The sequence below is a fragment of the Myotis yumanensis genome, unplaced genomic scaffold (genome assembly GCF_028538775.1).
Source record: "Myotis yumanensis isolate MYYU_CA2020_CCGP unplaced genomic scaffold, mMyoYum1.0.hap1 SCAF_2, whole genome shotgun sequence".
NCBI classification, from domain to species: domain Eukaryota; kingdom Metazoa; phylum Chordata; class Mammalia; order Chiroptera; family Vespertilionidae; genus Myotis; species Myotis yumanensis.
This window is the reverse complement of record NW_027223753.1, coordinates 173562387-173617409: the sequence shown is the minus strand read 5'-3', so window position 1 is coordinate 173617409 and position 55023 is coordinate 173562387. Positions and strand designations below refer to the sequence as shown.

The 55023-nt window shown below is 40.7% G+C and overlaps 1 protein-coding gene across 3 annotated transcripts; it reads right to left on the bottom strand.

The window, feature by feature from the left end:
• Nucleotides 1–32942: 32942 nt before the first annotated feature.
• Nucleotides 32943–54814, bottom strand: TRA2B (transformer 2 beta homolog). Of its 3 annotated transcripts, XM_070406634.1 has the most exons (12): nt 54579–54814; nt 48575–48846; nt 47430–47553; nt 43500–43633; nt 42344–42506; nt 40782–40901; nt 40344–40532; nt 38425–38540; nt 36949–37032; nt 35819–35878; nt 35079–35152; nt 32943–33920 (listed from the first exon to the last, which is right to left on the bottom strand). In XM_070406634.1, exons 3-12 carry the CDS (start codon nt 47505–47507, stop codon nt 33910–33912), a joined length of 1029 nt encoding a protein of 342 aa, XP_070262735.1. In that variant the 5' UTR covers nt 47508–47553; nt 48575–48846; nt 54579–54814; the 3' UTR covers nt 32943–33909. The 3 variants fall into 3 exon arrangements, with proteins under 3 accessions (XP_070262735.1, XP_070262737.1, XP_070262736.1); XM_070406636.1 differs by lacking the exon at nt 40782–40901; XM_070406635.1 differs by lacking the exons at nt 47430–47553; nt 48575–48846.
• Between the last annotated feature and the right edge of the window lie 209 nt (nt 54815–55023).

Genomic DNA, 55023 nt, shown 5'->3' with positions numbered 1-55023 from the left:
ATAAGTGGCTTCAACTGTATCTGTAAGATATGTTTTAAGATCTAAGATTAAAACCTAAAAATCTGAAAGATTAAGAGCTAACTGGGTACATGGATGTTTGTTATATTTTTACTCTATACTTTTCTATATGTTTGAAATATTGCTAAAAAGGGGGGGAAAGGTGAATAGAGCAATGAGGAAATGGAAGCAGTGAGGATTTTGGCTCTGAAGTCTGAGAGCGAGGATAGTAGTTAGAAAAGGAAGAAAAGCCAAACTTCTAATGGAGCCATGAGTTTTGAAATGTTAGCAGGTTAAAAGGCCAAGCCATGCCTTTTCATTTTTCATTATCCCCCTCCAGTTTGACAAATAATAGTTGGCAAATAAGTAAGCACTCTATGACTTTTGCTAAATGGATAAATGGAGTTAATAGCAAACTTGCTTCCAAAGAAACAGTTGGCATTGATAAGATGTACATGAGTAGTTGAACATTCCTTCTTAACAAGGTGGCTCAGAATTTCCTGAATAGATTCCTCTGGGAACAGCTGTTTCCCTTCCTAAAAATGCCATATCCTCTGACTAAATGGGGGGTTTTGCCACACTTGCCAGCACTGATTACAATTCAGCATTCTTTCTTGATTAAAACCCTAGAATAATTAGGTATCTTTTAAAAACAGCTTTATTGAGATATAATTTACAGTCATAAAATTCAGCTATTGTAAGGGTAGAGTTCAGTGACTTTTAAAAATATATATATATATATATATTTCTTTATTGATTTCAGAGAGAAAGGAAGAGGGAGAGAGAGATAGAAACATCAATGATAAGAGAGAATCATTGATTGGCTGCCTCCTGCACGCCCCCTGCTGGGGATCGAGCCCACAACTCAGGCATGTGCCCTTGGCCAGAATCGAACCTGGGACCCTTCAGTCCGCAGGCCGACGCTCTATCCACTGAGCCAAACTGGCTAAGGCAAAGAGTTCAGTGACTTTTAATAAATGTATAGAGGTGTACAATTATCACCATACTCCAGTTTTAAAATATTTGTATTACATCAAAAAAAAATGATCTCAATCCCATTTGCAGTTAATCTCATGCCCAGGCTGCCACTAGTTTTCTGTTTCTATAAATTTGCCTCTTCTGGGCATACATGGAATCATATACTATGTAGCATCTGTGTCTGGCTTCTTTCACTTAGTGTTTTTGAGGTTTATCCATATTTAAGCATGTATTATAATTAGAATTACATTCCTTTTTATTGCCAAATAGTATTCAATCATATCAATATACCATATTTTGTTTATTTATTCATCAAATGATGAACATTTATGTCATTTCCAGTTTGGGGCTATATGAAGAATGCTACTATGAACATTTTCATACATGTCTTTTTGTATGGATATATTTTCATTTCTCTTGGGTAGATTCTAGAAGTTGAGTGGCTGGGTTATATGGTAAGTTTTTTGTGGTGTTTTTTTTTAGCATGTGTATACATTTTTTGAGGGACATCCTATGTGTAAAATCCATCACAGATGGTTTTGTTTTTTTTAAATATATTTTATTGATTTTTTTACAGAGAGGAAGGGAGAGGGATAGAGAGTTAGAAACATCGATGAGAGAGAAACATCGATTAGCTGCCTCCTACACACCTCCTACCGGGAGATTTGCCCGCAACCAAGGTACATGCCCCTGACCGGAATCGAACCTGGGACCCGCCAGTCCGCAGGCTGACGCTCTATCCACTGAGCCAAACTGGTTATGGCAGTAAGTTTATTTTTTTAAGGAACTATTTAACTATTTTCCAAAGTGGCTGTACCATTTTACATTTCTACTAGCAATGTATGAGAGTTCCAGTTTTTTCACTTCCTCACCAACACTTGTTATTGTCTGTATTTATAATTATAGCCATTCTAGTGGGTGTGAAGTGGTATTTCATTGTGGTTTTAATGTGCATTTCCCTAATAAATAATGTCATTGAGCATATTTTCATGTGTTTATTATATACCAGTGGCCCGGCGTACGGATTCATGCACATTGAAAGGAAATTAATTAGAAGAAATATTTTTAGAACCCACGGCCAAAGTTGGAATCGCATGGCCCTGCGAGGAATCGGGCTCCCTCCTCTCTGGTTCTGGGGTGCATCACCCAAGAACTGCTGCTGCCAAGTCACCACAGCTGAGCATCTCCTGTGTTGAGTGTCTGACCCTGGTGGTCAGTGCATGTAATACGTACCAGCTAGTGGGCTGGTCGGTTGGACACTTAGCCTTTATATATATACTAGAGGCCCAGTGCATGAAATTTGTGCGGGGGGGGTGGGGAGGGTTGTCCCTCAGCCCAGCCTGCACACTCTCAAATCTGGGTGCAAATGCAGCCCTTCTGAAAAGAATCCCCCGGTGGGATTGGGCCTAAACAGGCAGTCAGACATCCCTCTCACAATCCAGGACTGCTGGCTTCCAAACACTCGCTTGCCTGCCTGCCTGATTGCCCATAACTGCTTCTGCCTGCCAGCCTGATCACCCCTTAACCATTCCCCTGCCAGCCTGATCGATGCCTAACTGCTCCCTGACGGCTCGATTGCCCCTAACTGCCCTCCCCTGCTGGCATGGTCACCCCCAACTTCCCTCCCCTGCTGGCATGGTCACCCGTAACTGCCCTCCCTTGCCGGCCTGGTTGCCCCCAACTGCCCTCCCCTGCAGGCCTGGCCGCCCCTAACTTCCCTCCCTTGCCAGCCCGGTTGCTCCTAACTGCCCTCCCCTGCTGGCCTGGTTCCCCCCAACTGCCCTTCCCTGCAGGCCTGGTGCCTCCCTAACTGCCCTCCCCTGCAGGCCTGGTCGCCCCCAACTGCCCCCCCTTCTGGCCTAGGCGCCCCACGCAGTCTGCTGTTCAGTCATTTGGTCATCCCTCACTAACCCCCCTGCTGGCCTAGTTGCTCCACGCAGCCTGCTATTCGGTCGTTACTGTTACTGTGATGGTGTTCTGGACAATTTGCATATTCCTCTATTCTTAGTAAAAATGAGGTCACCTGGTTATCAGGTGGACTGAGCCCCCAAATGGCACCCACCCCCAGGGATGGAGAGTCAGAGATTTTAAAGGACTGTAGGCAGGCTTTTTCTGGGAGGAGAATTCTCTGGGCGGTCTGGATCCCGGGAAGGTCCGGAGGGGAGAGATAATGGTCTTAGCAAGTGAAATGTGGTCTAAGTGAAAGGGAATGTCTGTTGTGAAGTGGCCTAAAGGTCAGTTCCCAGAGGAAGGGGTATCAATTCAATTATTTGATCAAACCTAACACTTCCCTTCCACTCTATCTAAAAATCAATGGGAAAATATCCTCAGATGAGGATTAAAAAAATAAATAAACTGTAATGAGGAATCTCCTCAACACCGGCCAGAATGGCTATCATCAATAAAAAATAACAAGTGCCGGTGAGGATGTGAAGGAAAAGGAACTCTAATACACTGCTGGTGGAGCCACTATGGAAAACAGTATGGGGTTTCCTCAAAAAATGAAAAATGGAACTGCCATTGGACCCAGTGATCCCGCTTCTAGAAATATATCCTAAAAAGCCTGAAACATTAATCAGAAAGAATATATGCATCCCTATGTTCATAGCAGAGTTATTTATAACAGCTAAGATTGGGAAATAGCCTAAATGCCCATCAGCAGATGAGTGGATAAAAAAGCGGTGGTACATTTACACAATGGAATACTATGCAGCTGTAAAAAAGAAAGAAAGAAAGAAAAAAAGAAGAAACTCTTACCCTTTAAAACAACATGGAGGAACCCAGAGAATATTATGCTAAGCGAAATAAGCCAGTCAAAAAGAGGAAAATATCACATGATCCCACTTATCTGTGAAATTTAATGAACAAAATAAATTGGTGAACAAAATAAGTCCAGAGACATGGAAGCATGGAACGGAACAGACTGGCAAATCTCAGAGAAAAGAGGAGAGCAGGGTAGGGGTGGGAAGAGATTAACCAAAGAACTTACATACATATATGAATAGCCCAAGGATACAGACAATAGAGTGGTGAAGGCCTGGGGTGGGGCATAAGCTGGGTGGATGGAAGTATTAAGGGATAAAATGGGGGACATCTGTAATACTCTCAACAATGAAGGTAACATTTTTTTAAAGCAAAATGGGCAAATAAATAGTGGTATGTACATAAAATGGAATACTATACAGTAATGAAAATAATGTACTGTACATGTAAAACATAGCAAAATCTCATTAATAAGTTGAGTGAAAGAAGCCAGTTCCAGAATACAAAACAAGAAAACTATAGTGATGAGAGTCAGGATAGTGGTAACCTCTGTGTTGACTAGGGAGAATGGGGAGACTTCTGGAGTGCTGGAAATGTCCCACATTGATCTGGGTAGTAATCACACGCGTGTATACATAAACACAAATTCAATGAAGTATACACATTGAAGATAAGGGTACTTTATATTCTCTACTGCAGGGGTCCTCAAACTACGGCCCGCGGGCCACATGCAAATACAAATGTTGTATTTGTTCCCGTTTTGTTTTTTTACTTCAAAATAAGATATGTGCAGTGTGCATAGGGATTTGTTCATAGTTTTTTTTTTAAACTATAGTCCGGCCCTCCAACGGTCTGAGGGACAGTGAACTGGCCCCCTGTTTAAAAAGTTTGAGGACCCCTGCTCTACTGTATGTATTTTATATACCAATTAAAAAACAGCTTTTTATGAAGGTGGCGCCGAAAGTGAAAAAGGAAGCCCCTGCCCCACCCACAGCTGAAGCCAAAGCAAAGGCTTTGAAGGCAAAAAAAACCAAACCAGTGCTGAAAGGCATCCACAGCCACAAAAAAAAGACTATCCGCATGCCACCGACTTTCTGATGGCCAGAGACACTGAGGCTCCGAAGGCAGCCTAAATATCCTGGGAAGAGTGCACCCAGGAGAAATAAGCTTGACCACTAGCCATCATCAAGTTCCCCTGACTACCAAGTCAGCCATGAAGAAGATAAAAGACAACAATACACTTGTGTTCACTGTGGTGTCAATGCCAACCGACACCAGAGCAAACAGGCTGTGAGGAAGCTCTGTGACATTGAGATGGCCAAGGTCAGCACCCTGATCAGGCCTGATGGAGAGAAGAAGGCATATATTCGACTGGCTCCTGACTATGATGCTCTGGATGTTGCCAACAAAATTGGGATCACCTAAACTGAGTCCAGCTGTCTAATTCTAAATATAAAAATTTTACACTGTAAAAAAAAAATCAGTAAAACATTCTAGGCAACCTCCATCCTAGACTAAGTTGGATGTGGGTCCAGTGGATGTCCCTGTGTCTATAATTAGGGGTTTAGATTATCTGAAGCGTCCACTTGAGTAATGCCATTGCAGAACCCACCAATAAGGAGAGAACATAGCCAGGTGTTCTGGTGGAATAGGCTACCCTCTCTTGGCACTTTTATGAGCAGGCACCTGGCAGCTCTGGACTTTAGCAGGTATACTTCCATCTAGATGTCTGTCAGTTGCACTTTCTTGGTTGTCCTAGAAGGCTATAGCTGAAGGAGGATGGCTATAAAATACTTGAACAGGAGGATACTTAGGGTAGGTATCTTATGCTGACCATAAGGTAGGTCTTCTCTGAGTATGGCAGTATTGATGATATGTGGTGGGTGTGGAAGCAAAGAAGAGGGCCCCTTTAGGCTGCCAATATTAGGTTCCCTGATATTACCTTTCCACACCTGTGAGGCAGGTTTGATAGTCAGCAAGTCCTGTTCCCTCTTAGGGCAAGTTGACTTTAGCTAAACCTGAGAAGAAACACGAGTGAGGTGTCCAGCTGGAATCCTTTCATTCAGGATAAATGTCAGTGTTGAGTATCAGTTTCCCTCAAGGAGGTTTTTTGGGTCAGATAGGGCAAAGATCCAGGTGGAAGTAAATTAATTTTTTTGTTTTGGGTCCTAAAACACTGTAACTAATGTTAGATATCTTTCCTGTCATGAAAGTTGGTTATGTATAGGTGGTTAGGATAGTAAAATTTTGGCAAAAGCACAATCATTTTTAAGAATCTTGGGCATACTTTGTTTATGGCTCTGTATCCTGTGTGTCTTTCTTTAACATTATATTGTGAACATTTCCAACATTCTTCAAAAAAATATTTTTGAATGGCTGCACAATCATCTATCATGAATGTGCTAGAATGAAGTTAACTCATTTCTCTGTTTTTGGATATTTCCACTATTTCAATGTTTTTGCTATTATAAATAACTAGAGGCCCGTTGCACGAAATTCATGCAAGAGTACGTCTTCCTTCCCCCGGCTGCCGGCACTGGCTTCCCTCTGGCACTTGGGACCCAGGCTTCCCTCGAAGCCCCAGCTTCATCAAGTCTAATTAGCATATTATGCTTTTATTATTATAAATTCTGTAATGAAAATCTGATTTGGTAAAGGCAATCTGCTTGTCTTTAGAATTGATTCCTAAGACTGAAATGACCATATCAAAGGGTATGAGCATTTTAAATATTTTTTTTCTGGTTGCTTATCAAAAATGATGTGTCAACTTGCCCTCTGGGACAAATATTAACTGTGTACTGGGCATTGGTGTACTTATGTGTGCTTCTGTTGGACTGGAGTCTAGTGGGCATGAGGGGCCATTGACCTCTGCATTGCTCTTATCAGCTGCTTCCCATGGCTCTGACCCCCTTCTGCATACCTCTATCTGCTGCCTCGAGTTTGGTTCCAACCTAGTTAACCTCCTCAACCTAGTTAACCTCCTGTAACCATGGTGCTGCTAGCCTCTACTCCAGTGGTTCTCAACCTTCTGAGAACAGTTCCCTTTAAATACAGTTCCTCATGTTGTGACCCAACCATAAAATTATTTTCGTTGCTACTTCATAACTGCAATGTTGCTACTGCTATGAATTGTAATGTAAATATCTGATATGCAGGATGGTCTTAGGCGACCCCTGTGAAAGGGTCGTTCGACCGCCAAAGGGATCACGACCCACAGGTTGAGAACCGCTGCTCTACTCTGAGAATCAATTCTCATTGCCAAAACTGCTGCTTCTACACCCAAATACCTAGTATTTGATGGACCAATAATTCCATTTAGCCCACCCTCTTGAATCTAGTGATTTGTGCAGATGACTAACCATGTACAAGCCAAGCTAGCCCTCAGGGTGAAGCTCTCTCTATTAAACCCAGCTTATTTCCAACTGATTTTTAAGAGCAAAGTTATGGCATCAGATAGATCTCCATTCAAATATCTACTTTTCCAAGTCCTGGATGTGTGTCCTTGACTCTCAGTTTCCTCATTTGTAAACAGAGATAATAAGATGTAGTAATCTGTGTTAGTTTTTTTTCTATAACAAGTATGCACAGGTACATATAGGAAACTAAAAAGTATTTTCTGTGTTTTAAAAACTATACCTTTGCCCTAAATCTGGCCACAATGGCCAACCAACAAAAGTCAAATCAGCTTGCTTTTTGCCTGTACAGTATCAATTTATTATTTTTTTAAATATATTTTTATTGATTTCAGAGAGGAAGGGAGAGGGAGAGAGAGAAAATCATCAATGATGAGAGAGAATAATCATTGATTGGCTGCCTCCTGCACACCCCCAACTGGGGACTGAGCCCACAACCCAGGCATGTACCCTTGACTGCAATGGAACCTGGGATCCTTTAGTCCACATGCCGACTCTCTATCCACTGAGCCAAACCAGCTAGGGCAGTTTTATTGAACAGTGATAATAGACAGCACAGTGCACAAGCAGACCCTTAGTGCTCAATATGCATGATGTTGGTAAGTTTATATTTGTAGGAAAGGAGTAGGACATTTGGGGAGAATTGACATCCTAAGTATAGCTAGCCTTGCAATCCATGAACATAGTATGTTTCTCTATTTAGTTAGGTTTTCTTTGATTTCTTTCAATCTCATTTTACAATAATTCTGTTAATTTTTATTTTAATTCCATTATTGTCAGAAAAAAATCTTTTGTATGATATTAGTTCTTTTATGGTAGTTGATGTCTTGCTGATTTTTTGTCTACTTGTTCTATTGGTTACTGAGAGAGGAATGTTTTGGGTTTTTCCACATCTCCTTTTTAAGTCTATCAGTTTTTGTTTCTATTATTTTGATGCTCCATTGTTAAATAATACACATTTAGGAGTGTTATAGCTTCTTGGTAAGTTGCCTCTTGTCTATCTATATAAAAGCCTAAGTGACGGTTACGACTGGTTGACCAGTTGCTATGACGCGCACTGACCACCAGGGGGCAGATGCTCAACGCAGGAACTGCCCCCCCCCCCCCCCCCCCCCCCGGTGGTCAGTGCACTTCCACAACCAACCTCCCATGGTCAGCCAACCTCCTGTGGTTCCTCCCCCCATGCACTGGGCGAGACGGCCCTGATTGGCAGTATCACCAGCCAGGCCAAGGGACCCCATCATGCACGAATTTGTGCACCGGGCCTCTAGTCATTACATAATATCCCTTTTTAGTCCCGGTAAGTTTCCTTGCTTTGAAGTCTATTTTGTCTGATATTAATACAGCTACTTCAGTTTTTTTTTTTTATTGTGTTTGAATGGTACACCTTTTTCTATCCTTTTACTTTCAACCTATCCATATAATTTTTCTTAAAGTAAGTTTCTTGTAGACAGCACATAATTGGATCTTGTTATTGTTAGGTAGCCGAAAGAGGAACGCATGAGGCCAGAATGGTGAGGGATTACGAATTTATCCGATCATCCACACACCAGGTGGCTGAGCCTGGATGGTTCTAGCACCCAGTGACGGGAGTCAGTGGCTTTTAAAGGACTTTTGGGGGCTTTTTCTGGGCAGAGAATTCTCTGTGCATACCTGGAGGGGAGATAATAGAATGTGGTCACAGCAAGTGAAACGTGGTCTCAGCAAAGGGAATGTCCATAGTGAAATAGCCTGAAAAGCCAGTTCCTGGGGGAGGGGTATTGATTCAGTTATTTGATCAGACCTAACATTCCAGCCTTTTTGTTTTATGGGATGGGGCGAAGGTCATGTCTTCCGTAGTTTCTTCCTGCTGAGAGGGGACGTCAAGATCATAGGGGGACCTGTCAGAATGGCTATCATCAGCAAATCAACAACAAACAACAAGTGTTGGAGAGGATGTAGAGAAAAAGGAACCCTTCTGCACTGCTGGTGGGAATGCAGGCTGGTGCAGCCACTATGGAAGACAGTATGGAGTTTCCTCAAAAAACTAAAAATGGAACTCCCATTTGACCCAGTGATCCCACTTCTAGGAATATATCCCAAGAAGCCAGAAACACCAATCAGAAAGGATATATGCACCCCTATGTTCATAGCAGCACAATTCACCATAGCTAAGATCTGGAAACAGCCTAAGTGCCCATCAGCAGATGAATGGATTAGAAAACTGTGGTACATCTACACAATGGAATACTACACTGCGGTAAAAAAGAAGGAATTATTGCCATTTGCAACAGCATGGATGGAACTGGAGAGCATCATGCTAAGTGAAATAAGCCAGTCAGAGAAAGATAAATACCACATGATCTCACTCATTTGTGGAATATAGAAAGCAACATAGACTGACGAACAGGGACAGATCCAAAGACAGAGAAACAGCGATCAGACTATCAATCCCCAGAAGGAAAGTAGGGGAGGGTGGGGGTAAGGGGAAGAGATCAACCAAAGGACTTGTATCCATGCATATAAGCCAAACCAATGCGGACAACAGGGGGATGAGAGCATGAGTGGGGGAGGGGGGGGTTGGGGGTTAATGGGGGGATGAGGGCATATTTGTAATACCTTAACCAATAAAGAAATTTTTAAAAAAAATCATAGGGGGGTGGACTTTGATAGTAGTCGGCGGGATGAGGGGGTCACAGCAGCATGATTTCCCCAAGAGACTGGTTGGTAAAGTCTTGAAAACGGTCCTGTTGAGTTGGGAGGTAAAAGCTGGTCCTGAGGCTGCCACAGCATCACTTGTCTGGTTTTGCTGCTTTTCTGGGCCTGGAGCTGAAATACAACTGAGGCCTAGATGTTATCTTTAGGGAGGAAAAGATTAGGGGTGGCCTGACTAGTTATTTTCTAGGGGAGGATCAGTTACCCTAGGGGCGAGGTTTTATTTTTCTAGTTTTGCCCCTTTCTATTAAAGGGTTTTTCTTCTGCCTGATTTTTTCTGACTTGGTAACAATGTGGGGAAGGGTAGAATCTATTTCCAGCAAAACCTAGTACTTTAAATTTCCTGAGGTTATAATCTCCCATCCACTGGCTTACCTTCTTATTTTTACTACACTTTAATCCTTGCTATTTCTTCTTTTAAACCTTAAATTACTATATTAAAAACATTTACTTTCTTTCAAACAGAACTACCAACTTGGTTACCTTTCAGAAAAGCAGGTAGGTGAGAGACATGATAGCCAATCCTGCAATGCATATATCACAAGTAAAAGTAACTTTCTTTTTAGTTATGGTGTCTCATTAATGGTGAGATTTAATGCTTGAATAATAACTTTTAATTTATTCTGTAAATAGTAGTGGAAGAAATTATTAAATTTATTCTTTTTAAGCTTACTAGTAAATTTACTTCTAAACAGCATTCTTTTTGGCTAGTGCTCATTTGCATATATATGCAAATTTTACTTTGGACTTTACTAGAACCAGTTGCTCATAAAATATTGGCTTCTGATATACTTAGTAAATGAGTTTATATGAGACCTTGATTATATTGTGAAAAGCTAACTTATCAAGTAATTAAAGTAGGCACCTTTATTGGGAAAGCAAAGTAAGCAAATTTATACATTTGACCCATGAAGTACAGATGCCATCCCCCCCACCCTCCACCCAAACTCTCAGCCAATCTAAAGAGCAGGCTGGGGCGGGAGGGTCTGAGACATTACGTATGCTCCTGTCTTAAAATTATGCTGGTGAATATTCTGGTGTCCTGCCAACCTTAGAGGTTGAAACCTCAGGCTTTCTTACTCAGAGTAAAATGACCCTTGCGCCCCCCCGCCTTTGTTTTCCCTTTCCCCCCTCCTCCTCCCTCTCTGTCCTTGTCAGGGGGGAGATAAGGGCTTTTTAGTTACAGGCAGGCTATAAATTAGCTAGTGGTCTGGCCTTTGTTTAAACTTTAAATAGTTAACTTTAGAACTTACTTCTTTCTTTCAACATTTCTCTTTTCCTTCTCATTACATACGCGACCTTCACAAATTTCACACTTTCAAATTAGCCTTCAAACCTTCTTTCTATGTCCTTCAAAAATGGAAACCATGCCTCAGACCTTCCATTAAGTATTTCTACTCTAGTATTCTTTCTTTCTATCATACCTTCAGCAACTTGTACAGACCATTTCTTTCTTTTTTCTTTAAAATTTGTTAGAATTCTTCACTCTTAGAAACCTTAATTTTTCAATGATAACCAAAAAGTAAATAGCCAACATTTCTTAGATTGACATTTATCAAAACACTTTAAACACACTCTTACTTTCAAGAAAATATACATCCAACAAAGTACAAGAGAACTTCTGTAATAAAAACTAAGAGCAGGCGAATTAAAACATGTCTAGCAATCAATGTTTCAGTATTTTATGCTATTTTAAAATATTTAGATGTTTATCATTTAACCCAGCAATGCTCCAAAGCCTTTAAGTTACCGAAGACTTTGGAAAATTATGTATAGGCATAAGAGGCTGGAGAAAAGGCAGGGGGAGGAGGGAGCAGGCCCCACAGCCTGTTTCCAGGCCTCTTAGCTGCTTGGATTCAAAACTTCCATATTTTCCCTTAGAGATAACATGCTAAGGTTTGAGTAAGGAGCTCAGCTTCTGTAGGGAGCAACTATAGGGTTAAACCTTGGACTGACCTGTTGGCAAAGCCACAAACAAGTCCCAGCTTAGAGGGCACAGTCTTCTTAGCATAATTAGGCTTGACCTTATGACACTCCCTAGATCTTATCTGGGTAGCTAATGAGCTGAGGGAGATGCAGCAAGTGCTGCCAAAACAAGTGAAACTCACAAGAACATTGTAACTATGGTGACCACTACCTTGTTTACCTCTGGCTATAAAATAAAGGCTCAGCTTGCTGTCTGGATCTCTCTTTGTGGCCTCAGCCAGGCACAGGAAGATCCACCTAGACCAGTGGTTGGCAAACCACGGCTCGAGAGCCACATGAGGCTCTTTGGCCCCTTGAGTGTGGCTCTTCCACAAAATACCACGTGTGGGCGCGCACGTAAGTGCGATTGAAACTTCGTGGCCCATGCGCAGAAGTCGGTTTTCGGCCTGGGCGAGCCTATTTTGAAGAAGTGGTGTTAGAAGAAGTGGGGGGTGTCGGTCGGTAGGGCGATGGGAGACGCAGCGTGGGGGAGGTGCCCGTGATTCATGCATGAGTTGAGTGTGGATGAGAGAGTTGGAAGGGGTCGACCTCAGTGAACGTACCTCAATCAGATTGAGGACGTTTTTAGCAAAGGCCAGCTTAGGAGTACCTTAATTAAGTTAATAACAATGTACCTACCTATATAGTTTAAGTTTAAAAAATTTGGCTCTCAAAAGAAATTTCAATCATTGTACTGTTGATATTTGGCTCTGTTGACTAATGAGTTTGCCGACCACTGACCTAGACCCAGCTTATTCTCTCTGTCTTTTCTACATTCTTTGCTGCCCCCACCTCAGGCTCACCGAACCCTTGGCTGTGCTGGCATGGCACAAGCTTCTGATAATAGCCGTACTGTTAAGTAAACTTTAGTAGTTTTGCAGTAAAGAAAGTTGTTCTTTGGGAAGGGTGGAGTGGGAGGGTGAGAAGGCGCTGAGGTCAGAGCAGTTTTTAGAGCATTAAAGGGGTGAGAATGCTGGCCTTGGGATATAAAGGCTCAGCGAGTGGTCCCTTTGCTCAGTGGGAGAAGACTAAAGTTGGGAACCCAGAAGTGAAAGTATCCAGAAAGCCCAAGAAAGGAGACCATTTCTTGTTCAGAGGAGGGGCAGTCATGGAGGAGATAAGGCATTTACAGTTCAAGGAATGGCTTGGCCTTGTGGGATGAGAGAGTGAAACTGAGGTAGGTGACTGTGGTTTGAGACAACTGGGTTTTATGAGGAGATGCATGGTAGCCCTGGCCGGGCACCAAGGTAGAATGAGAAAAGAGTGAATGGGGATATTTAGTAAGATGCAGCATAGAGGTGAGGTGGCTAATGGCTGTGAGACTGATCCGTCAACCCCCATAGTAGAGACTGAGGAGGGGACAAGAGTCCCAGTGAATTCATAGAGGGCAGAATAAGTGGCCCCAGTGTCCATTAAAAAGGAGATCAGCTTACCTGTCACCACAGTCATTACCCGAGGCTCTGTCCTGGTGATGTAAGTCTGTGGGGCCCTGTCAGGGCCTGGGCAGCTTCTTCAGTGGCCAGTCCCAAGAGGTCTGGGAGCTCCAAACCGGATCCAGAGGGCGGCCTTGCTGGACTGGCTGAGGTCCGACCCAGAGGGGCCAGACTACAGTCTGATTTACAGTGGCCTTCTCTTCCGCACCTTGGGCAGGGCCCAGGCTCAGTGTCCTTCCTTGCTGCATTTGAAGCGTGGGCCTAGAGAAGGCTTAGCCCTGACTTACCCTTGGTTGGAGGACCGGCACTTCGTTTGGGGTTCATGAGAATGGTGGCTAGGAGCTGGAAAACCTCCTTCTGGGCCTTAACCTTGGCCTGATCTCACCTTTGTTTTTGGATTTGGGTCTCCTCGTCTCTATTATTAAAGACCGTAAAGGCCAGGTTAACGAGGTCTTTTTGAGAGGTTTGTGGACCTGTGTCTATTTTTCGAAGTTTGCAGCATATGTCGGGAGCTGGTTAGGATATAAAATGGGTGTTCAGAAGAAGGGTTCCCTCTGGGGAGATGGGGGCTAAGGTGGTCAATTTCCATAAGGCCTCTGTGAGACGGGAGAGGAGGAGAGCTGGGTTTTCATCAGGGCCTTGAGTGATTTCATTAAGTTTGTCATAACTGACCTCAGTTCCTGCTGCCTCTCTCAGGGGTAGAATGGGTGAGGGAATAGAAGAGGCTGTTGAGGAAGGCAGTCTTTGGGTGGCCTGAGTGTTAGATGGGAAAAGGCTGTTTTGGAGCTCATGTGCTCAGGATCTGGGCTCTCAGGGACTGGGGGAGAAGGTGGTTGCTGGTTAGGAGGTTTTGGGTTTTGGGAATCTATTGCAGGTGATGGAGGGGAAGTATAAGGGGGTAGAGGTCAGTGGTCTACTGGGTCAAAAGTAGATCCAGAATCAGAAGTGTTAGGGGTAAGATGTTTTGTGTGAAGGAGAAAGATCTGATGGGTAGACCAGGACTGAGAGAGAGGATTGGGACTGGAGGGTGAAAAAGGCCTGGATGTAGGGAATCTCTGACCATTTTCCATTGCAGTGACAGCAAGTATCTAAATTGTGCAATGTGTTAAAATTAAAAGTACCGTTTTCAGGGCATTGAGACTTATTATCTAGTTTATATTGTGGCCAAACAGTGTTACAAAATAAATGAGGTGGTTGGACATGATCTCCCCCATGAGTGTGCAGAGGGAGTGTGGAGTGGCCCACGAGAGAGGAAGGGTGAGTGATAGACCACACATCCAAAGGTGACTGTTTAGGGCAGGTGTCCCTGCTACTAAACAAATCACCATGAGAAATGAAAGGTGACCCTCTGGACTGGGTGTCTTCAATCCAGAAGGACCCAAAGCCAAGTGGCTGAGGAGTCTTCTGGCCTAGTGCTAGGACTTTTGAGAGGAGAGATTTCCGAGAAGTCAGAGAGAGAGAGTGGGCAGAAGACCCAGGATGAGGGGAATTGTGGGACGTCACTCACCTAGAGAAGATTGGCCAGTGTGGGATGGAGGGTCAGCAATGGAGAAGGAGAGATGCCCTGTCCGGCGTCCTCCTTGGCTGGCTGGGTCGGGGGGACCCCATAAGGGAGGGAGGCCTGATCGAGGCTGGCAATCCAGTCACCCAAGTAAGATTCGGAGGTAAGCCCAGGACGAGCTGCTGCTGCCTACTGCTCTCTGAGTAGCAAACTCGGGATGACCGAAGCCAGGGCGAACCCTCCCGGGTTTCCGGCACCAAATGTTAGGTCGCCGAAGGAGGAACACAGGAGGCCAGAATGGTGAAGGATTATGAATTTATTCACACCAGGTGGCTGAGCCTGGATGGCTCCAGCACCCAGTGACGGGAGTCAGCGGCTTTTAAAGGACATTTGGCGGGCTTTTTCTGGGCAGAGAATTCTCTGTGCATACCCGGAGGGGAGATATGGAATGTGGTCACAGCAAGTGAAATGTGATCTCAGCAAAGGGAATGTCCATAGTGAAATGGCCTGAAAAGCCAGTTCCCAGGGGAGGGGTATTGATTCAGTTATTTGATCAGACCTTACAGTTATTTTCTTGACTCTGGCAATCTGTCTTTTAATGAGTGTGCTCAGACCATTTCTGTACAGTATAATTATTGATATATTTGGATTTAGGTCTACCACCTTACTAATTTTCTGTTTGTGCTCTCTTCTATTCTGTTTTTCCTTTCATAACTTTTATTTTTATATATTTGATTTATTTAGGATTCCTTCTTAATTAAATCCATTGGGGTTCGGCCACATCTCTTTATAGTCTTTTTTCACTAGTTGCTCTAGTGATTACAATATATATAATGCCTGTTATGCAACATCTGAAAACTGTTTATTTCATGTATTTTGTCCATTTTTATAATTGTTTATAGTGGGAGGTCTGGTTAAATATTAGTTTCTGTCATGGCTAAACATAAACCCTTACCTCTCAGGCAATTTAATATTTTTAATATTTGGAGATGATGGAAATAACCTACATTATGATTTTTGTGGTGGTTACATGACTATATACTTGTCACAACTCACTGACACTTTAGTACACAACTATGTAGTAAAAATTGGTAAATTTTAGTGTGTATAGATTATATCTCAATAAAGCTTATAAAAAGGCAAAATGGAGACTTTTGAAATAAGGTGATAATATGATTAGGTATTTCAGGCACACAAATAAGTATAGAGAATAATATAGAAAATGGCCTTATCACTCACATTATTAAATAAGACAATATAAATACAACCAGAAGCTCCCTGTGTATCCCTCCCTCCCCTGCGGAGTAAACCACTATCTTGGATTTTCTGTTTATTATCTTCATGCTTGTTTTTATCATCTTACTTCATATGTATGTATCATCTTACTTTATATTTATGTCTCAATAAATATTGTTTTCCCTGCTTTTAAACTTGACATGTTTCACCCATCTAGCTGTTTTTAAGTGATGTGATAATAAATAGGCAAACCCATAAACATAATTATATTTATATAAGTTCTAGCCTTGGGCCTGTACAGAAATGCACACAGTTTACCAGACTCTCTACATTTTGAACCAACTACTTCACGAGAGAAATCCAAGGAAATCACTGTCATTTATTTCTCTGCCCAAGGGGGGGAAATATCAGTGAACATTCACTCTTGGCAAGTGGCATGAAAGGCAATTTTTAAGCCTGGCCCTGTTCCATCAGCTGTAGTAAGGACTCATGCACCGAGCGGTGACAAGGGTTTAGCCGCTCCCATTGCGCTGAGTCAGCGGGCCTGCTGGTGCCTGGTGTCAGCAGTTTCCGGTCAGAGAGTGACTTGCTGGACATCCTCCTGCTTTCTGCTGGATAGAAGTGATTGTCTCAGGAAAACTGAGTCCAGCTCTTAGGTACAGGCTAGACCATTAACTGCAAATTAGTCATCCCTTAATAAGGGTCAGAAATAGCTGTAATCCCTTCCCTGTGTGAGTTTTTATGAGGTGCAGCCCACATGTCTGAGCCATCCTCCAGGGCACAGGGTGATATGGCATCTCCTTCCTCACACAAGCTTTGGTTCCCCCAATTCAAAACGCTGGCTGCTGCTTTTGGCTCTCATCTGTGCCTCTTTTATCATTTCCTACATGTGCTGTATTAATTTCAGTACCTGTCTTGTTTCCTCTATTAAAGTCAGGGACCTTCGTATGCCAGTTTCTCTTTGTCTCCCTCCACTTGCTCCTGCCTCTTACCATCACCCTCAGTGACTAGTAACATCTCTAACACAGTAACTTTATTCAATAAATAAATGAACGAGTGGCTTTAACAAATATTAATTACTAGAGGGCCTGGTGCACGAATTCGTGCACGGGTGGGGTCCCTTGGCCTGGCCGGTGATCTGGGCTGATTGGGACTGTCTCGCCCAGGGACCGCGGGAGGTTGGCTGGCCAGCGGTGGGGGGGAGGGGGGAGGAAGGGGAGGGAATGTGGGAGGTTGGTGAGGGGGGAAGGCAGCTCTTGCATTGAGTGTCTGCCCCCTGGTGGTCAGTGCGCATCATAGCGACTGGTCGACCGGTCATTCGGTCATTCCATTGTTTGGTTATTTGGTTGCTTAGGCTTTTATATATAGAGATTTGTTTCACTTTGTTGCACCAAATTTAGAACAACAGAAACACTTTGCTCATGAAATGACTCTGTATAACATTTGTATTCTCTAGTTTAATCTACAATTCCACACCTTTGGTTCATAAAATTCCTCAAGAAAAAGCCGATCACTGCCATCTCTAGCAAGACCACAACTCATAAACACAGCCAGATCCTTCAGAATGAGTTTTATTTTCCCATAACCTTTGCTTATTCTAAGTAGAGTTTCATTTTCTTTTCCATTGTTCTCCTCAGCTATAGCAAGCTCCTCGTCTATCCATTTCTTGATTTCCCAACAGATCAATTTTGATCACCAGTAGCATGGTTAAATTTTCTGAAATGCCACACAGCTGAGTCAAAAGTTCTAAACAGAAACAAGAGGGACATCAAACAGAAGAGCCTGTTTTCAAAGTTCCCAGACCACATGAAATTCAGAAACAGTAACTAACATCTTTGAAGGGTAAGGAAAATTTAATCAGAAAAAGTGATGAAAAGCATGTCTACATTAGCACACATGCACACACAACTCCCTCCCACACATACTTTTTTGCATATATATATATATTCTTTTTTTAAATATATATTTTATTGATTTTTTACAGAGGGGAAGGGAGAGGGATAGAGAGGTAGAAACATCGATGAGAAGGAAACATCGATCAGCTGCCTCCTGCACACCCCCTACTGGGGATGTGCCTGCAACCAAGGTACATGCCCTTGACTGGATTCGAACCTGGGACCTTTGAGTCCCCAGGCTGATGCTCTATCCACTGAGCCAAACCGGCTAGGGCTGCATATTTTTTTAAATTAAAAATATATTTAATTTATTTTTTTTACAGAGAGGAAGGGAGAGGGATAGAGAGTTAGAAACATCAATGAGAGAGAAACATCGATCAGCTGCCTCCTGCACACTCCCTACTGGGGATGTGCCCACAACCAAGGTACATGCCCTTGACCAGAATCGAACTTGGAACCCTTCAGTCCACAGGCTGACGCTCTATCCACTGAGCCAAACAGGTTAGGGCTGCATATTTTTTTTTTCTACTTCAGGCCAAGCATAATACATTTCTATATTGTTCAGTGAAATCAGTTCCTTCAGCCGAAACCGGTTTGGCTCAGTGGATAGAGCGTCGGCCTGTGGACTGAAAGGTCCCAGGTTCGATTCCGGTCAAGGGCATGTACTTGGGTTGCAGGCACATCCCCAGTAGGAGATGTGCAGGAGGCGGCTGATCGATGTTTCTCTCTCATCGATGTTTCTAACTCTCTATCTTTCTCCCTTCCTCTCTGTAAAAAATCAATAAGATATATTTAAAAAAAAAAAGAAATCAGTTCCTTCAGTTGGAATGTGTGGAATTCCCATTAACAAATAATGGAGGAACAGAATTAATTTGCTCATAATTTATTTTGTAAAAAAACGGTGTTTTTGTCAAAAAAATACTTTTAAAATCATATGAAACTAAAATATATAAATAGAAACAGAGGAGACTCTCCTCTTCTGTTCTCAGTTTTTTCCCCAGCGACAACCACCAACACCTATAGTATCTACTTCTATTTCTAAATATTATTTCGTACTTTCTCAGTTTTAGACATTATTCATTTCTTGTTATGGGAGATGAGATCTTAGCACCCTTTATTTAGTCATCTACCTTTTCTTCCCATCCTCTCAATATAGGTATGTCACAATTTTCAGTGTATTAATAATATTCACTGTTTACCTTAATATGACTATGTTAATATTGTTCACTACTGAGGCAAAGTACTGTAATATGTTATGAATGGATTTTTTATTGTCCTTTCTCCCCCTTCCCCAGTTTTACTGAGGTATGGTTGACAAATAAAAATTGTGTATAGTTGAGGTATACATGTGATGTCTTCTTTTTTTGTTATTCAAATCCTCTCTATATATCTTTACTTTATTTTAAACATTTTGTTATGTGAAATAAAGTATACATTAAGGAAAGTACTAAAAACATATGTACAATTCAACATAGCAATAACATGAACATTATTATAGTCTTCATGTAGATGAAAAACAACATCACCAGCATGTCAGAGGCTCCTCTCTCCTGTTATTTCCTCATCACAACCCTTTTTATTACCTCCTAAGGTAACTATTCTTCTCACTTAATGAGACCAACTTCCCTGCTTTCCTATGTAGTTTTACCACCCAAGTATGCTTTCCTAATATACATACTTTCAATCTGCCTGTTTTTTGAATTTTATATAAATGGACTCATACTGTGTGCATTTCTGGTGCTTTATTATTTTTGCTAAACATTGTAATATCTGTTGACTATTACTGTAGTTGATTCTTTTCATTCACGATTTAGAAATGCTTATCTGTTACTCTAGCTTATTGCATTTTTAAGTCTTACCTTTTCAGAAGATATATTTAATCTGTTGCTTGGCCAAAAGTTGATCAACAACAATTATTCTGTATTAACTACAAGATATATTGATTTTTTTCTTACTTTCTCAGCTTTAAAAAAAAGTTGTTATACAGCCCTGGCAGGTTTGGCTCAGTGGGTAGAGCGTCGGCCTGCAGACTGAAGGGTCCCGGGTTCAATTCTGTTAAGGGCACGTACCTTTGTTGCAGGATCCCTCTTCGCTCCTTGACCCTGGTTGGGCCCATGTGAGAGGCAACCAATTGATGTGTCTCTCTCACATCAATGATTCTCTCTGTGTCTCTCCTTCTCCCTTCCACTCTCTCTAAAATTCAATGGAAAAATATCCTCAGATGAGGATTTTAAGAAACCCACAAAATTGTTATACATACAATAAATTACACAAACTTTAAGGGTGGAGCTCAATGAATTTTTACAAATGTACATTTGTAAACACAACTAGGACCTACAAAGGCTTCCTCATGCCCTTTCCAGTCAATACCAACATTCTACAAATATCAATTATTCTGATTTCTGTCATAGCAAATTAAATTTCCTTTTGCTGAACTTTATATAAGTGAAATCATGTAGTATATTTTGTTTTGTGTCTTTCAATATGTTTTAGGGTTTCATTAATGTGGTATGTCGGACTCAACATACATCGTTTCGTGGTTACATCGCCATCTCCCATCTACACTAACAAAAGACAAACATGCAAATTGACCGTACCTTCGCTATGCCTTAAGCCACGCCCACCAGCCAATCAGAGCGACTATATGCAAATTAACCCAACCAAGATGGCGGCCAGCAGCCACGGGGCTGGAGTAAGCAGAGGCTTGGTTGCCCCAATTATGGGGGAAGCCAACTTCCCGCCTGCTGCAGCCGGCTCTGAGCTCCACTCCAGGCTACAAAGTTTCAATTATAGAAGGTAAATAAATCCCAGAATTAAAAAAAAAGAAAAAAAGGAGAGGCTGGGAGCTTCCATCGCCGGGGGGCTTGGCCAGCCTGAAAACGGCCCTCAGCCCCTCACCCAGACTGGCCAGGCACCCCAGTGGGGACCCCCCACCCTAAAGGGGGTGTGGCCAGCCTGAAAACAGACATCAGCCCCTCACCCAGGTTGGCCAAACCTCCATGGGGTGAGGGTCCCCACTGGGGCGGGGGGGCTTGACCAGTCTGCAAACAGCCATCAGCCCCTCACCCAGGCTGGCCAGGCACCCCAGTGGGGACCCCCACCCTGAAGGGGGTGTGACCAGCCTGCAAACACCCATCAGCCCCTCACCCAGGCTGGCCAGGCACCCAAACGGGACCCCCACCCTGATCCGGGACACCCTTCAGGGCAAACCAGCTGGCCCCCACCCATGCACCAGGCCTCTATCCTATATAATAAAAGGGTAATATGCAAACTGACCCTAACAGCAGAAAGACTGGGAATGACTGATCACTATGACACACACTGACCACCAGGGGGCAGACGCTCAATGCAGGAGCTGCCTCCTGGTGGTCAGTGCACTCCCACAGGGGGAGCTCTGCTCAGCCACAAGCCAGGCTGACAGCTGCCAGTACAGCAGTGGTGGTGGGAGCCTCTCCACCTCCTCAGCAGCACTAAGGATGTCCGACTGCAGATTAGGCCTGCTCCCCGCTGGCAAGTGGACATCCCCAGAGGGCTGCCAGGTTGCCAGAGGGATGTCTGAGTGCCAGCTTAGACCCGATCCCCCAGGGAGCAGGCCTAAGCCAGCAGGTAGACATCCTCTGAGGGGTCCTAGACTGCAAGAGGGCATAGGCCGGGCTGAGGGCCCCCCCGCCCCCCGAGTTCACAAATTTTTGTGCACCGGGCCTCTAGTTTATTTATAAAAAAAAAAAGTTCCATCATTTCGATGTATGTACACATGTGCTTTGTTTTTTATTATTTATTTACCACAAGTAAAGGTCAGGAGTTGTTATCTTTTTTTAAATTTTCTTTTACTGTTTCACTTCATTACTGCTGTGTATGTGCTCCATGTGAGTGACAGACATAGGTGCTTATGTAGGTGGGTTCCAACTTACGGCGAAAATTGCATTATGTCGCGCCATAGGAACGGATCTCCGACGTAACCCGAGGACCTACTGTATAGTTTTTATCACATGAATATATCACAATTAGTTTTTCTATTCTGGATTATCCTACATAATAAAAGGCTAATATGCAAATCAACCAAACGGTGGAATGACCAGTTGCTATGATGCACACTGACCACCAGTGGGCAGATGCTCAAAGCAGGTGCTGCCCCCTGGTGGTCAGTGAGCTCCACAGGGGGAGCACTGCTCAGCCAGAAGCCCTGGGCCAGGCTCATGGCTGGTGAGCACAGTGGCGGTGGCAGGAGCCTCTCCAGCCTCCGTGGCAGTGCTAAGGATGTCCAACTGCCAGTCAGACATCCCCCAAGAGGGCACAGGCTGGGCTGTGAGACCCCAGCCCCCCAGTGCACGAAATTCATGCACCAGGCCTCTAGTAATAAATAAAACTGCTCTGAACAGTCTTGAGCATGTCTTGTGTGTGTGTGTGTATGTGTGTGTATGTGTGTGTGTGTATGTGTGTGTATGTGTGTGTATGTGTGTGTGTGTGTGCATGTACATACACACACACTCTCTTGGACATATGCATAGATATGGAATTGCTGAGTAACAAGGCTGCTGTATATTTAACTTTATCAAAGCTGTTTTCCAAGTAGCTTTAGAAAGTGCTTCTACTAGTAACACTTTACACTCCAAATGGCCATGCCTGAGTATTCCATTTGCTTCATTTCATCAGCAGCACAGTGTTGTCAGTCTTTTAAAAAAATTAACCAGAGGTTGGAAAACTTTTTCTGTCACTGACCAAATAGAAAATATATTAGATTTTATGGGCCAACCATTTAACTCTACCATTGTAGTGCAAAAGCAGTCATTGACAATAAGTAAACAAATGGGCATGTTTGTGTTTGCTGATCATTGGTCTAAAATGTCTTTTCCATCACATTTGTATACCAGCCAATGGTAGGAGAGAAGAAAAGTGGAAGGCATTCTTCTTTTGTTTAAGAGCATGACCCACAATTACACCTAGCATTTTACCCACATCTTATTGGTCAGTATTTTGTTATATGACCAGTTTGCAAGAAAGAATGGGAAATTATTTAGTCTGGTCTTCTGTAATCACCTAAAAGTCTCAGGAGTTCTACTAGAAAAGGAGAATGGATATTAATAGTGATGTTTTCATATATGTATTAATTATGAAATGGTTATCACAATCAGGCTAATTAACATATCCATCACCTCCTGTAGTTAGCATGTGTGTGTACGCGCATGTGCGAATGTGTTGAGAACACTTGTGATCTACTCTCTTAGCAATTTTCAGGTGTATAGAACATTATTAAAACTGTAGTTACTTTGCTGTACTTTAGGTCTCTAGAACATATTCATCTTATAAGTGAAGGTCTGTATCCTTTGACCAACATCTTCCTTTTCCCCCATCCCCAGCCACTGGTAGCCATCATTCTACTCTCTCTTAAGACTATATATATATATTCATTCCTCCACATTTTCTTTATTCATTCAACTGTTGATGGACACATTGAGCATTTCCATATCTTGGAAATGTGTATGTGTGCAGATATCTCTTTGAGATAGTGATTTTATGTCCTTTGAATATTTACATCTGTCAGTGTGTTCCATTTTTCCATGCCTCTGGTTCTAATTTATTCATCGGTTTATTTTGTTCATTAGATTCCACATATGAATGAGATCATGTGATACTGTCTTTCTCTGACGGGCTTATTTCACTTAGCATAATACTCTCCAGGTCCCTCCATGCTGTTGCAAAGGATAAGAGATCCTTCTTTTACACTGCTGCATAGTACTCCATGGTGTAAATGTACCATAGCTTTTTTATCCACTCATCTGCTAATGGGCCATTTCCAGATCTTAGCTTTTGTAAATTGTGCTGCTATACACAAAAACCTATGTATGAACACATAGGGGTGCATACATTCTTTCTGATTGGTGTAAAGGGTTTCTTAGGATATATTTCTAGAAGTGGGATCACTGGGTCAAATGGCAGTTCCATATTTAACTTTTTGAGGAAACTCCATACTGTTTTCCACAGTGGCTGCACCAGTCTGCATTCCCACCAGCAGTGCACATCCTCATCAGCACTTGTCATTTCTTGATTTGTTGATGGTAGCCATTCTGATACCTCATTGTCGTTTTAACTTGTATCTCTCTAATGATTAATGACATTGAGTATTTTCTCATATGTCTCTTGGCATTCTGTATGTCCACTTTGGAGAAGTGTCTATGTAGGTACTTTGCCCATCATTTAATTGGATTGTTTGTCTTCCTTTTGTTCAGTTGTATGAGTACTTTATTTTTTTTCAGTTTCAAGAAAAATGATTTTAAATATAATGTTACATGCAACAAACCTTAATATCTCAGGAAAAGACATTTTAAATGATGTTACATGCAATAAACACAAATGATCTTACATATAATAATATTACATACAATAAACATTAATATTTCAAGATTAAAAGGATTTTAAGTATAATAATATTACCAAAACTATACTAACAGTATGCTATCACAAAAGTCGTTGGAAATATTAAAAATCTGCTAATAACAGAATTACTTCTATTATATTCTAGTATTCTTTTTTTCCCCTCTGGCTCTATTTTTGTTCATCAGCTTACGTTGTTCATTATATTCCACAAATGAGGGAGATCATATGATATTTATCTTTCTCCAACTGGTTTATTTCGCTTAGCATGATGCTTTTAAAGTCTATTTTGTTGGATGTGAGTATTGCTACTCCAGCTCTGTTTTTTTCTTTTCCATTTGCATGGGAAATTTTTTTCCATCCCTTCATCTTGTGTGTATGTTTTGTTTTGAGGTGGGTCTCTTGTAGACAGCATATAATTGGGTCATGTTTTTACATCCATTCTGCTACCCTACACCTTTTGATTGGAGCATTTAATCCATTTACATTTAGGGTTATTATGGAGAGGTACTTATTTATAGCCATTTTAATTCTGTATGGCTAGGTTTCTCTCTCTGTTTCTTCTTCTCAGCAGTCCCTTACAGCAATCCCTTTAGCATTTCTTATAATGCTGGCTTGGTGGTGATGAACTCCTTTAGCTTTTTTTTTTTTTAATCTGGGAAGCTCTTTATTTGACCATCTATTTTGAATGATAGCCTTACTGGATATAGTAATCTTGGTCTCAGATCCTTGCTTTCCATTACCTTGAGTACTTCATGCCATTCCCTTCTGATCTGTAGAGTTTCTGATGGGAAATCAGGTGTCAGCCTTATGGGAGCTCCTTTGTAGGTAACAGTTTACTTTTCTCTTGCTGCCTTTAAGATTCTCTCTTTGTCTTTAATTTTTAGCATTTTAATTATGATGTGTCTGGGTGTGGGTCTGTTTGGGGTTCTCTGTGCCTCCTGAACTTGTGTGACTTTTTCCTTTACCAGATTAGGGAAATTTTCTACCATTATTTCTTCAAACACCTTCTCTATTCCTTTCTCCCTTTTTGCCTCTTCTAGCACACCTACCATAACATAATATTGTTATGTTTCATATTGTCCCACAGCTCCCTTAAGCTGTCCTCCTGTTTTTTAATTGTTTTTTTCTTTTTGGTTCTCTAATTAAGTGATATTTCCAACTCTGTCTTCTAATTCACTGATTCGATCCTCAGCTTCCCCTAATCTGCTCTGTATTCCTTCCAGTGTGTTCTTTATTTGTGCTATGTCATTCTTTATCTCAGACTGTTCTTTTTTCATAGTTACTATATCTTTTTTCATACTGTTGAGCATTTTTACCATGATTACTCTGAACTCTGTTTCAGATAAATTTCTTATCTCTCTCTGCTTCATTTATCTCTTCTTCTGGAGAATTTGCTAGTCCTTTCATTTGGGGGTTGTTCCTTTGTTTCCTCATTTTGTCTGTCTGTTTGGGTTTGTGACTATGTTTTAGGTAGACCCTCTACACCTCTCAATCTCTAGTGCAGGACAGTGTTAAAGGCTGTTTCTGACTAACTGGATCAGGCAAAGACTCAAAGCCTCCAGAGACCTCCTCTGTCTACAGACTAATAGGATTCTGACTTGAATTGCCCCCAGGCAATCGTCCTCAGGTGTGGTGAGAGTTTTTTCAACAGGGTGGAGCAGTAGCTTTTGCCTGGAGGCTAATTGTTACTTTTAATCTCTTAAGTGGTCTCAGGGCAAGGTGTTTTCTGGTAGGGTGTGTCAACTGTCTTCCCCCCAGGCAAGGCAGATGTCTATGTGGGAAAGATGTCCTCTGCTGGGTGAGGGAATGACTCAGCCCAGGAAACTTGGGGTGTCTGCCTTCTGAGCTCTATCCCCTGAGTCCCCAGTCCTGGTTTCTGCCCTCATAGTTCCAGTTCACTTCACACACCCTCTGCTGAAGCATAAGGTGAGTGGCTCCACAGGGAATTTTTGTGTGTTGGCCCTTTAAGAGGGTGCCCGAACTTTCAGCTGCCACTCGCTGCAGACAGCACCCCACTGCTTTTCACAGCCAGATGTTAGATGGGTACCCTCCTCAGTTTGGTGCTCTCTGCTGGGGGCCCAGCTTCAGGATTAGATCCCAGAGGTCTCAGTGGCACCCGCCCCGCCTTCCCCGCCACACACACACAGCTGAGATCTCTCTCCAGGACTTCTGTTGCCATCTGTGGGAGCCCGGCCAGCCCTTTTGTGCCTCCAGCCCTCCTACCAGTCTCTATGCAGTCTCCACCTTTGGTACTTGGGTATCAGGGTTCTCTCCTGTGAGTTTTCCATTGATTATTCAGGAAGCCTTTCCGTATTTCAGTTGTAATTCGAGTTTGTTCCTTGAGAGCATGTCCTTGCAGCATCCTTTTACTCTGCTGCATTTTAAATCTTCTCTTAAGGAATTTTTTTCCTGTTTTCATCTAGGGGTTTTGTGGTTTCAGGTCGTATATTTAAGTCTTTAATCCATTTTGAGTTGAGTTTGGTTTATGGCAGTGGTTCTCAACCTTGGTGGCTGCACATTAGAATCACCTGGGAATCTTTTTTTAAATCCTGATTTCTGGATTCTTTGTTATGGGGTGGGGCCACAACATTAGTAACAAAGAAACAGAATTTCCGGAGGATGAGGCCCAGAAATCAGGATTTTAAAAAGATTCCCAGGTGATTCTAATGTGCAGCCAAGGTTGAGAACCACTGGTTTATGGTATAAAGGTCCAATTTCATTTTTCTGGATGTGGAGATCCACTTTTTCCAACACTACTTTTTTAAACATTTTTTTAAAAATATATTTTATTGATTTTTTACAGAGAGGAAGGGAGAGGGATAGAGTTAGAAACATCGATCAGCTGCTTCCTGCACATCTCCCACTGGGGATGTGCCCGCAACCCAGGTACATGCCCTTAACCAGAATCGAACCTGGGACCTTTCAGTCTGCAGGCCGACGCTCTATCCACTGAGCCAAACCGGTTTCGGCTCCAACACTATTTTTTGAAGAGACTATCTTTTCTCCATTGTATATTCTTGGCACCATTGTTAGTTGACTTTGGCATTGTGTATTTTTGGCGCAAAGATTAGTTGACTATATATGTGTGGGTTTATTTTTGGGTTCTTTATTCTGTTCCACTGTTGTTTAATACCATAATGTTTTGATTAATGTAGCTTTGTAATATAATTTGAAATGTGATGCCTCTAGTTTTGTTCTTTTCTTTTACAGAGAGGAAGGGAAAGAGAATAGAGAGATAGAAACATCCATGAGAGAGAAATATTGATCAGCTGCCTCTAGCATGCCCCTTACTCGGGATCCAGCTCAAAACCTGGGCATGTGCCCTGACCAGGAATAAAATATTGACCTCCTAGTTCATGAGCTGATGTTCGACCACTGAGTCATGCCGGCCAATCCTATTTATATTGTTTTAAAGTACCTCCATATTGTTTTCCATAGCAGCTAAACCAACTTACATTCCCACCAACAGTTACAAGCGTTTCCTTTTCTAACACTTCTCTTTTCTTGATGATGTAGAGTTTCTGCTGAGAAATATGATTATAATCTAATAAAGCTCCTTCATAGGTTACTGTCTTTTCTCCCTAGACGCCTTGAAATTTTTTTGCTTACCATTAATTTTTGAGTTTTAATATGATGTTCTGTTAGCTTCTTGAATATTTAGTTTCTTCCTTAGGTTTGTGAAGTTCCCTTCAATTATTTCTTTGAATGGGTTCTCTGTTCCTTTCTCCCTCTCTTCTTCTGGGATACCCATTTATTATCCTTCTGTTGCTCTTTCTAATGGAATCAGATAGTTCTCATAGAATTCCTGCATTTAAAAAAAAATCTTAGTTCTCTTTTACACCTGAGTCATATCTAGTATCATTTTCATCTTAACAGTTCAGCAGGTTGATAGGCTTTTTTTTCCACCCAGTAGATGGTGCTATAGCACAATTTTTCCCCCCACCTGCACTACTTGTTCTTTGGAGCTACAGTAGTGGTTGTGGTGGGGTGTTGCTAAGGCCCTGGGGATTGCTGCCTAGGTGACCAGGGTGGTGGGAATCCCTCCTGTATCTTGGTTGACTAGATCTCACGGCACCACCCCCCTGGTTGAGGATGTGGGGAATAGGCAGCGCTGTGGTCTAGCTAGTCCAGACTCGTCTTCCCTGCTACCACTTCTGCAGCAGTGGGGGAGGGGGGGTCAGGGAGCTTGATTCTTGGTGCCTACAGTAGAAACCCTTACTCTCTGCTGGGTTGTAGTGTGAGGCTGCATCCCAACTATTTCATTGCTACTGCCTTATCTGGGGCCTAGGTGGCCAGGGAATTCTGTGGGCACCTTCCCTGTCCTGCTGCCCCCATCTATTCCAATATGTCCACTTTTAGATATACAAATATGTGGACCTCTCATGTGTTGAGAGAAGAAACTGTTGGATTATAGATGTCCCCCCAGTTGTAAATTTAAGGGGAGATACAAAAGGGTTTTCTAACAACCATAATGCTTGACCTTTATTTGTACTGTACCTTAATTTTATCCCCTCCAAATTCTCTGGTATCTAATATTCTTTTATTATCAATCTCCTGAAATGATCTAATTTTTTACTAGTATTATCACCAGACTGAGCCTCCACCAACAACTCAATTTAGTTTTTCCTACCCTGAAACTGGTTCTTTAGATTTATGCTTATGGGTTTCTGCTCCAGTAAGTTGTGATTCAATTTTGGTCTCCAATTTAGGGGGTTAGTGGTTTGTCCTGCGACCTCACCTCTCTTACGGATTTAAAAAGAGCTGTTAATTTTTCAGTTTGTTGATAGGATTGGAATGGCGATTTCCAAGCTCCTTACATGCTGAACTGGAAACCAGAAGTCATTCAATTAACACATTTAGCCTGAGCCAACAAGAATTATAATACACAGTACAAATGTAATCTACACTAATAAAAGAGAAACATGTTAATTAGCATACAACCGCTACCCTTTTCATTGGCTAATCAGTGAGTATATGCAAATTAACTGTCAGCCAAGATGGCGGCCGGCAGCCAGGCAGCTGGAAGCAAGCATGAGGCTTGCTTGCTGCGAACTCCAACGTTCCCCGTTCCCCGCCTCACTTGCCAGCCTCTGAGCTACAACTCTAAGCAACTGTGTACTATGTTGCAAATAAGAAGATAAATTCCAGAAACCAGCGGACTGAAACCCAGCCGGACCGAAACATTGTATCCATGTTTTCAGCAGCGAGGCCTCAGAGCTAAAGCTGGCCCAGAATTAAAAAAAAAAAAAAAGAAAACAAGGAGCGGTTGGAAGCTTTAGTCACTTGCCACCTGGAAAACAGCCCTCAGCCCCTCACCCAGACTAGCCAGGCACCCCAGTGGGGACCCCCACCCTGATCCAGGACACCCTTCAGGGCAAACCAGCCGGCTCCCACCCGTGCACCAGGCCTCTATTCTATATAGTAAAAGGGTAATATGCCTCCCAGCACCGGGATCAGCGGAGCAGCGAGGCTCCCGGCACTGGGATCAGCGTGACAGGGGGCAGCGCCCAAAACCCCTGATTGCCCTGCGGCTCTGTGTGTGACAGGGGGCGGGGCCACAACCTCCCTATCCACCCTGCTCTGTTCGTGACAGGGTGTGGCACCCCAACCCCCCCGCCCCATGGGCCCTGCTCTGTGCCTAATAGGGGGGAGCTCCCCAATCCCCTGATCGGCCCTGCTCTGTGTGACAGGGTGCGGCGCCCCAACCGCCCACCCCCCCCCCGCCCCCCGCACCCATGGGCCCTGCTCTGTGTGTGACAGGGTAGAGCCATAACCTCTCCATCAGCCCTGCACCGAGTGTGACAGTGGTGGCACCCATCCCCGATTGGCCCTGCTCTGTGGGTGATAGAGGGTGGCGCCCCAACCCCCCTCCACGGGCCTTGCTCTGTGTTTGACAGGGTAGAGCCATAACCTCCCCATTGGCCCTGCCCTGAGTGTGACAGGGTGCAGCGCCCCAACCCCCTGATCCGCCCAGCTCTGTGTGACAGGGGGCGGTGCCCCAACTCCCCTATCGGCCCTACCCTGTGACAGGGAAGAGCTCCCCAATCCCCTGATGGGCCCTGCTCTGTGAGTGACAGGGGCAGTGCCCCAATCCCGATTGGCCCTGCTCTGTGCATCACAGGGGGTGGTGCCGCAACCTCCCCATTGACCCTGCCTTGAGTGTGACAGGGGGCGGTGCCCCAACCCCCCAATCAGCCCTGCTCTGAGCCTCACCAGGGGCTGCTCCTAGGGATGGGCCTGCCCTCTGCCATCCAGGAGCAGGCCTAAGCCAGCAGGTCGTTATCTCCTGAGGGGTCCCAGACTGCGAGGGCACAGGCCGGGCTGAGGGACCTCTCCTTCCCCACTGAGTGCACAAATTTTTGTGCACCGGGCCTCTAGTTTTAAGATAATCCTCTTTATATTACCAGGAACTACCTTTTCAGGGAAAAGAATGTATTTATCCTGTGAATCTGATAATCTTTTTAGCCTTAATAAAATCCCATCCCACATGCTCAAAGATCCCCAATCATGACTATCTCCCATACTAGAATAGTACCTGTCTGTGGATGCCATTAGATTTGAGAGCTCATATTAGCTTTAATAAGCATGTTTTAAAACCAATTGTTGTAATAAAAGCCAAGCAGGTAGTAAGCAACGTAAGGAATTGGTCTCAAGCTTCTGTAGTAGAAGCACCCAGTTCCAAGTTGTCTCCATCTTGCCTCTTCCCCATGTGCCTTATTATTGGGAATACTACTCTCCAGGTTATTAAACCCAGGAAACTTCTGGTTCTCATATTCAAAAGAAAATAAAATTGCAAGATGAGTCTGGGGAGAGACTTAATGAGGTGAAGGTTAGCTAGACAGTGAAGGGTCTGGCAGGTCACTAAACAATGTTTGGATTTATACCTAAATGCAAGAGAAAGGGACTGAAGGATTTGAAAGATGTGATTTACTATTTAAGACAATTTCACTGCTCAGTGGAGAATGGATTGGGGGTGACATGAATTCAGACTAGAAAGGTAGCTACCAATTAGGCATCACAAATATATCAATGAAGATTTCTTTTACTACTTCTCACCTGAGGATACTTTTTCCATATTTGGGAGAGTGGGAGGGATAGAGAGAACATCAATGAGACACATCAATTGCCTCCCAAAAACACCCTGACCAGGGGTGGGGATCAAACCTGCAACCCAGGTATGCGCCCTTGACCAGGATTCAAACTTGGGACCTATTAGCCAGAGCATCAATGAAGATTCTTGATTGTAAATAATAAAAATCAATGCCAGTTGATTTAAGCTGTTTTAAGAAGCACATCTGAGGATAGCCAGGTTTGGAAGTTTAATTCCTCTACTATGTGAGGCCTATGTTCACAAGGTCTAGGTTTTTGGTTATAGAATCCAGACAGACCTTAGCTGGTTGACCAAAGCAAATTGCTGATGTGTGCACTCCATTTTATTTATGACATAAATAAAATCCTATTTATCCTGGGCAAAACTTTGCCTAATTCAGAATTTCCCAAGCCTTGTGAAATTTAAATACCAATTAATGGGAATGACTTCATTTTGAGGCGTGTTTTATGTAACAGAATTTAAAAACATTAACTATATTTTTAATCAGATTAGAGGCAGAATGGCATCATAATTATGAGTACTGTGGACTGAGGTTGCCTATGCTCTGATCCTGGCACTGGACCTTTAACAGATGTTTGACTAAAGGTAAATACATTATGATTGCTACAGACTAAATGAACATATGTCAAGTGCTTTGTAATGTACATTGGACATACTGGAAATATAGGCATACCCTTTTTACGGCATTTTGCAGAAACTGAGTTTTCAACAAAATCAAAGCAGACCCACCACCAGCAAAAAGATAGACTTGAAGGTTGAGGTGGTTAGCCTTTTTTATAAGCAATAAAGTATTAAGGCATGTACATTTTTAAGAAAATATTTTTATTGATTTTCAGAGAGGAAGGGAGAGGGAAATAGAAACATCAATGAGAATCTTTGACTGGTTGCCTCCTGCACGACCCCTACTGGGGACGGAGACCGAAACCCTAGCATGTGCCCTTGACCAGAATTGAACCCAGACCCTTCAGCCTGCATGCAGACTGATGCTCTATCCACTGAGCCAACCTGGCTAGGGCGGCGTGTACATTATTTTTCTAAGACAATGCTATTGCACTTTATAAGATCACAGTGTACTGTAAACACGACTGTTATGCACTGGGAAAATAAAATCCACATAACTCACTTAACTGTGATGTTCTATAAACAAACCTCTGATATGCCTGTACTATATAAAGATCAGCAGACTGCCCAGCAGTGGTTGAGTGTCGACCTATAAACCAAAAGGTCACTGGTTCAATTCCTGATCAGGGCACATGCCCAAGGTTGTGAACTCATTCCCTGGTGGGGGATGTGCAGGAGGCAGCTGATTGATGTTTTACTCTGCATATCCATTTCCCTTCCCCTCTCTCAAATCAATTTAAAAAAAAAGATCAACAGGCCAACAAAATAGCCTACCTATAGCAATCTCTACAGAATTGGCCATTTGCGTAAAATTCGGAAGAAACAATACTGAGAACATGCATTTCAGACACTCTCAGAATAAGGGTGAAACTAGTTATTTAATACAATGCCAACCCCCAAGTAGAGAGGATCGTTCTGGTTAAGTAACTACTCCTAGGTTAAAATAAAATCTTTGTAAACTGAATTGTACCAGCACTTTACTTTTCATTTGCATTTATTTAACACAGTTCTCAAAACATTTGAGTGAAAGTGGGCCTCCTCTGGTATGCAAAGGACCTGAAATAATATTTAAAAAATGAACAGGCAGTCTTCAGTTCATCCACAACACAGTAGTGTTTCTTTCTCCAAATTCTGAAGCACCCAGTTTCTTTCATATAGTCTAAAAGCTAGAACAAGAGCACATTTGTGGTGGAATGTATTGTCACTTGCTGATAACCAGTTGAAATACCATCATTGAGAAATAGCCTTTTTAAGCCATACATTGTGCCACTCTTTCCCTGCTATATAATACAGATTACATAAAGGCTGACAAATCCACATTAGTATAAGCATTAAGCATTTGCTGTATTGAAAGATCATTAGTTCTAATACTAGCAGTACTGAGTTACAGAGCATAATTTTTAATATTTAGTTGCAGGTATATTAAGTATGGTAGGTTCCATGAACTAAAGGAAAATGGACATTTTTGTCTTCAAATTTACTATTGACAACCTAGTCTGAACAATTCTGCTAAGCACTGATGTTAGAAAGAAAAGTAAAAATCAAACTTTATTGTTGCTTTTTGCCATTTGGTAGCATTTTACACACAGGCTTCGATCTTCAGAATACCCTGGATTCAGTAGAAAAACCCTTTAAATGAAGTTTTGTACAATAAAAACTTCTCAGCAGTCAAAATTTAGACTGTAAAAAAATACATGCAAAACATACTTTTCTGAAAACACTTAACTTGGAACAAAGCACCGAACTACACAAATGCGAATGAGAACAGCATTTCAACTCCACCAAAAGTAGTCATCATAAAAGGTGTAAAAGTCACCTAACTTCACTAGGCACTGTTCACTTTTTAAACAGGAGACAATAAAAAATATTGTCCACAAACAATATCTAAACTCTAAGGTAGGTTTCAGAAAGCCTTCCACTTCATGCTTTAATAGCGACCTGGAATTGAAGAGAGAAAAAAGGGGCATTAATTCTGAGAACTGATTAGCAAGTATATTTTACTGAGAATTTTAGAATGATCTGTCATTCAGACATTCCTATGTACCAGATTCTCTTCTGTGAAAATAGAGGAAGACTTTCACACAAGAGTCTCTAGAAATGAATCAATGTGAAACAATAGAAATAACTAGGAATTATCAACCTGAGCTAAGTAAGGTTAAGTCACAAAGATGTTCCCAAGATGTGCAAAAATTACAAGCACTAGTGCTACAAATGGTGAGACTACTTACAGACACACACACACACTTTATTTAAATAAATGTATTTCTTATTGATTTCAGAGAGGAAGGGAAAGGGAGAAATAGACACATCAATGATGAGTGAATCATTGATTGGCTGCCTCTTGCACTGGGGATCGAGACTGCAACCTGTGCATGTGCCCTTGACCGGAATTGAGCCCAGGATCCTTCAGCCCACAGGCCAATGCTCTATCAACTGAGGCAAACCAGCTAGGGCTATATTTACTATTTTAATTAGAAACTACGTTTCAAGGGTTCTTTTCATACCATTTGGAACCCTAAACATAAAGTTTGCGGGATTATCTATACTAATAAAAGGATAATATGCTAATTAGAACAGACATCTTCTGGACAAAGCCTGGGTGGCAGGGGCTGAGGCAGAGGTGGTTAGGGGTGATCAGGCTGGCAGGCATGCGAGTGGTTAGGAGCCAGTGGTCCCAGATTGCGAGAGGGATGTCTGACTGCAGGTTTAGGCCTCATCTCTCCTGGATTGGAGAGGTTGCAGGTCAGGCTGAGGGATCCCCCCAACCCTGTGCACAAATTTTGTGCACCGGGCCTCTAGTCTATAATAAAAAAAGTGTAATGTGCTAATTAGACTGGATGCCCCTCCAGACGAAGCCGGGGCTGTGAGGGAAGCCTGGGTCCCAGGTGCCAGAGGGAAGCTGGTGCTGGCAGCCAGGGGGAAGGAAGGCCTACTCTTGCACAAATTTTGTGCATTGGGCCTCTAGTACATAAAACTACTTGAACGAACCCCTTTTCTGCATAAGAAAGTTACTCTGCTGTGGTTTGGCAAATTAGGTAGGGCAAGCCATATTATCACAATATATAAACTAAATAATATATCAAGACAAAAACTTACGAGGTGAGTATGATCGAGATCTAGAACGTGATCTATATCCTCCACGACTATAGTAAGGAGAAGGTGACCGCCTTCTGTAAACAAATGTCAAGACCATTTAAGATCCCAGAGATCACAATTAGATGAAAAGACATATAATTATGCACAGTCCCTTTATCAGTTTCTAAAACTAGAAGGCTGCCATCAACCTTCAAAAACTTTGTATTAGTCATGGGATTTCAATGTCTGATCACTCAATACTACCAGAAGTCAAATACTCCTTGCTGTTTCATCCATTGATAATGTACTAACCCATTTTAAATTCTACTAAATATGAGAAAATAAGTCTTTTCCACGAATCCCAAGCACGCCCTCAAAATAAATTTCACTAGTGTATCAAAGTGATTTCAATTTGTTAAGACTGACTTAAGTGTTTAACAGCCAACAAAGAAAATGTAGCAAAAGAGAAAATAGCTATCAGGAATAGATACTAAAAATATTATAGGTCCTAATCAATGACCTTATACCCATCATTATCTTATTCAAGTACAAAAATGATACCACGGAGTAAAAGCTTAACCAATTTCTGCAAATGCACAAAGCCATGGCCACATCACTTGGGGTCAGTTACAACATTTAATGAACTTCATGCAATCCAATCTTCTGTGATGCCACATAATTTAACTACCAAAAGACTAGTAATGGAGTCTTTATGTGAGCCGTTTCTACTGTTGTAAGATTTATAACCCTCTCTGGCATACCTGTAAATCTGATCCCTGTCTTGAGCAGCTCTCCATCCTCCTCCACCTCCACCACCTCCTCTGTAAAGGCAAAAATTCATTAATTTTTATGAGTTTTTGAAAGAATTTTCAATTCATGAAGTAAAACAAACATGTGAGATATGAAAGCTAGATTCTTGTAAGTAAAATGATAAAGAGCTACCTTTGCCATTCCTTGGCATAGAGCTCTCTGGTGGCTAAAACAAGTATCATTAGAACAAAGAATATCTCTAAGTAAATGCTCAAATTAATTAAAATAAAGACCAAACCTACCACTTTAATATCCTCAGCTTCCATAGGCAATCCCTCAAGTGCTATTTAATGCAAAAATACTCTAAATAAATAAAATGTTGTCCAAAATAAGATGCTGGACAATGTCAGAAGCACCCTATGGCCTCACTTCCATAGATATTAAGACACCAACAATTGTCAATTTCATAAAACATTATCAAATCGTTTTTTTTTTAAAAGAAGGTATCTATACCCCAACATCACACCAAGATAAGGTATCATGGATTACTACTGTGGCAATACTTATTACTCAAGTTACATTCTGACAACGCAGGGTCTCAATTATTGCTGCTGCTAAAATAAAGGAAACTTGTACTTTGTTTTGATCTTTTCTCAAAAAGATCTTTTGTTTTTCAAGTATGATAGGCATAACTCTACCAACCCCATAAAAATTTGAAGTTCGGGAATGAACAAATTGTTACTATTTTTCTTATATAAATACTTTTATGGACTCTTCCAAGAATCACCTTTACCTGCCTTTTAGTGCACGATATATTAGATGCTCTGGTTATCTTGGTATAAAAAGTAATGCTTTTATTAAAGGTGACAAAAGTTATGCTTAAGTTATTCTGCAACTGAGGCGCACTCTCCCTTCTAGGGCACCTGCACCCACCTTTCCGTTTTCCCTTTCTCCCCAGGCATGTTACCTCTGCTTTTCTCTCTCCTAAGCCTCAAGGGCTACTACCTCTGTAACCTTTTACATAAACTTTCTCTTATAATTAGGAGGGGTGAAAAAAAGTAGCAACTGAGATTCAGAAAAGTTGTTGCTTCCTTCAAGTCTTTGGCAACTTAAAACTCACATTTTATTATGGTTAACTTACCTGTATGATCTGCTATAGTAGTCCCGATCATCATAGCCTCGATCGTATCCTCTGTCGTAGTAATCACGACGGCGTGAGCTGCCACTGTGAATAGTATTAAATCTTTATAAAATACCAAGTAGCCTTCCCTATTAACAGCAGCAGAGGAATGCCATGCTCATTTGGTTCTTAAAGTTAACACAACCTACACAGCCAAACTCTATAGGACATGACTGGGAAATTGCTTCAAGTATAATCTCTTTATCCTCTTCTGGGCAAAAATTCATAGGCTTGTTAATTAACTGGGAAATGAGTTTTACTCTCATGTGAATTCTGATAGTGGATAAACAATGCCCCCCCGTAACAATGTACATAAATATATATTTTAAAATATGTTTTTTACTGATTTTAGAGAGAAAGGGAGAGGGAGATAGAAATATCAATGATGAATCATTGATCAGCTGCGTCCTGCACACCTCCTACTAGAGATTGAGCCCGCAACCCGGGCACGTGCCCTTTACCTGAATCGAACCTGGGACCCTTCAGCCCACAAGCGCAGGTCAATGCTCTGTCCACTGAGCAAAACCGTACATGCGGCTTCTTACCAAAAGAGTTTAAAAATTTGTAATAGCCCTAGCTGGTTTGGCTCAGTAGAGAGCGCGTCCGTCAGCCTGCAGACTGAAGGGTCCCAGGTTCAATTCTGGTCAAGGGCACATGTCTGGGTTGTGGGCTTGATATGCAGTAGGGGGCGCCCAGGAGGTAGCCCATCAATGATTTGCTCTCATCATTGATGTTTCTATCTTTCCCTCCCCCTTCCCCTGAAATTAAAAAACAAAACAAAGAAATGTGTTCTTTAAAAAAGGGGGAGCACACATATTCTACTAACATGCTTTCAACTTCAGCCAATTTGCCAATTCCATTTTCACTCAAAAAAAAAAAAATCATATGGAGAATGCAGTTTGAGACTGGGAGTTCAGCCTATTAGAACATGGCAATTATGGTACAATTCTCTGCCTTATATAAGATCTTTATATTTAAGTTTTAAAAAAATGACTCCAAATTAGAGTTTTCTGCATGAGAACTATCTTATTATTAGTTCAGTCCATGTTTCCCACTCTGCTTAAGGAAACAAAAACTAAAGAATGCACTCGAGTATGATTTACACAAACTTGATTTTAACTATAATGGTCAAGTTTCCATTCTGGGGAAAGTTATCCAAATCAGAAACATTTAATTACCCAAGCAAAGCTGAATATATGGTATTTCTTTATGATACAGTGGGATGGGATCTATGTAATGGTGTCAATCAGAATTTGTGCCACAATCAGAATGTTTCCACAGAATATATATTACCAAATAGTTTTAGCTAGTTAAGAAAAAAAGGAAAATTATTTATACCATGGCAAGATTAGATGAAATGCCAAAAATTTCCCCATAGCACATGGAGGAAGTGAACAAATTAAATCAATAAAATTTCTATCTTGAAAATAAACTTACTAGGTAGGTCTCCCCATATAAATTCCTGGTGTTGGGGTATGTGGTCTTTTTGTTATAGAGAAATCAACTCTGATTCTACGTCCATCAAGCTCCATTCCATTGGCACGCTCTTTTGCCTAATAAATAAATTAATTAATTAATTAAAACACACACACACACACACACACACACACACACACACACACAGTTGTTATATACATCCTGGACAGTCACAAACTATCCAGTAGTTAAAAAATAAAGTCGGACTGGATGTTTCAGTTAGATGCATTAATTTATTTCAATGTTGATAGAACATCATGGCCCACAACTTTACGTTGTTTCTCCTATTAAATTTTTAAAAGGTAGTCATAAAACTTAGGAGAAAAGCTTATCAAAAAAGCCACAAAGGTCAATTTAAATCAGGTAATTGAAGTAATTGTTATTTTTAACAACTCACAGTGCTTCTAGCTCTAAAGCAATACATATCTGACAAACCATTAGGTATGATTTGAAATGGCTGGGAATAAGATTTCATAAGTGTATATGAAATTCAAATTTCAATGGCCACAAATGTGAAGTCCCAGCCATGAATTTACAGATTCTATTGCTGCTTTTGCATTACAATGACAGCATTGAAAAGTTGTCACTGAAAGTCCCCCAATGGCTCACAAGGCCTTAAATATTTAGTAATTTTTAACAAAAAAGTTGATGGATCCCTGCTATGGAAGCAAAAAGCTGGAATGAAGACAGCTACATATAGCTCCTTCATCTAGAATATACAGCAATGAAACTTCAAAGCAAAAATAAAATAAAAAACCCTATTCCAAAGACTTAGCTGTTTGTCCACCATTTAAAGAACACCCTTTCCATAAATAGATTTTAACTTCCAATTATGCTTTTTTGTTTGAAAGTTTAAGCCCTCAGAAGACAAGTTTCTGGAACTACTGATTCAGATACAAAATATTAGTATGCTATTCTTCAGAAAGCTGTGTACGGTAGCAGAAAATTAGGGAAATAAGGCCTATGCTACTAGTAACCATGGGAAAAACCCTATTTATCTCTTTGGAAATCCCTTAAATATCTTAAATTGTAGTCTATCCTAATTACTTGCATTTAGCTTTCCATTATTCCTTTAGCAGTTCAGGTTACTCTTATGGTTTTCAAAAATAAGTAGTTTTCATAAATAACCATATAATTTTACCTAGAACTGAATTCCCAATCTCAATATTGACCTAAGATGGTTTATCACTGTTTTCCAAGCTTTTCTCTTCTTTATACCATCCCTTGGAGATGACTCCAGCTATTATCCGTATACAAATAAAGTCTAAATTCTTAAAATATGGCCCATATTCACGCTGTCCATGTTCACTTTTAGTCAACATACTAATTTTTTTTTACTTCCAACATTCTGCCTGAAGTCAATTAACATTTAAATATGAACCAGATCCTTTTTGAGTCATAACTCAATTTTAAATATTCATTGTAGAAAATGGTTCAATGTAAACACTGATGAAATAGTCTAAAGAGTATTAACCTTCAATAACTATACCTAGTATGTATATCATATCTGAAACCAGTCATATATGAAGTGCTGCCCTCAGGTTTTACTTCAAAATAATGTGGTGGTGATGTTGGGTGACTGAGTTAGAGGTATAGCAGGCCAGAAGTTAAGTATACTGAAGTGGGGCATAATATAACCAGTTGCCCTAAGCCACACTTTATTATTCTGTATATATTTGAATTTTTCCATAATAAAAGGTTGAAGAAGTTCATAAGTATTACTGGTTTCAATCTTTTTCCAGAAGATTGCATTTCCTGTAACTCAAGCTACATTTACACATCCTATTTACAATATTAAAACCAAAGTTGTCCTTCCTAAAATACTTGGAAGTTTACAATAGGGCTGCTAGTTTACAAGGTACAGGCAGGCTTTTACTTACTTCCTTGGCATCATCTACATTTTCAAAATATACAAAGGCAAATCCTCTTGAACGTCTAGATTGCTGGTCATATACGATAGACACATCAGCAATGGGGCCATATTTAGAGAATACTTCTCTTAGATCTCTCTCTGTAGTGTACAAGCTCAATCCAAATACTCCAAGACAACAGTTGGGATCAGGATTTGCCTAAAAACAGAAAAGTAGATTTTAAAACTTTGCCATAAATCAAATAAAAAGGAAACAGCATAAACAAATTAGCCAAAAGTGTCACTACGAATAAAAGTAAACAGACTAAATAAACATTTTAAAAATGCATGTGTTACAGCAAGTGCTGCAAGCATGTTTAAGAATGGGCAGAAAGGCCCTGGCCGGTTTGGCTCAGTGGTTAGAGCATCGACCCACAGACCGGTTAAGATTCCGATCAAGGGCACGTACCTCGGTTGCAGGCTTGTTCACCGGCACCGGTCGGGGCGTGTGCGGGAGGCAACCAGTGGATGTGTCTCTCTCACATCGATGTTTCTCTCCCTCTGTCTCTCCCCCTCCCTTCCACCCTCTCTATAAAACAAACAAAGAAACAAACAAAAATCAATGGAAAAGATATCCCAGGTGATTAAAACAAACAAACGGTCAGAAAGAATTACAACAGGAGCAATTTTAATCTTAGAATTAAGTAGAGGGGGGTAAGGGGCACATACTATTAAAAAACTAACTCTTTGGGGGGAGATTAGAGGGCAATTTTGAGTGATTCACTTTCTAGGAATTTATTTTAAGAAATGTTCACATAGCCTGGCTTGTGTGGCTCAGTGGTTGAGTGTTGACCCAGGAACCAAGAGGTCACCAGTCAGGGCACATGCCTGGGTTACAGGCTTGATCCCCAGTAGAGGGTGTGCAGGAGGCAGCCAATCGATGCCCCTCTCACCCATGTTTCTATCTCTATCCCTCTCCCTTCCTTTCTAAAAATAAAAACATAAAAAGTTCACACATTCATAATATAATATGTACACACAATCAGAATAGCATTGTCTCTACAAGCCAGAGAAATACATGATAAACTAAAAATGCTGAATTAAAATACAGGGAATGCTAGGCTTGATCCTATTTTTAGAAACAAACTATTCACATACACACACAAATGAAGTCAAAGATGTGCACTCAACTGTTAACAGATATTAAACAGCTTGCTTGCAATCATTATAAAAAGTGAACCACATCTTGATGACATTCCAGTTGCCATAATGAATTTACCCCGTTTTCATTTATTTACTCCAAATTCCACTCCACTCTCAGAAACAAACACACACCCTACAAAACCATTTGGATTATACAATGAAATCACAATATAAATACACTAAATGCCATCTCATTTGGAACCCCCATGGAAGACAAGAAAAAGCCTTACTACCCAAAAGAAACTTGCTTACAATTAAATGGAAAAGCATTATGTAATAGGTATTAATAACCAACACAGAAAATTTAAGTAACATAAGTATGGAACAGATACATAGATGCTATATGATCTAATGTACTAATATTATAACAGTAATGCACATGGAGTATTATTTGATGGGCTGAATTATGTGACAACGTGCTTAACTTAAATATGAATGCTAGCCCAAATGTACACCATACATGGGAGACACCTTTTCATTTATTTAACTTTTTAAAAGGCGGCAACGGAGGGGGAGGGGAACAGATTTGTTGATCCACTTTATTTATACATTCATTAAGTGATTCTTATTATGTGTCCTGATTGGGGATTGAACCCACTACCTTTGCATATCAGGAAGACACTCAAACCAACTAAATTACCTGGCCAGGCTGGGAGATATCTTTTAAAAAAAGATTATTTCAAAACACTAGAAAGCCTCAAAAAGGTAACTCTCTGCTAATGCTCCACTGTCAAAATCATTTCTAACTTCAAAAAGAGATAGGACTATTAAATTAAGTGGTTTTAGACAGTCTATTGCTTCAAAAACACAGAATATTTTTCATCATACCCGATTCCCGACATGACGTCTGCGAGTAGACATGGGAGAATGACTGTGGCTATGACGCCTCCGATAGTCTCGACTGTAAGACCTGCTCCGGGATCGTCTATGGGAGCGAGACCGAGATCGTGATCTTGTATAATGCCTTCGAGAACTTCTTCTGGATCTAGACCTGCAAAACAAAGGCTCCAAAGGTCATGACTAAATAGCTGACAAAATATGGCTTACAATTTTTTTTAATACTCTAGAGTTAAACTCCAGAAGACAGAACACAATCCAGGCATATACTAGCATGACACCAAATGAGCAGAATTGATACCTTTTTTCTGTTTTAATAGTCAATTCAACTGTTAGAGTTCCAAAACCATTAACTCTCTTCCAACCTTTCTTATTAAAAAAATAAAGTGAACACATTCAATCATCTTTTGAAAATCAGGAAACATGCATCCATACTAGCTTAATTTGTCTCCCTCTCAGAATACCACCCTACTTTTCTGCTTCTCCCATTATGCCCACCATTCACTTAAGGTAAAATCACCATCATAGTAGCTCCCTCTGCTGTGTTTTAAAAGCAACCAGTTGCTCTTAACTAGATAGAGAGTGATGATATGAATCGTCATCTAAATCAGGATGGACACATTATAAGAGAGAAAAGGTACGGTTAATGATGCTTCATAACGGGCATATAATGGGGCTGTCCTGGGCAACCAGGATGTATAGCATACTTTTGACCAACATTAAAAAAAAAGTACACATTATTACTTTTGCTTTATACATACATTCAATATAATACTAGCCTACACCTATTAATCAAAAATTGCAGTTACTGAAAGCCAATGTTCTGCAGTATATTTGCAATAAGTAGGTTACTTATACTCAATTCTGAAGAACTGGTACTATTACTAACTTGTCTTTATATAAGGAAGCTAAGGTGGAAAAAGGTTAAATAATCTGTCCAAACCAGAAAAAAAAACAGGTAAGATTTGAGGCCTAACTCAAAAGCCCAGGCCTTTAACGATTAAATAGTCTTCGGTCTTCTAGAACTTATGATTAACTTAATTTCTACTAAGGATTATACAGGCCAACAAATAATCGAATCCCCTCTATCTTCCTACTTTACAAAGTTCGCACCAATTTCAAAGCTAAGAGCAACAGTCTTTCTTACCTAGATTCAGATCTGGACCTGGACTTTGATCTGGAACGCCTGGAATCTTCCTTGGAGCGAGACCTTGCAGGGGTATGCCTTGCAGATTTCCCAGATCCATGAGCACTTCCACTTCTGGAAGCAGAACGGGATTCCTACACGTAGATGCCAAAAGTTTAATTTGTATACTTTCTGGGCAACTTTAAAACAAATAAGCTGCTGTGAAATAAATGGTGAGGGAAAGCAATCCCCTTCCAAGGTAAGAAAATATAAGGGCAGGAACTGAATATACCCAGTACAATTGTATTGCTCCAATTGACATATGTCGATTAACTTGAACTTCCACCTTTTTGGAGCAGGAATAAGTTAACTGATCCACTTTCTTCAGAAAGGGGTGTCAAAGCCAAGCAGCTGAGGGATTGTCCAAGGATTGTGTTTAGGGAATGTTACTCCATAAAGATTAGGGTGAAAAACAACCTTATTAAAAATAACTATGACTTCTACCCATTATACCTATTTCAATCAAGTTCCCATCAATAAAAACAAAACCCTATGAAATTCGTAAAACTTACTTTTAAAATGCTTTTGATTTTTTTATTAAGACCTCAACTTTTCAAATTGTTATTCAGTGGGAAAAGAGACAAGGACAACCTTTTTCAAATCCTAGAGAAATGTAGAAGCCTAGTGGAAAGCAAGGACCAGCTTGAAGGACACCAGACAGTTAAGACCCTGTTCCATCTAATCATGGTGGGAGGCCTTGGAAGACCCAGAAACAAACCAGATGGAGCTACAGCAGAAAGGTAGTGAATTGTGCGAAGGTAAGAGAATAGAGAGGGTGCCAGAGAACTACAGCTTCCTCAGTTAAATGGAGATGAGCCAGGGCAAATGGGAAGTTAGAAAAGCTATCTAACGTACCTATTAAAACCAGAATATTAAATTAGGAGCTTCTAACCTAGGCTTAGAAAGAGAATCCAGGAATTATATGTAAAACCGAAGTCTAGGTATATACTATATACCCATAGCTTTCCCAATCAAAACTAGGATTAGCCAGTAGGTAAGTGGCACAAAAGGAAGATCTCTCTCAGAACAAAACTAACAATGGAATGGATAAATAGGATAACCAGCAGTTCACCAAAGACCAACTAATCAGCAGAAAAGGCATACATGTATAAGTAGTAATGGAACCAGAGAAACATTCTGCCAAATGAAGAAACAGAAAATTGGATAAGAGAACACGCACACTTACACTACTGACATCTAAGGCATCACCAAACAAGACAACCTTTATTTCAAGTTACCAAATGTTAGGCAAATTAAAAGGCATAAATAAAGTTCAGTGAGTTTTTCCACCCAAGATAGAATAAAAATGGCCAGATTCAAAAGGAACCAACATTACTGTGGAGGGAAGAATGGATGTTGAAGCTGCTGGATAAAAGTTAGGGACCTCCCTGTGTGGTAGATCTTTAGAATATTCTTGAAAAAAATAGAACAGGATTATTTTTAAATTACAGCCTCAAACATTTTAGACTACGTTCTAGATTTACAGCACAATGGAGAAAATTTGGAGGATCCTTCCTATGACACCCAGAGAAAAAATTTATATACAACGAGACAAATGAAAAATTGAAGATTAGAATAGGGAAGAAAAGAGTTAACTCAGCCTGTAAAATGAGTTCTGGTTTCTAGGCCATAACTTTAGAAACTTTCCCAACACTTCAAAGTCATCATAAAATATGGTGTGATGTGAGATGAAATGCGAAACTTTCCACTCCTTCCCTCTAGGAGTGATAACAAAGTCAAAGAAATAGATGGTACTTTTGGACAAAGTAATTTTCAAAAATGGGGGCTTAGTTTCTACCACAGGCAACATCTAACATAGAAGACAGTAATGGAGACCCAAAAGTTACTAAACGCCTTTGTTTACTTCACTACCAGAATGATTACATCATGGAACAATTATAACCTTTAATGGAAGCCAAAGAAGAAAACTTGCTCTGGAAGGAAGCAGAATATAGGTGCTTCACAGTAAGAATAAAAAAGATTACCAACAAAGTTATGCAGTTAATTGAAACTAGTCAGCATAGGGATCTAAGTAGAAAGAGAGGGTCAAGATTCCCCTTCTTTAAAAAGCCTCTTGCTTTATTAAACAGAACAGCCTTATTCTAAGCTGAAATGCTTTTTATTAGTCTGTTTACTAAGAGAAGAGATAGTAATTCTAAGCCATATTGAGACTTCCCCCATGAAATTCTAACAGATCAAGAATTTTAAGAATTCACGCAGCCTCTGAAACTACCTGGCATATATAGTTTGTGGGCAATTATTTCTTTAACCAGGAAAGGGGGAAAACACCAGAATGCAAAAATTTCCCTTTCTATACTGATACTTGGTTAGGTTAACATCTAAACAATACCTGCACCAACTGTTCTCACCAGGAATATCCTTAAAGAAGTTAAACCCCTTTGTAGTTATGTTGGCCATTAGCTGGCTTGGAAATACATGCAAGGAAATTTAGCCCGTCTAGAAGAAATAAGATCTAAAATTAAATTATTAGCCAAATCTAAAAGCAGAGAGTTAACTTTAAACCTTAACCCACAGGCAAATCTGTAAAACCAGCTGGGAAAACCCTCTGCACAAGGCAAATTTCACGTCTACTCTCAGCTGACAAACAACTGGTGTCAACATTAAATCCTACCAAAAGAAGCACTACTCTGAACATCTGTACCTCAAAGAGAAGAATCATGAACTAAGATGAGCATATTAAAACAAAGACAAAAATTCCCTGAAAACCCCTTGAAGAATTCAGTTGTTATGAATTGGATGTCAGTCACATAGTAACATACAACCTACAGGAAACACATCAGGAAAAAAAGTTAGCCTTCCAACAGAACACCTTATTTCTCATTCCCCTATTCTGAGAAGGCAGCAGCTTAGAAAACCTTTGAAAGGTGACAGAAGTGGGAATAACCACCCAATTGCTAGGTTTCTTCTGTATTATTTTTTAAAGACTGGATGCAGTAATTAAGATTTAAAACTGACTCTTGTAGACCTACGGTATTTAAAAAAACAAGTCCCCTATCTGGAGCTGAATTTAACTATTGTCTAGAATTGGGTATCTTCATTTCTTAAAAGCACCATACATGTTTATGATGCTAGTTAAGTCTCACTGACTTAGCCAACCTCTGAAGTGTTATGCATCCCACCTTTTTTTTTCTCAACAAAGGCATCTTCCTGGAACTTCGTGCTATCTCTGCTTCACCTGCACCCCTCCCTCACATTAATCAGCCTTACCTTACTGCTCAGGACAAGAGGCCTGCCCCACTTCACCCCCAAGGGGAAACAAAATACCTTAATGGGTAAGATGGTCTAACATCAATGTTTATTTTTGCCCTTTATCTAACTTGGGCCATTTAATCAAACCTTAAACTGCCCCCCCCCCCCCGAGGGCTAATTAAGTCTTTTCTCTTTTGGACCTCAAGAACCTTTCAGCCTCCTAATAAAAGAACCCAGGGCTTGAACAGAAATATCCACTCATATCACTTTCACCTCAACTCTCTGCCTATTTGTAATTCAGGATGCAAAGTTACATAATGAATTTAATTATTAGTTTGTAGGCGGATTTTTTTTTTTACAAAGCAGTAATGGGGCAAGGCAAATGCTGGAAATTGTCTCCTATAAATGGTAATTTTCTTCTCCTTGCAAGATACAGAAATAAACACTATAAAAAAAAGGCCAATTTCACATTGATGATAGGCCCTAACATCTCAGAAAATGGGATCCCTCTAGAAATGCAACTTAAGCCACTTTTTCCATGAACAGTGGACCCAACAACTCTGAGTAGTTTTTTAAAGCTGTAATTCAATTTATTGGGGTAAGATTGGTTAATAGTTATATAGGTTTCGGGTGAGAGGAAAAGTTTTTGGGTTTTTCATTTCAGAAGGGAGAAGTGATAACCTTGGCTTCTCCAATAGGGTAGAAGACAGCTGTTGGTTGGCTATCATTGAGTATTACTTTGATGTGTACTTGTTCCATCCAACTGAAGGCAACATCATTACAATCATCTGACTCTTCTATTCAGCTACAACAAAACATACAGAAAGGAAAATGACAGAACTTTTAGATTTATTCTCCCATAAGTGGTGGGAGTGGAGAACCAGAAGAAAGCTACTTTATAAACCTATTCCTCTTACATCATTATAATAGCTTAAGTGTTAATAGCAGAAAATGAGAAAAAGAAATAAAGCTGATTTTGGAATGAAGCACCTGCTACTATTGCCATTTTGAGTTAGATATCCTGTTCACTTTTATGTGTGACCCACCTTATTCTAAGGGAAGCCACGGTATTTTTAGCAGTAACCCTTGTCATTCAGCTGGAATAAGCATTAAACAGAAAAGAATTAAGAATCATCCTTGTGAATTTAGCACACATGCACCTTAAAGTTAGGACCAAAGTGGTCATAGCTTTCCACTATTGCCATCTGTAAGGAAATTTGTTTTCATAAATGCCAAAAGTATCTTATTCAATGCTTTGCTTGGATTTTGAGGGCTTGGTTCTATAACCACTCTCGTGACATTCTTTAGGGAAATTATGACAACATCCTATTATATGGGAGTAGGGGGAAGTAGGTTTACAGCTGTTCCTATGGAAAAAAATAATACAAACTTTCCTGCATACTCAAAACTGTAAACCTACTTTTGCCCCACCCTGTATATTTGCTTAGTACTTAAGATAGGGGTCAGTGCATAGTAAAAGTCCAGGGGGGTGGCAGAGACCACCAGTTCCAACTCTGGAGGTACTTATTCATGTCCCTAGGAGCAGCAGTTAGAAAGACGAAAAAGTCTAGAGGAAACAACATGAAGCCAACTTTTACCCATGCTGGAAAGCTCATTCCTGCCTGGTATTTGACTACAAAGGGTTATTTTTTTAAAAAGTCGCATTTCAATATAATTTGACTAAGAAGTTAAAATTAGAATTACCTAATTTAAACGTTCCCCCTGGAAGGCACTTCTTTACCCTGTATATATTTCCTTCTATTAAACAAATAATGCATGCATGTTTAGCAAAATATACAGGGACACATAAACAGACTAGTAATTACTTAGCGTAGTGCTTTCTGATTCCAGATTACTTCTTATCTTAACTTCATTTTTATTTCTTTTCTTCATTCTTCCGTTTCAAATTCTGACTTCTTTCATCTTCCCCACTTCACACAAATTGCTCAATATTCTACAAGTGGGACTTCTGGTCTGATAATTAGCATGCATTCTTTAATTTTTTCAAATTTCAGCTTCACTTATTCCTGAGCTTCAAATACTCATTTATAAAACTTGTCAAATGACGACTTCCGCATTTTCCTTCTTCAACATTAACCTTAATAGAAAAAGAACAGGATGAAGAATATTTTAAAACTCCAGGATAAACTCCAGTGCCAAAACTGAAACTAGAAAAAAAAAAAAAATCCCTTGTTTTGGATTAAAAAAATAATTAAAAACACCTAGAATATGCAGCTCAAAAACCTGAAACTACAGTCTCCTGCTGGTTCTAAAATAATCAATCTCATTTGTCATGCTTAAGTTGAATGTGAAGTGCGCTACTGAACATTTACTGTTCATCTAACATTTTAAGAACTATATTTCACACTTCTTATTTTATCCATCAATTGAAAATATGTTAAGTGTCAAAAGCACAACTCCAGTCAAAAAGTGACACGTAAATACAAAAGTGCAAGAAAGGAAAGCATGAACAATTCATTTGTACAATGATGACAGGGCTCAGGGTAGGAGAGATTTACAAATTGTGACTTGTCTTATAAGGTCAAGAAATGTACTTAATGTCACACATTTTCGTACCATATGTCTAAAGAGCTCTATAGAAAGACAATGTCAGGGAATCTGAAAATTTGGATTATATTTAAGTGTTCAACCTATCCCTAGAAAACTGCTCTAGTAAGTTTTTATATTCTGAATGGTCCAATTACTAAATTTAGAACTAAAACCAAGTCAACCAACTACTACATTCAAGTGAAGGAAAGCAGAACAAATTAGAGTGCATCATTGGTATATTCAAATAATGTTGTAAACTCGCCCCCCTCAATGAACAATTAAAATCTTCTGCAGTCCAAAGGAGAAATTTTACTTTTTTAGAGGTGGCAATATGGGGAAAAGTATAGCTCACCTCTTGAAGTTACTAAAAATATATTTAACATCAATATACTAGTGTCTGTTCAATACCCTAAACAAAATATTGTCCTCATAAAACATCCTAGTTTTCCTGCATTTCATCTTACGTCTTCTGTTTCACTGTCAACAATTTCCTCTCCTAGTTTTATTTTCTTTCTGGGAAAAATAAAACTTTCTTAAAAAAAAAAAAAGTCTTTATATCTATCTGGGCATAAAGACTGCCATGGCTATTTGTGGAAGTGCTGTCTTTTCTAAGAAAGTAAGCCTAATTTCAATATAGTTTTAAAAAGTCAATTATTGTTTACTTAACCCAGGAAAATTTTTAAATAGGTTTTCATTTAAGGGAGTCACAGTAGTTAATTTTCTTTTAGTATCCATCACTAAAATGTAATGGGAACTGTTTGCTAGCAGCACAAATGTAATCGTGGAATCAGAATGCCCAAGCAGGTTTCCTCCTAGGGCTCCTAAAGAGTATGTACAGATACAGGACTTTGATGCAGAAGATACTGGCATGGAGGCCAAAGCTCTAGATAACACAACTTATCAATATGGACGCCTTCCTGCTGTTATTACTCCTTCCCAACCTTTCCTCTTTTGTATTTGAACTATAAGATACACTACTAAATAATGTAAATAAGAGGTTTATTTCAACTTAGCTACCAAGTGGCCACTTTATAAAACCAAAAGACCAACTATTGAGCTAATTACTCGAAGAGATCCTACTTAGAAATAAGCAGAAACTTGTCCCATCCCGTCAACAAATTTTCTGTTAAAACGATTCTAGAGGTTACAAGTGGAATTCATGTAACATTAAAAACGTGCAAACTCATCAGGCTGATTGCAAGGTTAATATTTTAAAAATTGGGAGGGAGCAAATCAAACCTATTATGGTCAATTTTCATACCAATATAAAGACTATTTAATTTTTTTGCAGCCACTCTACCAGAAGATTGGGTAATAGAAAAATCCTCAATCTGAGAATATGCTCTGAAAAAACCCCCTATCTGACATGCCTCCATCAGTTTTCAGCCCATGCTTTTGAGATCTCTTGCAAAAACAGTACTCTAAAATTTACATTCATAAAACACTCAGTACTTTCCAGCAAAAGCAAGTTTAAGTATGCCTTTTTACTTTCAGAAGACTACCTATTCTTCATCTAATACTTAAGCACAAAAATCAATGCAAAAGAGGGACCTCATCTCATGCTATCATATTAGACCATCTGTGTTGATAAAAGTAACAATCTGAAAGTAACTCCCAAAATCCAATTCAAAGCAAAGATTTGGGGAACTTGAAGACTAATTTACTGTAGTTAAGAACTTTTGTGGCTTGCAGCTTAAAAACAAAACCGACCATACCTAGTTCCATGTGGCCCACACCACCCAAAACTAACCTTGGTAAAACACTTAAATTTTTTAAATACTAATCACCACCCCATCACTATACACTGTGAGATAATACAATTTATGTATAAAAATGTATCAACAAATGACAGTGCTAAAGTGCAAAAGATACAGACAATTGTAGTTCGGTACTCTTGGGCAAAAACGTCAACTATAAAAATACTCATCACTTAGGTTTGGGGTTTTATCAGCCATAAATGGGAATTGGATGTACAAGGGGAATTCCATGTAACATATCTCTCACCATCTAATTCCTCTCCATTTCCCCCCAACAAAACCAGTATTACTTACCTTACCACTTGGAATTTCAGTTTCACAATGTCACTTTCTAGTTTCAGACACTATCCACATAATTAAAATATTCTTAGCTAACCTGGTTTCAAGAGACTCATACCTAATCACTCATAAGGAAACAAAGCAAACTATTTCCTCCCACTCCATAAATTCAACCCTTTATTAAAGGAAATTGGTACAATAGCTACAATTTTCTAGAAAAGAATTAGATTGAGATGTTTCAATTATAAAAATTAGAATTTGGGGCTAAAAGCAAAGAATACACAAAGAATTCAGGATTAAACAGAAAACAATGCAGAATCTGAAGGGCAGCTTGCTGTGATGGTATGTATCCAGACACTATTCATGTCTAAAGAAAGTTAAGACTAGTTCCTATATTGCAAATAGGTCTACAAAAAACCCCAATATTCTACCAAATGTGACATAACTGTTAAGAGTGCCTCTTATGGCAAAGATGTCAGCCCCTTTGCAGGAAAAAAAAAAGTTTGCAGGCAAGTTTTGGAAATTCTGGAGGGTACTTTAATTTGGAGACCATAAAAAAAGACAAAAAACAAAAACAAAAAACATTTTACTTTTGCATGGGTTTGGCCAGGATCAGGGATCTCAAATCTAATTAGAGACACATTTCTTGAATTTAAATACACTTTGACATAAAAATCCCAGGTAAAGGTAAAAGGTAGATTCTGCCATAAAAGTGACACGAACCACAAATATTCAAGAACACACCCAACATGCACATTTAAAATAAGACAAGGGGAGACACACTATATTGGTTCTAAGAGGATAATTTATTACTGCATACACACACAACATTTCTAGTTAGGAGATGAACTACTTCCAATGTCTAAAGGATTAGGGGCAAAAAATTTCTGGAGTTACTTTGGGGGTTGTGAGAGAGTGGATTAGAGATTTATATAAATGAGGGGTAAGATTACAGCGGAATTGAGATTTGTATGAGTGATTTATTTACATGATCAGTTTGGAATGTTTGAGAGCCTAGAGTGAAATGAAAAGTAATTTTTCAGGCTCCACAAAGAGGCTACAGGCAAGTCCAAGATTACTGCCCTGAAAGCAACTTTTTCACTGCTTTCAGGCAGTTTCAAAACGAAGTTTTTTTTGCTAATCAGACCCGACTGTTCTACCTCCCAGCCCTTTTTATGGTATTTTATTTAACTGTTCCACTGACCTTTATGGCTTGCCAAGCATTCTTTGAAAGTCCAAACACATGTTTTAGGTCTATTCTAAGAACTTCAGGTTCTAACCACCAGTTGGAAAGCAAACATACAAAACACCAAACCAAATAAAATGGAAGTATCCCACAATTTCAAGTTTAGAAATTTCTTCCAGGAAGTCATGACTCCTGAGTAATAAAGTTTTTTCCTCTAATATGCAGCTTAAAGTTATTTTATATCTTTCTCTTTCCATAATAATTTAGTGAATACCTAGTCTATGTAATAGCATTATGGAAAACACTAGGATGTATACTCTACTAGAAGAAAATATGCCCGCTTCAAAAAAATTCTAATTAATAAGATGACACCTCTTCAGCCGTCTCAAACCTGAACCTAACAGCAACTGTTTCCCTTATGTAAAACATACTAACTTATTTTCTTTTAGGCAAATTTTCATCTCCACAAGCTCACGATCTTAGTAAGTAACTCTTCGGGAATATTCAACTAAGCTAGTCAGTCGTTTTGTTGTCCCTAAACAGTGCAGAAGTACCCAGTAATTGTTTTGTTCAATCACTGAGGACTAAAAATTGTCATTTGCTTTCCAATACAAATACCAGTGACTAGTTTCCAAAGTATATTCAACTAGTAGAAACTAGGAGTCACAGCGTTCACAATTTGTGAGCACAATTCAAACTTTCTTACCCTAAGAAACATTCACCTGAATATATAAGGGAGACCTGATTAGTTCAAACCAAATCAAACAGGTTTGGCTCCAATGGTACACAGTAAGTTCACTAATGTGAGAGGAGCTAAGATACTTTTAAACCACCTCGAATCTGTTTTACATGCGTTTGCTAAGATATTTGAGATTTACCTGTCAATTACTTAGACTGATTTTAAGGTGGCTCTACTAGAAAGGGGAAAAAAATCTTAAGTAACAGACTGTAAAAACACCTACCTTATTTCTAGCAAGTTAAAAAAATCAAGTTCTGTGGTGCTTTTTTATCACTCTTCTAACAAATTCTCCTTAATCTCCAAACATGCAAGACTCTGGCAAGCCTTGCATTGTTGCATCGTCATTAAAGCCTACACCCCGCAACCAACCTTTACAACGTGCTGTTTAAAACCTGGGAACTGTTTTACTACTGAAATCTAATCAACCCGCACCGAACTCCACACCGGGGAGGTGGAGACTTAAAAAAAAAAAGAACAGGTACAAGTGGTCCATAGAATTAGAATGCCTTGAAACAAAGGAAGTAACGGCGCCATAAATCGTCGTTGCCCGCCAATTTGTCCTATACAATCCCATGGAAAAATATCTACTCCATAAAATAAGAAAACGTTATTTCTCGTGGTCTATTCTATTGGTATACTCTGATGAGTTTTGGTTTGAAAGCCCTTTTACCAAAGAAAAGCACTCCATTTAGGCCCAACACAAAGCCCGCGCGCCATCTCCTCAAATTAACGGGCCGAGAATTTAGTCTACCTCAGATTAGTTCTCCCCACCCTAAAAGAAGCCCCAAGAACACACTAGGTTCCATCCCTTGGGGGGGGGGGAGGCTTCATAAGACGACCCTTTCTTAATCCAAATACCGGTGTAAGACCCCAAAGAACGTGCTCTTCTTTTCCTAACCAAGTAGCCCTGTGAGGCGCGGGGCCGGCCCTCGTGGACGCGCGGCTCTGCCGCCATTTTGTGCCTCTGGCAGCGCGCCCAGCCCGCCAGCCCAAGATGGCGGCGGCGAGGCCTCGCTGGAGAGCAACGGCGAAATAAGATACTGCTCCCCTCCCCCAACACCGAGGGGACGCAGCGGCCATTTTAATCCCCCTTATAACAGAAAAAACCGCCGACTCGGGTCCGAGGCCACCTAAACCTGCCTCTCTGGCCTTCCTCACGAATAAAAACTATTCACAAACGCTTTTTCAATCCGACTCCTCTCCTCCCGGCCTGACTTCGGAGCCGAAGTCGCCCAACTCCCTGTCCGAGGCCCACAGGCCTGAAAAGAGATGCAAGAAACTGGGACCACACATTCGCCCCCTGCAGCACCACTACGTACCCGCTCGCCGTAGTTCTGCTCGCCGCTGTCGCTCATGACTCCTAGACGATGCTGATGCTGATGCTGCTGCTGCCGCCGCCGCCGCCGCTCGGCTCGATGTGCTTCAACCGAAGCTGCCCACCTCTTGCACCTTCTTCACAGAGGCTCGGCCGCAGCCTGTCAGCACCACAAGTTTCCACGCCGCTGAGAACCCGACCGCTCCGCACCACTGCCACACGGGCTCTAAGTCTCGCGGATGTGACGCAGCGTCTTTAATCCGGCTCCGCCCCCTCTCAAAACGCGCGCTTTGTTGGCCCCGCCCCTCGGCGCCCGAGTCCCTTCCCCGCCAAGGCGCGACTCGAACCGGATGTGACGTAACGCCGCCTTCCGTGGGGCCCCACCCCCTTCTCTTTCTAAGCGAGGCGGGAAAGTGAGCCCGCCCGTTGGCGTCCTTGGTGCTGGCCGC

Coding starts and splice junctions, on each gene's coding strand:
- TRA2B (XM_070406634.1), bottom strand. CDS start 47,507: ATGGAACAAGTACACATCAAAGTAATACTCAATGATAGCCAACCAACA. Junction 43,634..47,429: donor ACCCTATTGGAGAAGCCAAG/GTTATCACTTCT, acceptor ATCTACGTGTAG/GAATCCCGTTCTGCTTCCAG. Junction 35,879..36,948: donor TACTATAGCAGATCATACAG/GTAAGTTAACCA, acceptor TTGCCTTTACAG/AGGAGGTGGTGGAGGTGGAG.